At 32.9% G+C, this 60,948-nt stretch overlaps 1 protein-coding gene across 1 annotated transcript; it reads left to right on the top strand.

The window, feature by feature from the left end:
* Window positions 1–28,033: 28,033 nt before the first annotated feature.
* Window positions 28,034–60,717, top strand: LOC125072326 (cyclin-dependent kinase inhibitor 1-like). The gene is made up of 3 exons (XM_047682930.1): window positions 28,034–28,119; window positions 29,478–29,922; window positions 58,017–60,717. Exons 2-3 carry the CDS (start codon window positions 29,535–29,537, stop codon window positions 58,160–58,162), a joined length of 534 nt encoding a protein of 177 aa, XP_047538886.1. The 5' UTR covers window positions 28,034–28,119; window positions 29,478–29,534; the 3' UTR covers window positions 58,163–60,717.
* Window positions 60,718–60,948: the final 231 nt, after the last annotated feature.

Raw genomic sequence — 60,948 nt, forward strand, 5'->3', positions numbered from 1 at the left:
TTTACTGCAAATGCATTGTGTTCGGAAACCATGTTTTCTTGTTATAAGAGGTATAGGAGGACAAGAAATAGAAACCACTCAATATGTCACTTTACCGATTGAATTTGATGAAATTACTTTAGAGGTAGAATTATTCGTAGTTTCATCAGAATTTATGAACTGTCCTATAATTATTGACACTGATGTACTTAACAGTGCAGGAGCTACATACGTTCGTACGTGATCGTCAATATTTAAAACATGTTTCCAATGAGGTGACTGATGTGTTTACGGTTGAGTCTCATAGAAATATACCCTTAAAAACCAAAGTTATTGATGATAATTTACAACATTTACACGAAGTTATTCGTAAGTTTTCAGGATATTTTATAACGGTAACTTCAACAGAAAAAAGGTATTATGTCAATCAGTAAATATTCGAACGTATCGCCTTTCTTAGGTAGAGGTAAGTGTCAGCGACTTCCTCAACATAAAGATTGCAAGAGAATCCATTTAGCCACGAAAAACGACGGCACGCATCGTATGTGCATTGATTTTCGCGAGCAACTTTTACCTCCTCTTATTGTTAAACAGTGGATAATTTTTAACAAACTCCGTCACCCCGTCGAATCTGGTAAAGTCCTTTTCTATGATATTTTGAGTAACATGATTAAAGACAGGTTTACTACTAAATGTAAGTGTTGAAAAATTTAACTGATGTCCGATTTTCCATAACTTTATGAAAGCGTTCTTTCAATCAACAAGAAGTGTGTACAATAAGTTATGTCAGGAACAGCCGAGCATACAGAGGGATCTGTGGATCCATGGTACCTTGACGAGGCGAGTCAACTGCTGAAGCCTATGCTGCATAATGTGAGAGTAAGTAAAAGACATGCTTCACGTCGTGCCTCTGTCTTATGTACCTGAGATATGCTTCACGTCGTGCCTCTATCTCGTACATTTGGGATAGCCTCACGTCGTGCTTCCTCCCTTATGTTTGGTTTTTGAGATATGCTTCACGTCGTGCCTCTATCTCGTACATTTGGGATAGCCTCACGTCGTGCTTCCTCCCTTATGTTTGGTTTTTGAGATATGCTTCACGTCGTGCCTCTGTCTCGTACATTTGGGATAGCCTCACGTCGTGCTTCCTCCCTTATGTTTGGTTTTTGGGATATGCTTCACGTCGTGCCTCTATCTCGTACATTTGGGATAGCCTCACGTCGTGCTTCCTCCCTTATGTTTGGTTTTTGAGATATGCTTCACGTCGTGCCTCTATCTCGTACATTTGGGATAGCCTCACGTCGTGCTTCCTCCCATATGTTTGGTTTTTGAGATATGCTTCACGTCGTGCCTCTATCTCGTACATTTGGGATAGCCTCACGTCGTGCTTCCTCCCATATGTTTGGTTTTTGAGATATGCTTCACGTCGTGCCTCTATCTCGTACATTTGGGATAGCCTCACGTCGTGCTTCCTCCCTTATGTTTAGTTTGTGAGATATGCTTCACGTCGTGCCTCTATCTCGTACATTTGGGATAGCCTCACGTCGTGCTTCCTCCCTTATGTCACAAACTATGAGATATGCTTCACGTTGCGCCTCTATCTCACTTGTTAATAGCTTCATAGCGTAATTTATCTTCTAAGATGTTTTATGTTTTTTTTTGGTAGGTGCAGACTCATTAAATGATGAGGCCATTCGAGACCAAGTTGCTGGAACTGAAGATGTTCAACCTAATACCTCGTCAGAAGCGGGGCCTAGCAGAGAAGTACAGACACATTCAACAAAAGAGAACGAGGACGTTCTCATGTCAGGAGAGGCCGTGTTGAACGCAGACTGAGTGACGTGGCTTGGGAAGTGACGTCACCGGACAGACGACGTGGCATAAGAAAAATATATGACGCGGGCGGCGAGGCGGCCATATTTAGTTGACATAAGAGATAGAATAGAATAGTCGGTTGCTTAAGATATGAGTTCTTTAATGTTTTTGTTATTTTGCTGTATATAATTGTTACTTGTGTATAATTTTTCAATATTTGATGAATGATAGATTATAATATATATATATATATGTCGGAGAAGCAGGATGCCGAACAGTTGGGTTCGGGGATTGATCCGACATTTGTATTTAATATCGTCTAATAACTGTATTCATTGATTCAATAATCGTACACCACAACAATATCAAAGGATTACAATAATTTATCTCGATTAAGAGCAAATGGGTTTGCAAGCAACCATCGCATTCGAGAAGCTTGTCAAAACATAACGACTCGCGTTGCCATGGCACTAACAACTCCATTCGGGGTGACCCGCTCTTAAAAGTAAATCAGCCATTCAACATTTTTGCCAACAACTCTATTCATTAATTATCCATATCAACAACCAAAGTAACCACGCTCCGATATATATATATATTGTAATAATTAATATATTATTGTTATGGATTGTGAATAAGATCACATTATAGTCATCTGATTATTATATATATTCGTAAAGAAAAGAGTGCCAAGTCTTGCAACACGCCTATTATTAAATAATAAACACTGAAGTAATATAATTTTAATTGTACTGTAAGCTTTTATAAGCCATCTTGAATAAAGAATATTGTGATTTTTTTTCACAATAATTTGCTTGTCAAGCTTTTTGCTTAAGATCCATTTTGAAATCAAATTAAATTCCCTATAAGGCTATACCATGTTTCGCCACTCAATTTAAAACCCTATGACGAGCCAAATCAGTTTATTATATTTGATGATAAAGTTGGTAAAAGCAAACCGGTATGATAAAGAATAATATTTAACGACTATTAGCGATAAATGACCCAATTTCAGTCTATTTAAAACGTACTAAGCTCCTAATTTTGACATTATAATCACTTCTTCACGCATCAAGGAGGATTTATTCAACTCAAATTTCAAATCGATTTGGTCAACTTTGCCGAATTCGAACTGAAATCTCTAGATACATTTCACCTATTTAATGCACTACTAACTATAAAGTATATTTGTTTATTATTACTTATTGCGTCTCCGATTATTAGATGTATGTAATGAACCATTTTTTTTATTAATAATCGGCGTAACAGAAATTAACAACGTAAACTTTTTTCCAGATGACTTATCTAAAAGCACAATTCTTTATGGGCATTTTGCCACTTCGATATTTATACGAAACTAGTTGCTGCCCGCAACTTCACGTTCGTACGTCAGATATTAGGCTTAAACGTAGCCTATACTCGTCCTTGGAGCATGCTTCCTTCATAAAAATATCTTTAAATTCGGTTAAATGGTTTAGCCGTGATAGATCAACAGTATGTCTGTTTTCTGTACAAAAGAGTTATTTTCGCATTTATAAATATTGTCAGTTCCTATTATTTAAATTTAATTACCCTTCTGATAGTTAAACTCGATATGACAGAAACAGATTTAGTCGTAATTAATTTCTATAGCTTACATAATATCAGGTGTTTCTGTGTTGCTAATCAAACAACCTGTACTCAAGGTGTTTGCTTATCATAATGTCGTTGACCTTTCCCTATAAACCTTGATACTCGTACCCCATTAAATTACGCTTATTTAATTTCTTTATTAGAAACAAATCCTTTTTTTCATTTAACTTTTGTGTAGTATTTGATCTTAGATTTATTTCGTCACTACATTATTCAATGTTTATTATATACATTATCAAAGTTGGATTAAATATTACTCATATCTACTACGTCACAAAAATAACTAGATGCCTAAATAATTTAGATGTGGTTTAATACTTTGCCTGTACTTAATTTTGAGCCGAGATGGCCCAGTGACTAGAACGCGTGCATCTTAACCGATGATTTCGGGTTCAAACCCAGGCAGGCACCACTGAAATTTCATGTGCTTAATTTGTGTTATAATTCATCTCGTGCTCGGCGGTGAAGGAAAACATCGTGAAGAAACCTGCATGTGTCTAATTTCAACGAAATTCTGCCACATGTGTATTCCGCCAACCCGCATTGGAGCAGCGTGGTGGCATATGCTCCAAACCTTCTCCTCAAAGGGAGAGGAGGCCTTTATCCCAGCAGTGGGAAATTTACGGGCTGCTAATGCTAAAAAAAAACTTAATTTTAGCAATCTTCCATCTTTTTATTTCATCCTAGTATTAGCTGGATGTTTCTTAACACATTATTCAACAAATCGTGAATAGCAAAAATTTTATGGAAATATAAAGAGCAGCTAATTTTATTTTAAAGCTATTCGTTTTTCATTTGTGATTAAAAGAATAACTTATACTAAATAATAGCCAAAAAAGTCAATTCATAATATCTTGTAAGTTTTTCGTTTACAATTTACGAAACAATAGGATAATCCGAAATAATTTCTTATCCGTAACCGTATTTGAAACCGAAAAAATCTGATTCATATATCCCTGATATCCTGATTACCCAGATTCGAAACAATATATCCATAACATCCCTCGTAAATATATCAGAAAATGAACCGTAAACTCTGACATATATGCAATTGAAAACAGAATCATTTCCAGGATTAAAACGATGGTAATAATTACAATAGAAATGAGGAAATTGTCTATAATTAATAATAGCCATGGATCACACCTTACGATTCCTATTGACATGTTTGGTTTAAAAATATGTACACCTGTACACAAGGTGTATTAAGTATCGGTGACCTCATTTCATCAGATAAACAAGTTTTGGAAATTTTACGTGATTTGTACTTAATGATGTATAAATAAAGAAATAACAATAACATTTATAGACATTAAAAAAATCCATTCAAAGTTATTTTGTACCCAAATAGTACTACTTTTCAAATCCATTAGACGTAGTCTTTAGTTTAATGAGAGTACGAAGATGATCGCATTCTTGGTTCAAAAGTGAATATAGCAACAAAATAAAAAAAACTGTTTTACAAAATGTCGTAACAGCGTGAAATGTTGACAACATTTCAAGAATAATACCGTCGCCCCGTCGTTTCAGTCTTAATTGAATCACTATTACGATTATCTGGGCGGAAAGTGAACCACATCTTCTATCGCCAGTGGAGTGGATTTTATGTTAATGGTCTTATTATTTACGCTATTTAATATTACTTTTGATAAAAAATAAATAATAGCATTGTGTTTGCTACAACTTGTGTTGCCCTTGGCCAAACAAATATGACAAACACGGCTTGATTCTACACCCAGGATTGATTGACAACACAGACACGAAACATACGTATTTAATTATGATAGCACCGTTTTAGTTTATCATGCCCTAGCTCCAAATAATGAGTGCATAATGGAAAATTATGGTACTAATCATAATATTACCATCCGATATCAATATCACAAGAGAAACCTAAGGAATTCAAAGATTTGTTGCAATAGTACGACTTGTTTCATTGTCACTAGTGGTCACTTGTGACGGAAAAATGCATTCTTAATCACCCCACGCTCACGTCCTGCTGTTTTTTATTTCTACCTGTAATTTATTATTGAACAACTTTATGTAAACAATTCATAAGCAAAAAACAAATGTAAATACTATTGCTTTTGGATTGTTCTTTAATTTACAATACTTAATAAAATTATTATATTTGAACAGATATGTCAATTGGATTAAAACGGATCGTAATTGAAGACTGGTTCCATCTTGTTAGCTGTAACACAAAAAATGTGTTAGGATATACTAATACTTGCAGGTTTCCTCACAAAGATTTCCCTTTTCCTTTTATTTTACGAGCTGATATTGTATTTTTAATCCTCTGCAAGAGATTATAATAAAAATGCGACATGAGTATTATTTGACGGCGATAGCTCATGAGTTTAGTGTATTTATCTGACTTTCATTAACCTTCGCCTTCGTATCGATTGCTTCTATCAAACACCGATTCATGTGATAACAAATGAAAATTTCCAAAGATTACTAATAATAACAAACCCTATGATAAATTATACTATATATGTCGTTCTAATTCATGGCACAGTATATTCTATACCAGTAATGGATTCAAATCCGACAAGAGGCTACATTTTTTATACATAGCATATGTAAACGAGTAACACCGCCACACATTGGCCTCTCCATCACCAACGCCCATTGTGGATGTAAGAAATGTAACCATACCTTACATCACCAATGCGTCGCCAACCTTGGGAACTGAGATCCCTTGTGCCTGTAGTTGCAATTCTAAATGAAATATTGTATAACACTATTAGCACTAGTAGATCTGATCGTTAATTTGCCGCTTAGCGATTTAAAGTCTCAAGTTTGATCTTCTTGGTCACTCTTTACATAAAACTGTATATGAACATAAAAACATAATATGTATTGAAAATACAGTAAATTAGGTCATCGGAGCATTTCCATATTTAAAATAGATAAGAACTTGATTATATTTAACATGTTCTTATGATAACTAAACATATTAAAGAAAATAAAACAAAAGATTAATGATGACGTAAAACGCGATATTATTGAGTTCATTACCCTTTAAATAAGGTGAATAATTCAAGGGCGATTTGATAGATAATATTCGTGAATATTTAGGTAAAAACAACTGCCAATAAAATAAAGCATCGTACTGCAGATGTATATTTTTTTAAATAGTATGTTGTTTAATGATTTAATCTGTTGTGTAAGAGGTCAAAATGCGGCGCGTTTCGAAGAAGGTTTTCGTATATACATATATGTAATATTACCTTATAAGCTGTGCTTTACAGTTTCATTCGCTTTTTGACCGTACCAATAAGAATTTCGTGTTTTAGAATATTTCTATTAGGCGATAAAATACATTAGAGATTCATACGCCCAGAGAATAGTATTTAGGATTAAAACATATTTAAAGTAGATCACGATAATCAAAGGTTTTTAATACTTATTTCATAGATACACTGACACTATACATATTACACATATACGTTACTGTATTATATTGAGAATGACACACACACATAATGATATTATGTACATGGAAGACAAGTTATAAATAAGTTCAAAGTCAAAAGAAAAAATTTAACTATGAAGATGGAAGACTATTTTTCAAATATAATTTAAAAATTAGTAATGTATCGTTTTACACCACAATAAATATAGTATACATAGCATTAAAGACCAAATAAAAAAAATGGCTGCATTATAAAAACATACATACATTTGAAATAACCGATCAAAAACGGTTACCAATATTATAGCCGTTGAGAAATCTAAATCACAAACAAATAAACAGCTTCATAAAAATCATCAAAAGTCTATTGACCACTAGAATCTAATGATGCAGCTGCATAAAAACAAAAGACATTTACCAAATATAGGCCCATTCACATCCAACCATAGACAAGCTTTTTTTTTCTAATGCAATCAAGCGGTTTAATGAGTACATATTGTTTTTGACAGTGCGTTGACCCAGCACCACGTGTACTCACACGTGCAAAGCTTCCTTTGTCCAGATCTTTGTGCTTTTTAATATCCTTTCTAAGTTCTAAATTTCGTGAGGAGGGCAAGGATGATGATAGAATAAGGCAATGTGTGGAGTCGTTATTAATTTATTTTTTGTTATATTGTCTCGTTTCGTAAAATTATTTATTGTTAATATACATGTTTCATTTTATATTTTATAATTAGTTTAAATTATGGAGTGGTAAAGCATAAAAGAAATAACACGTTTAACTTTAGTTTATATAAAGGATTTTATTTTATATAAAGCATTTTCCATAATGGTCAATAACATTCCTATAAAAGGACCATTTTATTTGCAGTAATCAATTTATAAATACATACATATTAATGTTATTCTCTCAAAAACCTTAGTTAATATACACTTTTATATGTTTCCGTAAAATTCCGTATAACTTATAAATATTTTAGTTGTTAACAATTTTGCTCCCACTGCACGCAGTTCCCTATTCTAACCCCAAACCGTGTGACCCTCTTGTAAGACTGCACTTGTTACTGAACAATACCTAACCCTCTGATTTAACCCTATTCAACTTTGTCACGTTCTTCTTTACATAACAAACTATATAAAGATTTATATAATGTGTCTGATCTTCATTGTTAACTTTGGTAGCCCGGAGCCAAACTGGAAGAATGCATGTCAATTGTGTTTTTTTTTTTATAATTTTGAAGAAGGTTTTATGTCACAGTTATGTTTAACTTTAACATATTATTAAATTCTAAGATCTAAATTTATTTATTTTTTATTACATTTTAGGGATATCCAATTTATTATTTGCTAATGATAAACTTGATTACTTTATCACCTCACACAAAAATACAGCGCATTTATGAAATAATTTAAGCTTTTTTTTAGGAATCATGGAAAATTAACGCCACAAAAAAACAAGAGTTAATAAATATAAGCGAGACAATAACTCAAAGATTTCCAATTGAATATAATTGCAAGTATGTGCAATTCATCTCTATTTGAAACTCTGAACGCTATCTGCTAGAAACGGTGAAATTTTTTTTCACGATTCCTAGTTCCATAACGAAATTTCCGCGAATAACATACGATCCGAAATCCAGACTATACGAATAACTAAAAAGAAACGCAATCAAACCCTCGCCGTAATGATTTGCAACGTGTAAGTTTATATATTCAAACATTTCACTAATTTCACTAACGTGTTTCAATGCTCATTGGTTCTCCTTATGTTAATTTTATCTATACGAGATATTATTTCAATCTGTAGATCACTAATAAAGTATAATGTTTTTTTATGTTATCGGTAGGCGGACGAGCTCATGGGCCACTTGATGGTAAGTGGTCACCACCGCACATAGACAATGGCGCTGTAAGAAATATTAACCATTCCTTACATCTCCAATGCGCCACCTTGGGAACTAAGATGTTTTATCCCTTGTGCCTGTAGTTACACTGGCTCACTCACCCTTCAAACCGGAACAAAACAATGCTGAGTACTGCTGTTTGGTGGTAGAATATATGATGAGTGGGTGGTACCTACCCTAACGGGCATGCACAAAGCCCTACCACCAAGTAAGTAATGTGTTAGTTTGTAATGCAAGTCATTTGTGTAACTATTATTTATTGACGTGTGGACAAACGATGCAACCGACCATGTTTCAAACAACAATGAGTCGTTAGCGTTACTGCGAGTATCAAAAGTCCGGTGACCGGGAACGACACGGTTATTCGAATGACATCTACTATACCTCATTGTGACACTAATTACATTAAAAGTGTAATTTTCTTATATAATTTCAATGGCGGTCAACAGGATAGAGGTATATCAGGAGCAATTTTAGTACAATTAAATTTAAACATTCTTAATTTGATTTTCAAGTTCGTTCGTCGTTGTTATATTGGTGACGAAAAAATTGTTGCCAGACTGAAAATGATATATTGTTTTTTTTTTTTTTTATATTTGCGTTTGTAACGGCACAGACAATACGACATGATCTTTAGACTTTCCGATGTCATGCAAAACAAATCCGCCTTACTGTTTAATTTAGTAGATTGATTAGGATAATAGAAAAAAAAATCTTTTACATGTCTTTTGACAGGGCAGGATAACAAGAAATAATTGAATCAAGCCAAATTAATTAATTAAGCAATTTTTTGTCCAAATAACGTAAAAGCTTATTAACTGTTCGAAAATAAGATAACAGAAGTCTTGTAAAGTAAGAAGCAAACAAACTAAATGGCACTATATTACGGTATCTTTGCCTCATAGGTATAGTGATAAGTTATAGAAAACTGAGCATTATAATCATAAATAGACCAATGACGTGCTTAGCAAAGAACATTCGACATTCAAATTGTCGAAGCGATTTCGAATCATCAATCGTGTAGCAAAGCGTTTGTTGACGTCACTTCACAAACGTCAATTTATTCGTTACGGGATTAATCGATACACGATATATTTTCCATACATTTTGGTATTTGTACAACCAAATATGCATAACCCTTCTGGTTGCGCAGTCTGGGAAAAAAGTCTGGTTATCAATTACCAAATTAAACAGCCGATTGAACAAATTCATTGAATCTCAACCTCACTGTTTTTATGTAAACCTAATTATTACGCATTAAGCCCTTAAATAATTAAACTTCGTACCCTCTACAAGGGAATTTCGACCCTATTTTTATTCAGAAACATTCTTATTTTGTTTGGCGTAACATCAAACATTGTTTACGTAGAGTTTAATGCAATTACACGTTTAAAGATTTTTATTTATTTTGTTCAAGCAGTGGATAATGGGAAGGTAAGTAAAATTATATCGATTTCAAGATCAGTACACTTTTACATCGGCTTTAAAACACATTGACAAATGATTATCAATGACGTTATAATTTTATTCTTAAACATTACATACATATATATACGTATATAATTTAATATAACTAGTAACAGCCAGGAAATGTCCTACTACTCTCCTCTCCTTTACAGTCCTCCTCTCCTTTTTGAGGAGAAGCTTTGGAGCTTATTCCACCACGCTGTTCCAATGCGTGTTGGCGATTACACATTTGAATTGAATTGAATTGAAGAATTTCATTAAAATTAGACACATGCTGGTCTCCACGCGATGTTTTTCCTTCATCGCCAAGCAAGAGATGTTATATATATAATGAAGCATATGAAAATGAAGTGGTGTGGTTACTTAATTTTGATGTTTAGCGGTTTATCTATACACCTAACAGGGTTCAGAATACTGGAACTATTACGTCGTTTGTCTGTTTGGCGTTCCAAAGGGATTCGAGGTGTATGTATGACGCTTATGTGAGTAATTTATTTTTGTACTGTAAAAGTTGAAATACCCCTTACATTTCATTTCTGATTAGCCGATAGCTGAATATTTTTTCTACTCCTTTATTTCCAAATTTTATTAATAACAGTAGCGTTTGAACCCAGGCCTTTGGAATCCGCGGACTTATATAAAGCCTAAACCAGCGAGATAATCAACTTATATCATATTTATGTACACACACAAAATACTCACTGAAAAATGATTCCGAGGATTAATTTTTGAATAAAGAATATTATAATTTTGGATTATTACATGGGGCTGATGTTACCGATTTAACCGCAAAATTTATAAACGTGCATCCTGATTTCCTTCAAAATACAATTTTCGGTAATTCAATCCCGCTGTGGTTTGAAGTCCTTTTCTCATCAACACTAACATTTAGTGCGGTCAAGAGTGTATTTCGTGTCCGTACTTTTTTATTCTCAAAACCACCCCAATACAACTCGATATAATTTCCTCAGAAGTTTTTACATCAGCTTTTTTGGAGCAATACATTACCTCGTAAGGAACGTGGTCGTATTCACAATTATCACCGCATTTTGATTTTGTTAAAAAGCGATAAAAAATTACGTTACCAACATCGAAAGGTTAAAAAATACTCTATAATACATTCGACTTACTTGATTTTTTAATCAACTATCGCTCATATTTCTTTTAACAAAAAACAAAATAATAAATTTGAGTTACAATTTAAATTGAATTGTTAATCAATTTCCAAATCTCAACGATATTTGAAAAAAAAACGTAAGGACTTTTTTAATTTAAAAAAAAATTAAGTACAGAGTACGAACATTTTAGTAAACAGACGTTTCCTTTAAATACAAACACCTGACATACCATTATTATTCGCTCGTATCAAACCAAATAATTACATAATAACATTTAAGTTATTTGGGAAACTTAAGTAAATGCCATAGTTTTACTGCAACACATATTACACAATCTTAACCCCATCACAATATACTCAAATTAAAAATGTCAATTGTACCGTAATACAAGCACATTCAATACGTTTTCGTGTTCCCTTTCATCTAACGACAGGGAAAGTTGGATGATATTACGTTTTGTGGACGCTGATTACATTTTTTATACATTTTCTACGGTCACAAGATGTTTAAAAAGTAAAAGTCATAAGGACAGGAAGGTCCTAACCTTACATAAAAAAAGCATTACATACGATTTGTAATTGAAAACGAACTTTTTCGAAATTTAAAATACTATTAATTTTAATGGAATACATTATTATATTTTAAATTCTTAGCAGTTTATTGTCTTGAGTCCAATTAAGAATAGACATACATACATATATACATATACATACATTTATACGTAACATTTAAACTAGTATTAAAAAACCTGAAGAACTTTTTTTTTTCGTTTATTCTCAGAATCTACCAGACTCTGCCAGCTCTAGTTTAAACGAAGAATATTTATTATTAATTACCTGCAGCTTCGATATGATATATCGATAGGCACGTATGACGTCACAATAACGTAAAACAATGGGTACTTATAATAATTGTCTGTTGACACCTTTAGAGAATATATGTATTTCTTTATGTGATATTTAAAATAACATGAAAATGTAAGGTTCTGTACTGTCCGCAGATTATATAATTATAATAAAAACTTTTTTTATATCATAATTAAACTTACTTTTTTAATTATCAATGACCTACTCATAATTAATACCACTGAAGTCCTGAACTAAACGTACAGATCACTTTTGGTCAAAATTGAAACTATAAAATAATTTATCAATACAATTTTGTTCTAGGCTATAAAATATACATTAGCTAATAATATTTAACACAAATTCTAAGTTTCACATACCTGGACGAGTTAGCAGTTATCGGGAGCAGGAACGAGGGGTCCTTTAATGGTCGGCATCCTCCGCAATCACTGCTAGGGTTTGTGACGCGTGAACTCATTTATGAGCTGCGACACACGAAGCGATTTAGAGGTATAATTTTTAGAGAATACTATAATAAAATCAAGAGTACCTACTACCATTTGTTATCTTATGCCATAAAATTGATTTAATAGATAAAATAAATACTTAAATTAAATTATATGAAGACTCATTCAGTTTCTACAACGTAGAAAAAAAACAATTAAAGAGACTACGAAAGAACTATCAGAGGCTAAGTATACTATTTTGACCTGCTTCTGTTTGACGAGTGCAGTGATCATTTTCATACAAAGCCTTACGTGAAGCAATCCAACTACGAATCATGACCAATTATGTATTTACTACCATATACTATGTAGATACTTTGATTATTTTTAAATTAAGTTTTTGGAAACTAAATTAATAGCATTTTAGTATATTGAAATTACTTTAAAATTACGTCAGTTAAATACACAAATACCACGTAGTTGTAACAACTCGTATCAGGAGTGACTCTGGATTTAATTTGTGCAGTCGTAATTTGGAATACAATTAAACTATTAAATTTGATGGCAACAAACCATTCGTGGGTTTTTAAATACTTTAACTAAATGATGTGTTTTAATAAATCAATAATATTTCTAAAATTTAACTGAAAAAAATTATAATAATCATCCAATAGCATTAAGTAAATCAATTAATGAATGATAGTTTATGACGTGCCCGGTTAATTATAACAATTTTTTTATTAAAATTACAAAAAAATATATTCAATATCGATCCTGAACTAAATTTTTCTTCCGTGTGCATCCCATGGTTGCGCGCGCGCACGTATAAGATTGGCACCTGTCAACCTCCGACACGCTGCACGAACACGATGGCATTATTGCCTCGTTACATATACCACAGCAAGGACAATTCCACTAACTCAAAGCACACATTGAAGATTAATTACCATTCTACAGTGCAGTTGGGATTGAACGAATGGGAATTTGCTATTTATATGTTAATAATCAAACGATATAATGGTAAAATCAAATCAAATTTTGGCCTGTCAAAAGACATACTCGTAATTAATAACGCCTTTGTTAATTAACCATAACCCTATCCTTGTATCGAAAATATTACATTTAGAACGCCCAAAATTTTACCTCAATTTGGATTTCAGTTATAATGGTTCATTAAAATTATTATTTAAGTCATTAAACATTAAATAATACATACAAAAGAGGTTTTGAAGAGAAGGTTAAGGACATATTCCACTACTCCGCACAGTGTAATAATCAACTGATTCCCCCCTGTAACATGGGTTAAGCCGCTGGTAGAAGCTAGTCTATATTAAATTACTCTGTCAAGTCAAAAGTTACCCTGTCTTTCTGTCTGTTGCTCTCGTTCGTCCGAATTTAATGAAAGCAATCTTGAACTGCAAGAATGGACATAGACTACTTTTTTATATATGTACCTGACGACCAACCCGTAAAACGCGAGCGAAACCACTGGCGTCAACTAGTTAATACAATAACACAAAGTTTATAAGTGGACTCGTTAAGATTTTTTATAATTTACGATTCGAGAGATTACATGACGAATTGTATTTTTTTTTCTGACGTTATAAAACGTAAATGTTTGAACTACAATTACATGAACTGGATTTAAAATGTGATCGTTATTCAGTACTCGTATAGCACAATACTTTTATTTCGTCACGCCCGATTTACTGCTTTGTAAAAAATACAATTCGACTTATCGACGTTCAAGTGCTGTTTTGACTTAAATTATGTATTCAAACCTGCAACTAGTTTATATATCTACATACGTTATTTGTTTTTAAATTATAAATTCTTTTTTTTTTATTTGTATTGTCATTTTTAAATTCTGTAATATTTTTGAATTGGATCTATATCAAATCTTTGATATTTTTAGAATGTTATCAATAATGTGTTTACTTTAAATATTATTATTGAAAATTAATTTAAATGTGAAGTTAAAGTTTTCACCTGAAATAATCTTGTATATAATATCTGTGTACCATCCGTGTGTGTGTATGTGTTAGAGAGAGAGAGGGAGTGTGTGTGCTATTTATTTATTACATTTTATACAATTATTAACTCTATAATAATATATAAATTCGTACAAAAGACCGATCTCATTCTAAAAAAATATTTAACAGAACACAACACACAGCAATTTAAAATAAAAAAACTCGCAAACTCATAGAACAAGTTCATCGAAATTAATAAAATAATATTCTGCCATTGTTACTATACTTAGTTCAGTTACAAAAAATATTTAAAATATCTTATTTGAACATTTTAGAACGTAAATGACGAATAAAATTACCTGGAAAGAGTAGGTAATTTAATCAATCAGAAACATATGAATCTATACTAATATTATAAACGCGAAAGTAACTCTTTTCACACTAAACCGATTTAGATTAAATTTGGCAAAGCGATAGTTTGAATCCTAGGGACGGACCTAGGCTAATTTTTTTAATTCACCCTTTGAGGGAGTAAAATGGAGGGTGAAGGTTTGTGGGCTATAAATATCTAAAGTTGGATAAATTTCGCGCGGGTAATACCGCAGGTCAATTTATAACCACAGATATATTTTCATAACCATTGTGCCCCAGCAGATCAGAAAACTATATATTGTTCAAACTATATATTGTAACAATCATTAATTTCATCTTAATAATAATTCGTTCAAAAAATAAATATAGAGATAGATTAGGAATTATTGCTAAGATAATCAATTTACTTATATTTGTAATTTAATATTCTTTATATTCTTGGCGTAATCAGTACTCCAAGATAAGTTTTATATTTCCAATATAAAATATGTCATTCTATTTATAAAAAGTATAAAATTACCTTTGTCGCTTGCAATTGCTATTAACTCAACTAAAAATAGTCAAGAGTTTTTATCTAAGGGTACTAGTGAATACTCTGAGAGCAAATCCATTATGAGTCGCGCTTAATGTTCAAAAAATAAAAAAATATTTTTAAGATTAAATATTACTCTCGCTTCTTTGAAATCGCCATTAGTCCCGCTCCGAGACTTTAATGTAATTGTCTATGAATGATAAATAAAAACTCATTGGGTAAGGTCAGTTATGAAGGAACCGTGTGTATTAAGAATTAAATATATCCGTCCTTGTCACACGTGATGTAGACATTTTTTGTCTTTCTTCTGCCCTTTGTAATGAAAGCGAAATTGTTACAGGAATAAAAAGTTCGTGTAGTTAATTTCATGGCGGTAGACGAAACAGCTTATTTTATTTATGTGAATATCCTATAACTGTGGCTTAGTTTAATTGATTTTTACTTATACAACGTACATAAAAAAAAATCGAACTGAAGCATAGAACCTCGAACTTTTATGAAGTTACCACGCTACATCCACTTCATCTTTCGACATGTATAATATATACGCCACGGGTCATGTCGTGAAATATATTACGTCGTATAAGTTTTGTATGCCAAATTTAGCTTTATTTAAATTTCACGAAGTATTAATCGTTCTTAAAATAAATAACATATTAATTTTAAACGTTTATAGGTATACTATAGCTCTTTTATCTTGTAATTCGAAAACGTAATTTTGAAAACTAACCCGAGGCGTATTATATATATCACGGTACGAAAAATAGAAAAAATTTACATGCACGAAGTCGGAACGGACAATTATTAGTAAAGTTTATTTTTATTGTGATGCAACAACATTCACTGACATATATTTAGAATAAAATCGTAATAAAGTAAATAATTATTGTAAATAAATAATGACTAAGGTTACATCAAAGCCAATCAATTTTCCTGTTAATATATTACAATTACTCATCGAATGGTAACAATGTTATATCTAACCGGAAATGAACACTTTATAAACTGACACAAAAATATGTATTCAAACGCTTAGTAACAATAAATTCGTTGACACACTTTATTTAAACTTACTGTCTCAAAAATTGAGTTGATTTTTTCTAAGTGATAATTTCTCATGGGAGGGTATGGTGTTTCGTTACGTAACGCGTTACGGCGTCAGTGTGGCTTCAAATTTAAATTTTAATATGAAATAGTTCAATTAGATTAGTTTCAATTATCACTTCTGTTGGGCGTCTCGAGACGCACGCGTTTTTTTTAATATAAATGTTTCTAAATTGCGACATTGAAACAAATATTTAATCTGTTCTTTTACCTGTACCTGTCTTTAGTATTATTATTTAAACTCTTGCCTATGAAACGTAATGTCATGTCAATTCAATGTCAATTCAAACCTATTTTGTGATTTTAATTACACTCACCATCCAAACTGAATACATTAGCACCGAATTTGTTTTTGGTGATAGTATAACCAGTAAGTGTCAACCAGTGAGTAAGTGGTAAGTACACGCCTATGGTACCAATTGTACATATCAAACTAAAATTTACTGATTACCTGAAGGAAAGCAAAGACGTTAACGAGGATCTTATGCTCTTAAGATATAATCAGGGAATTAGTTGTTCTCGGCGGGACAATCACTAGTCAGGTTTAAATATACCTACACCTGAGAATTACGTTAATTATAATATATATACAAGTACATTTAAATCAATTAATCCTTTTGAAGATAACCATGAACGTATAATCGGACGCAATCGGGGTCCTTTGTTTAATACCATGTAATAAGAGCTAGCGTCGATAATACGAAATCAGAACACACGCGTTTTGATAAGCGTTATAAAATAATTAACGCTTACGATACAATTTCAACTATTCTAAACTATTAAAATAGCTTTGAACTTTACGCCGGCAACCCTCATTTAACAAAGGATGCGCCTAATGACCGCACTTGCGCGTGTCTAAACTTTCGTCCTGCGAGATTTTGGGGTTAAATCGATCACCCCGTAAACATTTTTTCGGGTCCTCGAGATACAGTCGGAGTGAAAACAGTGTTGTAGAAACTCCTTACAAATATTATAAAGGTGAAAGTGTGTATGTATGGATATTTGTTACTCATCACTCAAAAACTACTGAATGTATTTCAATGAAACTTTACAATAATACAGCTTATATATCACGATAACACAGAGACTATAATTTAAAAAGATATTGTGTGAATAATACCTAATATTTTATTAAGAATTTGGTAAATCAGTTATAAGCATAAGATCAAGGGTATTCACTTTCCACAAATTACTACCGTTTAAAATAAAAATATGGATAAAAATCCTAGTCTATTTTTAAATACTGCATCAAAACGGTTGCTTTAGACTCGTTCGAACTGACCTGATAACTAGACTTCAGAACTCGATTAGATCAGATAACCAGTTCCGAGCATACACCGATAATCCCATGCAACTTTGTTTTTCTAACAATAACGCACTTAGTATCATGGCCTACTTAGTATACTGTTGGATTCTAGTTTTAATCTAGTCCATGTAAGTAAAAACTGGGGTGCCCAAATCGTCATAAGCTCGTTAAGAAGACGTACTTGGTGCTTCGTAATATGTGTGTATTTAACCTACCCAGATGAAGTAGGTGCATATTCTACCGCCAAACAGCAGTATTCAATATTGTTGTGTACCTTCAAAATGAGAAGTAAAAATATGTATCGAAATGACCTAGTGGTTGAAGCGCATACATGTTAACCGATGATTGCGCGTTCAAACCCAGACAAGTTCCACTGAATTTTCATGTACTTAATTTGTGTTTATAATTCATCTCGTATTTAGCGGCAAAGGAAAACATACTGAGGCAACCTGCATCTAATTTTAATGAAATTCTGTCATTTGTGTATCTACCAACTCGCATTGGAGCAGTGTGAAGGAATAAGCTCCAATCCTTAACGTCAAAAGAAAGAGGAGGCATTATCTCAGCAGTGGCGCATTTACTTTATTTTTTACCTTCAAAGTTAGTAGAGCAACAACTTAACACGTGACATTTTTAAGAGCGGTTATAAGATTATTGGGTTAACCGCGTCAACTCATAGCTCCTCAGCAAAAACATTCCCACAGAGAAATAGCGTCGAACAGGCTACAAAAGTCTACGACATTATTTTTACTGAAGGTTAATAAAATAAAATGCACGACACTGACCCCGAATAAATGACATAAGGATAATCGAATGATGACAAAGTACCTTCACGTCGTTTATATTATATATATGTTGAATCATCCTTGTTAAATGAGTCACAATAACATATTATAATATGATACGAGAGGGACTTCAATTACTTGATTAGACTTTTTTCACAACTAGTCAAGAACTGAGTCACTAACAAGATTAATAATTATGTTATACTTCCTACACCTACTCGTAAATAATAATATATATTCCTCATATAACGTACGTGTATTACACTATGTTTCCTGGTTCAATAAAATAGATATATATGGCATTTGCATAATGGGAAGTCAGATCCTTTGTATACATTGATTGATGACCGCAGGAATTGTTTGCATTGATTGTATAATATTTGTTTACAGACACTTGTATATCATATAAATACATAAATCTATTTGATTATTCTTTAATGTAATGATATATTTTATCAAATATACCTTGCTTGAAGTCATATTTATTTTAGCGCGTGAAGAAAAAATGATAAGAGGCTTGAATGAAAACTTCATGGTGAAGTTGCTTGAAGTGTCAAGTTATTCGAAATAGACAACTTCACACCTTATCTTACATTTACATACATTAACAGCCTGTAAACTTCCCACTGCTGGGCTAAGGCCTCCTCTCCGCTGCTCCAATGCGTGTTGGTGGAATACACATGTGGCAGAATTTCGTTGAAATTAGCCACATGCAGGCTTCCTCACCGCCGAGCATGAGATGAACTATAAGCACATGAAAACTCAGTGGTGCTTGTCTGGGTTTGAACCCGCAATCATCGGTTAAGATGCACGCTTTCTAACCACTGGGCCATCTTTAGTGGTTTATTATAGTAGTGGTGAAAAAAAATACATTTATCATAATATATTTTTTTTTTATAATAAATTGAAAACCACTTGTAATTGTGCCGAAGAAGCAAAACAGTTATTTTTTTAATCTATTTGAATAATCACGAACAATTAGACTACCTGTTGATCAATCGTCAAAAGAAGTGTAGAACTGTTTTGAAATTTGACCGATACATAAATATTACCAAGCGAAGCTTAAGTGACGTTCTCATAACTTAAAAAGTATTATAAATAACCTACAAATCCACACATTGTGAAAGGTAATCGATTTATTAATAAATTAACTTTCTACATTTTATAAGTAGGTTCGCATAAATTATTCATACGTATCTGCGTTCCATATCCGGTGTAACATACACTCATTACACATTTCCGTGTAATTCAGGGCAAGACAGATGAATGAGACCAACGAACTTGCAATAATGACGTATATAACATATTTTAATACCAATAGATATGTTTAATATTAAAATTAAATAACCACAGATAAAATAAGGAACCTGCCAAATTTCAAGTTATAGTATATTTACTCGTACGTATAAGTAATAATAGTTTAGTATATATGTTAAAAAGTAAATTAAGAGCCTGGAAATGCCCACTGTTGGGCTTAGGTTTCCTCACGATGTTTTCTTTCACCACCGAGCACAAGATGAAATATAAACACTAATTAAGCATATGAAAATTCAGTGGTACTTGGGTTCGAACCCGCGATCATCGGTTATTATCGTTAAATTAAACTAGCTGAGTCTAGTGCTGCTGTCTATATATTCACGTTTTTAACTCCAATGTGAAAATTGTAATTACTAACGGATATTATTATTATATCAAATAACTAAAATCTTAACTCGATAGATTAATTCAATTTACGTCCTAATAACAGAATTGAACTATTAATATCTGTCAATCCATTTACACTCAAGAATTCCGTTACGCCTCCTTTTTTATTCAAATATACAAATATGCTAACGAATTATTTTAATGTTCATATAAATAAATGATTTTAAAGGAAGTTTTAGTCGGAAAATGTTACAAAGATGGGCAAAGATCTATCCTTGCTATTCCATCACGATGCTTCGCTGTATATTGTGTATGGACTTGGAAGAGATGGTTATTGTACCGTGTTTATCTTAACCACGAGATCGATTATCCACGTTAAGAACATGAAACTCAGTACTTGGCTGAATTTGAACCCGCTATCACTGCTCGGGATTAATCACTCCTGTTAATGTTGTCTTAGATTTTCGCGATTATTACACATTGAAATAAAACTAGTTTTTAACGGATTTAATCGCGTATATTAATTATTTTAACATCCCGATCATCAGTCTGCCCGTGACCACGAACACTGCAAAGTGCTCGAAACGTCGGGATGTTAAAATAATTAATATACGCGATTAAATCCGTTAAAAACTAGTTTTATTTCACTCCTGTTAAGTTTCGATCAATTTGATCAAACCGATTTTGACTCATTACATGATGATGAAGACACTGAAAAAGATAAATATATTGTTTTGAAATGTTACTAAAAAAATATTCTATGTAGAATCTCACCCATACAAATAAATTTAGCGCTTTAAATCGATAACAGCAAAACGGAATCAAATTATTATCTCTTCGGATGCAACTAAGCATGTAATTGTATGTAAATTAACATTGAAAATACAATTCGACAACGAATTATACGGATCATCGGTTACACGAAAATTCAACATTTACTCACGAAGACTAAGAAAAATGCAGCTGCCGATTTAATTTTTCGATTTTTCTATTGTAATAGTTAATTTCCATTTATAATAAAGTAAGTTATGATTCTTTAAAATTAAAATTTATACCAAGGGCGGTTTTTTTGGAAAGCTCAACTCAAAGTAATAATTTATTTTTTGATTATTTTCTAGGTATGCAGAATCGGAATGGACCAACTGATGGTGACTGATCACCGCCCATAGGCCTGAACCCTGTAAGAAATATTACTCATCCCCTACATAGACAATATGCCACCAAGCTTGGTAACTAAGAATGTATGTATTTTGTCCCTGTTTTACACTGACTTATTAATGCTTCAGACCAGAACAAAACTATAGTAAATCTGATGTGTGGGTACCACCTACCCAAACGAGCATACACAAGTAAAAAATTGTTCAACAAAATCATCTAACAAACATTAAAATACGTAATAAAACATGCCAAAGTCTTTCATTAATCAAAATGTATAACATTTTCAACTTTTGTTCACCTTTTTCACAATAAAAACATAGATCTAGTCTTTTATTATTTGAGTTAAAAAAGAGAGGCTATCAACTCATATCATTTTTTGTTAATGTTAGTTATACTCGATATCATCACCAATTGAGAACTCGTTTCATTTTATTGAATAGTCTACTTAGTTTTGTAATTGAAATGTCAAAAACTACGATTTCGGTACACGACAAAATATAACATGCAAGCCGCCCGATGACTTCGTACGAGTGAAATTCATACAATTACAGATGTAAAATTCATATAAATAGATAACATTAAATTTTGTAAATAAAAAATTGCTATACTGCACTTTACAATATTGGTTAGGATAATGAAGATATTACAAAAAATAATAATAAAAGCGTGTATGTATAAAGGAATTAATAAATATTTTCATGCTTATTATTTGAAATTTGTAATATTATTTGCCTAAAATGTACAAATATATACATAAATAAATAAATTAAAAAAATATATATATATATATGAATGTTACCCACCCACCCATCAGAAAACACTGCAGCGTTGGTATATAAATTTACTTATATAAAAGCCTTAACACCGATTACCATGTTTCTAACTTAAAAAATGACGAAATTCCACACAATCATTCACCTATTTTAACAATTGATAAATTTTGAAAATGTCTCACCAATTTGTCTGCCTGTCTGTGCATTGTAGTCAATCAGCAATTTTAAAATTTTATTAATTAGATTCTTATGATATTTGAATCGTAATAAATTATAAAAAAAATATTAACGTTTGATATATTGCAAGTTTAATCGTTTCCTTGAAAAATAAATAAATAAATTTTTTATATACGTGTTTATATTTCTGAAACAAAACACATTTTTTGCCTTCTTTAAGTAATTTCAGATTAACATCAAACTTCAAATAGGTGATATCGACCATATTTTTATTAAAGCTTAAAAAAATTGTGAGCGACTGTACAAAAGTTCGACCCACGATTACACGGTGATTTGGCATGGCGAACTCACAGTGGTTCCTTTAATATTTGATTGCTTGCTCACAGACACGCTTTGCTTTTAATTTGACACACATCAACCAATCTACGTGTGTTTTAATTGAGGTCTTAAAAAAAACGAAACTGATTCTTTGTGATTCTCTTTTGCTTATGAGAATCGTCCGAAAGACTGACTCATTGTGTATTTATTATAAAACTACAATTATATTAAGATTTACTTTAATAAATTGATTTTATGTGTTTTTATAAATAATATTTAGTATGGCACTGTGATTGCTTCGATGTTTTAGTTTCAGGCTTAAAATCAATATAAAATGTTTTGTGGTTTTTTGTTTAGAGAAATTCTCAACAGCAATTCGTTGATTTGCCTTGAAAAGCAAACGCCATTAGGCCTGCGTCTTAACTCTTTCAAATCGCGTCAGACTTTTTCCCATCGGGTTATGAGGGTGAGGGAATAGGGACTGCACTTAAGACTACACTTGTGTATAAAGTATGTCTCTCCTTTGGATATTGTCGCTGTAGAAGAAAAATATCAATATAAAATAAATTCCCCACTTCAAAATATAAACCTCAAATTTGACTTTTAATAAGATCACAAAACATCATCAACAAAACAAAAATTTTTTTTTTTCTAACACTTTCATGGCGACATCGAATTAAATGACCTATTCTTCGGTCATGTTAATTTCGAAAAAACATAAATAAACTCTCGAGTGATTTCAGTAGTTAAAACAAAATCAAATGCATTGCAGTTTTTGCTGACCTTGGCTCGGAGCTATTTGCCAACGTGAAAAAAATAATAGTTATTCGATCTTTGAACAGATCGTTACGCGATTATAGCTCGTAAATAGATATGTTACGGGTGGTAATTACGTGGTATTAAATAGCCAATCGATATTTGATTTGGTGTTGTAAGAGCGGTGATTACTACTAAAGATTTTTGTGCCATCAATTGAAATCAATTATGCGTGGACTATACATGTTATAATACAAGTTGTTTTCTTCTTTAATTCTAGGATACCTATACTTTGATTTTTGACTAACGACCCGCCCGACTTTACACGGGTACAATTTTATATATCATATATATATTAATAAAGAAAATTATATTATATTAATATAACCAATATCAATTATGTACTTTTCTAAAAGTGGAAATAATTTTAATATAAGAAACTAATACATACAAAAATTTTATCTCTTTATAATATCAGTATAGATATAAAACAATCCTATATGTGCATGACTTTATTTGTAATTTTTTATAGGATCGTCATGGTAGTAAGTAGGTATAAGTTATGACGTCCCATTATGGCGTAGAGCAAGTATCCCGGCTATTTAGTCACTGGCGATAACCCACCACCCTGCCGTATATAATTTGCATTGCAAACAATATACATAAAAACTTTGTTCTAGAACCGACATCGTTCGACCTTGATTGCCCTCTAAACGCTGAAGACATTACACTTTGGGATAATGTACAAATGAAAAAGCCTGTAATGCTTATAAACACGATTAAATCAGATGAAAGTTTAGAAGTTCGAGTTTGTACATTCAGTCTTCTCGTTAATATTCATATGTATCTAGGTCATCTGAAGTAACAAAATAGAATTTAATGAACTATTCATTCATTATATTGTGCTCCAAAAATTAACACAAATATATTTTTAGTATCTGCATAAATTACAATAGATTAAATATATATGTAACCATTACGCTAAGTTAAAGTAAATATCGAGATAACTTCGGTTCCAAAAATAGCTTTGTGGTATCGGAAATGCACGTTCGTTACCAGGTGTCGGTTAGGAGTTTTTGTGTAACGCAAAAATGTGTTCTAGATCAATCATCCTCGGGATAAGCGTGAAATAGGAGGTTTGTATTATTTTTTCTCCGGTCGAGAAATAAATGGCTTAATCTTGGATGATATAATAATAACAATTCCTTCACTCAAGTTTCGAAATCTCATTGGTTAATAAAAATATAAGAAAATAAAAACAATATTCGTTATTCGAAAAGCCTTACAAAAGTGAATTGTCATGTTTAAGAATTAAATTGAATATAAAGCCGACGTGGATCGCTAGTGTTAAGATATATTTAATATCTAAGACAACATACAGCTTCACTAAATATACATATATATGTAGATTATATTTAATACATGTATACTGAACATAAAGTCTCAATCAGTTTCAAAGCAAAAACGGAGTTGAACCGTAAAAAAATGTTTAAAAATCTGGCAAGCTCGTTTGAATGCACCTGCAAAGAAAGCATTTTTTTAGTTATTCTAACATCTGCGTCGAACGGAAACATTTTTTTGTATACCGCAAACTTTACGCTGGTTTCCGTTATATGTAGGTCAAAATGTCACTAACGTACAAACAGCATCAATTTAAACCACAGTATGGTTATATATTTAATACAGCAATATACAATGCTATCTAGATAAACACATATGCTAATATGGTAACATTAACTCAACATTAGAAAATTTTATATGAAAATTGTGTATATACGTAAAAAAGTACTATTATTACATTTTAATAAAAAAATTATATATATGTGTAATAACTACAGTGTACAATTTAGTACGGAGGATCTGTATAATCGCTGATCGTAGTTATATGCAACCTAACTGATACCAAGTTTCAAGCGAGCTTTTGGAAGACTAAAAATAACGTTACTGTCCTGAAAATAATGACATGAGTCCGATTTAGAAGACTTCTGGAAACTTAATTTATATAGTACAAAACTTTGACCAATTAAAATCAGACTTTAATTTAAAGTATATAAGTATAAGTATATATACCTCCAAGCTGCTTCGCTTAGCTTGGACTTCGTCCTGGATAAATAAGAATTTTATTCACTTCCCGACCGTAGCGCCCCCTACGGGGTCCAATATATACCACCCAGGGATCCACCCAAATACACACAAATAAATTCACCGGTGCAACAGCTTTGGATGAGTTCAGTAAAATACACTCGTAGAGATGACTTTTAAATTTTTAATATAAGGATTCTGTAATGAGTTCATTTAAAAAGGACAATGCTATATTTACTAAAAATAAAGTCAAGACGACCAGTGTAGTCTTAGCTTTACTTTACTCTAGTTTAACTGGTCAGTGAAATTAACCACAAACTGTATAAATAATTACAATAAACTGCATAAAATGGGAGCCGACATGCAGTGGTTAAAATGCGTGCATCTTAACGAATGATTTCGGGTTCAAACTCAGGCAGGCTGACCGCTGAATTTTCATGTGCTTAATTTGTATTTATAATTCATCTCGTGCTCGGCGGTGAAGGAAAACATCGTGAGGAAAGAGAGAAGGCCTTAGCCCAGCAGTGGGAAATTTACAGGCTGCTAATGTAATGTAAAAAATGTATGAATAATAACTGAACTAGCTTTCTGTTTAAAAATGTTTATAACAACTAAAGAACGGAGATATTAAAATACGACTACATGAAAGTAAGAAATATATTTTTAAAATAATTATATATAAGTCATCTAAATAAGCGGTTAAAGAAATTTAAGAATATTTCACGATAATGCAATATAATTATATTACTTGGTGGTAGGGCTTCGTGCAAGCCCAACCAGGTAAGTACCACCGACTCATGAGATATTATACCGCCAGACAACAGTACTCAGTATTCTTGAGTCCCGGTTTGAAGGGTGAGTGAGTCAGTGGAACTACAGGCACAGGGGACATAACATCTTAGTTCCCGAAGTTGGTGGCGATGTAAGGAATGGTCAACAGCGCCATTGTCTATTGGGCGGTGGTGACTACTTACCATCCCATTAGGTGGCCCATATGCTCGTCCGCCTACCTATGCCATAAAAATATATACGTGGATATATAGATTAAATAATATATTAAATAATAGTTGAGTAGCACATATAATACGATGAGTGGCAGACGCTATAGCTCGTAGCTTTGAAAATGAAAGGTAAGATTTATATCGAAGCTTTCTTTTTTTATAATTCTACGCGAAGATCAGTGGTGAATACAGATATTTTCCGAGTAATTGCTGTTCATTTTTTGCCGCCCTTACCTCTACAGTTTACATTTTCTAGTTTGATTTTACATTGGTCTGTCGATTTTTTATTTAAATATGGTACAATTAGACACACTCGGAAAATTTCTTTTTCTAAGGAAATTGTAAAATTTATCACGAAAATATTTTTTTTTCGGAAATCTTAAAATATATGAAGTGTGAAATTACGGTTTCCTTAAAATACAAATAAACAGGTAAAATGAGAAAAATTCAGAAAGTCTAGTGGAGTCAAAAATACCATGGATTTTTAGCCATCACGTCCATGTAGTCAAAATATTTTGTCAAGGAATTCTCAACAGCGGTACTTACTTTGGTAAATGACAAAACGCCCTAACTCTTTTTGTCTATTCCAAAAATTTAATAGTGATTGAATAAAATAAAATTATACGGCCTTCTACGTCACAGTAACAAGTCTACTCGAAGATGTCCATACCAGTAAAAAAAACTAAATTCAGACATACCTTCCTCCCTCCCTTCCCGAAAATATCCTACCTCTTTTTAAATAAATTATAAAACATTCATGCAATGCAAAATTAAATTATATTCACGCCATCTATTACAAAACTTGTCGAAATAAAATACCTAAATATATTTTATAAGCAGTAACTTAAATTTGTATTTTACTAAATTACTACGTATTAAATATTGTATAATTTTTTTTATGTTTGAAATGAAATGATTATATAAATAAATACCATCAGTGTTTAGGTAAGACTAAAAATAAATAAAACTCAAGGCGAAATATTTGAAAAATCAAGCTTAAAGACAACATCCAACGATCTTGTCTATTGTTTTTAAATTTAATTATTTTGTGGAAAAAACACTTGATATAAACTTTTTGCGTTAAATTACATATTTGTAAATAAATATGCAAGATACATTTATAAAATCAGTTGAAATATAACGAGTTTAAATTATAGTCTATATATAAGCGGTACTTATCCACCTACACAAACGATCTTGAAAGTGTTACCGAAATAAAAAGTAAACAAAGCAAAAGCAAAACGCGCCAAACACAATTTTCCGTAACAAAACTCGTGCGCACCGGAAAGTCGCATTTATTTCCCGCCATCCGGCGCCTCGACCAACCGAAATTTGCCGCCTAAAATCGTCCAGCCAATGAGAGCAATGGCCGCCATTTTTAACCAATCAGCGGCGAGCCCGCGCTCTCGCCATCGCGTCATTGTCATACCTCGAAAAATAGTACGCCAGTGCAGTGAACCCCGACGGTAAATTGACGATTTTCCGTGTTTTATCGATATAAAACTAAGAAGGTAAGTCTATATTTATGTTTATATACAAAAATAAGTATAGTTTTATCCATTAACAACTTACTTTTGCAATGAAATCCGTCCATTTAATTTTAATTTCGCAATTTTATTCTGTATCACCATAATATCAGAAATGACGCTTAGCAAAAATATATCGTAATTTATAATAATATTTATAAATTACGTATTTTTCATACAAATTATCCAATTATTTGTATATCTGTAATGCTTATGACAATCATCGTTTTTAATCGTACCCTAAAATTCTAGTCTTCGTTAAGCAAAATGGCGGCGATGTTGTGTGCTATTAATATATTTCCCGTCTTTTTTCACGCAACGCAACTGAGTGCGAGTGCGATAGGGACGGCTATATTTCTGATAAGAAGTTTTAAAGTATGCTGCACACGTAACTAGACACGTCTTCGTTCTTCGTAAACAAGCTCCATTGTTGTGTTGCCATGATTATGATTTTATATTCCAATAATAAAGGGAACATTTTATATGTCTTGGTAGTCTTATATGAATAATAAATCTTTTTTCTAATTAGATGGTAACGTAAATATCTATAGAATAAGTAGTAGTGTTTTGTGTGCAATAAGATTTTATTTATAATTGTAAATATGTCTAATTATTTTTTAATTAATATGTTAATTATATTAAAATTATAAATAATTATTCTGCAGTTTTAATTTCTTAAGTTTTATTAAAGAAATATACAGCCGGTACTTAATGTTTTTATTTTGTTAATGATAATTTTCTATTGGGAAAGTAAATTACTCGTCTGCTAACAGCAGCTTCAATAACCAAGCAAGTTATCTTTTATTAACAATTAGACTATTTCTAAGTATTTTTCCCCCTGACATTATTTAAGTAGTCGACGGTATTTTGTATTTATATGAATTTTATAAAAACGAACATATCTAAAACAATACTAACCACTTCAAACAAAATAATCTTAATGGAGAATAAATATATTTTTGTTATTATATTTGATAGCTCTAATTAAATTTCCCGCAAACAAAATCAATTAAAAATAATAAAATAGGTCGTAAAAATGCGATTGTAGCGCCACACTGTATCGAGTGGTGGAACTACACGCGTGGGGCGACGCGTTCGACCTGGCGGCGCATGAGGCGAACGCTCGCTCACGCGCAGCTCAAGCGCACTCAGCCACTCAGTCGATGATTGTCCGTCGTCCGCGTGGACGTAGAGCGTCACTATCGCGTGCGTCGCGTCATATCGTTGTTTAGTTGTTTACAATCGAAACTAATCATTAAAAATCTTATTGGTGTGTTATAATATAAACGTTATTATATTGTACTAAGTGAACATTTCATAAACTATTTCGTACTCTTCTATAGGGTAGCGTCGCGGATGCTATCAAAGTGCGTCGTTCGTGGACTGTTTAGAGATTGAAGATGTCCGCGTTGAGTGTGAGGGCACCCGGCCTACAGGCCACCACAATGCTGGACACTAGATCATTACGAGTTCGTGGTGTGACCACACTCGAAGGTGTGCGAAGAAACTTGTTCGGTTGCACGGATAGAGAAGAGAACAGACGGTTCGTTGAGAGAGAGCTGGCGAGGCAGCTGGAACTGGACAGCCAAAGATGGGGTTTCGATTTCGCAAATGAAAAGCCTCTGCCTGGTACGCAGAGGTTCGCTTGGCAGCTCGTACCAGCGTCGACTATACCCGTCGCATTGAGAAGGTCCCCCATCACGATAACAACACCAAAACCGACAACGCCAGCCCAGGAGTCAAAAGTATCGAGTCCAGAGAACAGTAAAACGCAAAAGAGAATAACAGGTCAGTATTATTTATAACCTCCATTTATTTCATTTACGATTCAATGTTGAAAATATTGCACAACTATCTTCACCCTGCATAGACTACGATAACCTGACAAGCTAATTAGTACTGTAAACATAGTTATCAATAGTTCACGCAAACTATAATATTACTAGCTATTTAACAACAATAATTAACTTTATACATGCGATAAGATAGATCGTCGTAAATTTGTACATTAAATAAAATTTCTATATAACCTCGTATATACAAATGAAATGTGTGACTCATGCGATTGTATAGGATAAAATATCAGTTCATAAATAAAAATTAGTGATGCCAATGACGTGTTATCCATAACAGAACGCAAGGTTACATTGATTGACAAATCCTTTGACCGATGTCTTGGCGTTAGGGAGAAAATCTCTGAACCAAAAAAAAAAAAAATTATTCTTAGTAAAAAATCTGTTTTCATATTTAAACTCAATATAATTTTGTTAAATTTTAATTTTTCGTTATATTGAATTCAGATAATGCTTTCACTACTTATGTAAATAGTATTACGTTATAAATTAGTGTTGCACAATTACTTACCACAGCCATTGAGTTTCATTAGACTAAACGGCGGCGTCTCGAAAACACAATCGGTAATTGGTAATATTTGACTACGTATTTGTAAAACATGCAAAATTTAACATACAGATAAAATAAAATAAGTAAATCATAATAATTCTTTGTTACACTTCTAATCATTTAAGGAACAATTTTAAATTATATATTGCACAAACAACTAATTAATCAATATCGCTCGAAGACCAAACATAATTTTTTAATAACAAAACATTACAGTCGTAAAATATGAAACCATACTCTTAACATAATATTTTAGTTATTATCGTAAGATTAATAATTAAGTTCTATTCTTATAACTTTTTTTATTTTAATACGCTTCCTTGTTATTCTGCCAACCCTAAAAGGAACGCCTCGTACTCTATAGACGTTGGACTTGCAATTTTTTGTCCACTATGGTGTCAAAAAGTTCATAAGACGGGGCATTATTAAATAATTTAGTAACGCGTAATTAAAAATTAGGCCTCAATACAATCTTAAGAAGTTAATTTTTAATGAAGGATTTTACGTTATAAACTAAGGGGCGAAGTTTTTTGCAAATGTTAAGGTACTTATTAAATTGTTTTTATTTTCCTTTTAGTGTTGATTAGTTAAAACATTTTTGAAGCATTGTACAGTTGTATACACCGCTGACCTAGATCATGTTATTTGTTTTGACATATTACGCAGTGAGTACGAGCCTCCCACATTTGTTCCATTTTAGACTACACATGTGTAGCAAACTAGAAACGAGATATTAATAAAGTTACTATGTAAACAATCGCGTACTTAATGCCTATATAATTACGAAAATAAAATCTATCCACTTCAATAAAAAGTATACTAATCAACAATCAAATATCGACACATTTAACATAAGCATCGTAGAACTTTATCTATTAATTTTTACTTCAATATAAGTTATAAACAATATTTTTGAGGCGTTTACCAATAGATAATCAAAAAAACATCCAAATCAATGAAAAGTGATTAATTCAAATAGCTACTGAATTACGTTGTATCTTCCGTCCTTGTCACACCCACATTGATACGAAGCAGACGTGAGACGCGTCATTTTGCCACCTACTACGCATGCGCAATCCTCATTGCAAAATGGCGGCTACTATTGAATTACGGTGTCGAAAAAATGTAACATTGTCCGTTGTTCTGGTAGTTAATAATGTACATTAAATTTGCATGCTACTATTTCAAATATTATTTTTTTAATTAATTTTATGCATGAAATTGTATCTTGCCAGGATTATTTTTAAGTATGGTCATTTCAACTGAATTTGTACAGCTGGAATCGAACGTCTATAAAATCATAGCATGTTATTACCCGCAGATGTAAATTCTAATCGTTTAAAGAGTTCTTAACTAGAGAAGGGTCACAAATTGCATTGTCTAAAACTGACCAACCGTATAGACGAAGTAGGGGGTCTAAGAAATAACCGGGTCACCCAATTTTCTAAGATCCCTTCTATTACTCGTAATTACACCTTTTCTAGTGTCGTTGAACTGCAATGTTTTCTTCGACGTGTACTTAAGTGGACGTAACTGCGGGGTCCCAGAAATTCTATGCACTTTTAAATATTAAATGTTACAATTGTATAATGAGACCACTCAAATTCATAGACGTGGCTATCAAATTGCATTTCGTACTGTTTTCGTACTTAGTAACATTTTCATTTAAATAAAATATCTATTTATAAAAATTATATGTACAGTACGAAATATTTATCTTTGCAGATGTACAATTGCATTTCGTTGTAGCTTCAATCAATTTTATTAGCGAAAGTAAATGCGTTGCACTCGTAAATCTTATTATTGCATTGTGATTCGTAATGCACAAAGCGACCCGTGCGCGTGCGCACCCTTTTGTATTGCACCCTCGCGGACACTGACTCTAACGGTTATATTGATTTTTTAACTGTCACTACCCCGGCAACTCATTACAATTTCCTGCGACAGTAATGAAAGTATTTAATTATTATTATTATACTTTCCTATAAGTCATTTTAAAAATTTAATTCTATTTATTATATCGAATCATAATTAATCAACACAACACACCCAAATAATTAAAAATGAAAACAGTTTTTATAAGACCAAAAATCATCTCGAATAACCGATAACTGGGTTAGTAGAATAGATATTTGGGTATTCAGTCGGCATTTATTGAAACCGAAACAAACTCGCGAAATCGGAACTATGTGGGTGATTAGAAAAACGTTGTCAACACACGTGTTCGAATTTCAAAATTTTTCGTCAGATAGGGGAACGGTAACGGCCGAAGCGGCATCTGCCAACCCCCGCGCGTTACCATATTTATAGCACCCTCCATACATTCTGCATCGGGTGACCGAAGGGAAGCATCATCTGTTTACAGATCGATTTCAATGCGGGATAGCACGCAATTCTGTTTCAAACACATCATTATTTAATTGCGTGCATTCCTCAACATTTTTCACCCATTCCCCGTACAAACATACATGATATAACGTAGGATGTAAATAATCAACCATAAAAAAATAACTGGAGCAATTATCCCAAACCGTCGTTTGCTTGCACTTGTTACTGCAGAAACGCATTTGCCCACGTGCAAATGACATTTTTAATGGAAAACGTTGCGTAGTTCTCACGGAGTGGCTCACGTGTGTAGAAACCCTAAGCAAACAGAATGTAAGATATGGTTCAGTGCACCCAACGACTGCTAACGTACTCGGATAAAAAATAACCTTTCACAGGGATCAGATCCGGATACAAGAATTCTATCGATGTCGATAAACAATATAAGCTAAGATGGCCCAGTAAATAGCAATCTTAACCGAATGTTGAAGCTTCAAATCACGATAAGCCCCGACATTTCTCCTGCTGAACTGTAATTAAAAATAGATCCAATTGAGATATAATTTTTAGATTTAAATGAGAATGCAGTTTTGCGTGTGCTGTTCGCGTTACTTGACGCACTTTCTAACATTTGAATGAGATGAAAGTGGCTTCCCACGCACACGACACGTCTATTGTAACCATTAGTAGCTTTGTGACAGATTTGGATTTTTTTTTATTAACTTTATAAACAAAATATGCATTTTCGTTATAATATTATTTTGCCGTCATTTCTTACGATGTCAAATTACGAGGTAGATAAAAATACTACAAACCGAGTACATACATGTGTATTAATACTAGTATCAGAGTCTTATAATATATATATAACGCGTTTTTATTATGTCCGTCTAAGTCCATCTTGTATAAGTTGGTGAATAACAACTTGTTTATATCGTTAAACATCAACTAACATGAATAAACGATATTAAGTATTTAATGGAAAAAATAAGGAAAGATTCTATTAAGGACTTAAGAATCGGAGAAAAGAACAAAAAAAAGCCTTTACTTCCACCTCCAAAATTACAAAAACGAAATATACACAGATCTGATAAAGTAAAAATACGCTAATGAACAAAAATAAATACTGATATTTTGATAAGACTTATCCTTTAACGAAGATCAAAACTGGTTCCATTACTTTTTCCTCCAAATCTTTGTACTTTTGGTTACTAAACAGCGAGTATGCTACTTTTGTCACGGACGGCAGCTCATCACATTTTTCTATGAATCTCTACTCCGACCGTTAAATGTGGATCGTTATATTCCTGTTTGGAAGACTAGTGAAAGTGCTCCAAGACTTTTGCTTTCGACGAAACATTGTATTATCACGGGATAACTTTCGATCAGATTATGTAGCAAAAACTTGCATTTATATTGTGCGTATAATACTTACTGTTCTCTTTCATTTATTCGCATAATAACTAATAATCACATTATAAATATAACTGCATATAACAATACATACAATCCATATAACTGTTATAATACGTTAAATTTATGTTGGACTAAAAACAAATAGCATCAATTTAAAACTGTTCCCATTTCATTCGATGATAAACGAAATGCTCAATAATTAACAGGTATATGGCGAGTTGCTTGTTTCCCATGGCCGTTTGCTTTTATTTAAACAGCGTTTTAGAACGATATCTATAATTTACCAATAACGGTTCAATGGATTGTGTTCCCGTAGATAATTGGCTATCAGTAATATATCACCCTTGTTAAATGTTTCCCATGACGGTCAATGAGAACGCACGTGTGATGAACTACTTAACGGGCATTGTTTTGGTTCGCAGGTTTTTATTTACAGTTCATCTGCCAATTGATGCAATCAATAAAATATATCTTTCCCTAATTATTCATTAACTAAAGTTCAATGGAGTACTAATAAATATATATATATATACTTATAAGATCATTTGTCCTAACTATCAATGCACAGGATTGAGTCTAAAAATTTGTAAATAATTTTATTTTATAGCGCATCCGCTAAGAATGGATTTTTGGAAATTTTAACTTAAAAGGGGGAAATGGGGCGGGTAACTTAGTACAAATTTTACCCATACGAAGTAGGGACGGGTTGCTAGTTAATTTTGTGTGAAAAATTATTTTAAAATATTTAAAAACTAAAATTCATACCCAAGTATTTTCGTGGATTAAAAATTTCGACGAATTCCATCAATCACATTTCATTATTTTCAATTTACAGCTCGCTCCGTTGTTGTTTTAAATGGAACGCGTCAATATTAATTTAGAAACGCACGGGATTTATATTTCGGCTTGACAGCTGTCCGAGGAGAATAAAAACACACGAAGAAAAAACCGCATTGTCAATATATCACACGATCACGCCGATAAAAATATATTGACGTGCTAAGGTTATTGTTTAAATGGTTTTTGTATTTTAAATTTGAATAAAAACGGTAACGTTCCGGATAGTGCGCCCGCGCAGATAATGGCGGGGGGGGGGCGTCGAGTTAAGTGCAGTTTTAGACTAAAATGTAACGGTCGTTCGACTTTCGGACTTTTTGTTGGTCTTACAAAAAAGTACTACCGATTGTTTTAGTGCCGCTTCAGACTTAACGTTGACTTGTCAATTTGTATTTACAAATTTACACCCACATTATTTCCTCTGGATGCATTATTGGTCCAGTGACAACTGTGGCTCGGAAGTCGCACTAACGACTTTTTCGTGGGAACCCATACCATAATTGCACCCGCAAGGAGTACTTTGCTAGGAATGTAAGGTGCATTTTGGTCCTTTAATGACAGTCCTACTTCCTTGATGATATCTTCACATGAAATTACCGAAGCGTTTCATATAATAGGACCTCATTGGCATACCGTATTTATTACACCACCGACCGCAGTCGAAAGATGTAATTTTATACGGTTTGATATCGTTCGAAACAAGAAATTGAGACGTGGAAACCACAAATCTATTTCTGCATGTACAGTTTGTAATATCGCGATATAATTTACATGTGCTTTCTCGCCAATCGCTTGGATTTCAACGTTAAACATCACTAATGCACATTCTTACAAAAGCGAGCCGAGTAAAATATTTCCATCATTATGCAAATGGTCTTTGAGTGTTGTCACTTAAGGAAGGGCGTGAAAACCGTGATGTATACCTTCATTATACGTTCAATACAAATGTCCAGGGTTATATTTATAAATCAAACGACTCCAACACATTACTTATTCTGATATCTCCACATCAATTGAAAAAGGACAATCATCCACTCGAGACGCGGTCGGATTAGCCTTTTCGATTCATACATTCTAATGTATATTTTATTGTTATTCCTAAAATCTATTGTATTTAATGCAATGGAATGAAGTGATGGATGGACTTCGACGCTGCATTAAATTAACTGTAATCGAGTAAGAATTGTAACAGTTAGTTGACATGACCCTGGGAAATCCTACCATAAATAAAATTCGGCGTCACTTTCTTAAGTAGTAAAAGTAATTCCAAGGCAAATAAGTAAACAGATGTCCACATCATCGACAAGCCCTTAAAGGTCAAATTGTTTGCATTAGATTATTTGTACAAGAAACTCAACAGTACGTGATCTCAAATAACTACGGCTTAAGTGCGTAGGACGTAAAATATTGTCGAATTTTCTAGAGTGTGTTCACCTGACAACTTTCTCTTACAGCTCGCGTCTCTTGTATAAAATACTAGAATGAAATATATATTTAAATTTGGTACTTGAAATTTAATGTTAAGAAAACTGACCAACCCGATCATTTATAATATCATATTCACCCCTATACATACATACATAACACGTGTGAACTCTACCTCTTGGACAATTCTCTATTATCAATGTAACGCATTCTTCGTGACAATTCAACTGTCACAAACGTCAAAGACATCTTGAAATGTTCCCCCGAGATGACGGATGGAATCCGATGAATGGATATTTATGGTAATATCTGATAGATATGTTAATATGTTATAATTATCGAAGCGAGTGCGTCTACATCTGAATAAATAGCAATCATCTCTTCAATTTTCACACATTTGTTTACCTTTTTCCATTGTTATGGTTTCGTCGAATACTTTGAATGTGATGTTTATGAAGGCGGTCGTTAAACAAAAATATTAACAGTTTTTTATTCTATACATTTCAAACAAAGAATCCAGTGCCCTCTCAGTCGGAACGTTTCGTACGTTAATAAAGTTCACAAATATAAACGCATCATAAACATTTTCTACATAAGTGCAATAGTAAATATAAAATGCACACGGAACTTTAATAAAGGTTAAACTAACAAACCCTTTGACTCGTACCTACTCTTCCATTCCGTGATAAAAGTCTTCAAAGCATTCCTAGAGGTCACATCGAAATGAAACTATGAGTGTCCTTAAAAAAACCCTTCACAAAAGCCCTAAGAAGCCACGATAATAAAAACAGAGCATTGTTAAGAAAAAATTAATATTTCATTTCGTTATTTGAGATTAATATTAGTGATATAGGGTTACCATTTGAATAACTAATATTATATTATTGTGAATAGAAATGTATAATGAAGCTAATTGTGTGTGAACGGACATTTGTAAATATGAATATTGATTAAGATCTTATCGTGCTGTTCAAATCGTCTCAGGAGGGTTTAATATTGGCCATAACATACTCACGAACCATATGAGAATATTATTATACTTTATACAGTTACGGAAAATTGCTTAATTTAGTTTTATGAATTTTGAGTCGTTTGTATTTGTATCAGTGCATCTTAAAACGGCCGCGAATTAAAAAGTTAACTCGTTAAATATATTATTCTAACCGAATGAGTTTTAATAATAAATTAAAACTAAAGTTTAACTTTTATATTATGAGTAATTGTTTCATAGAATAATTTAAAACTTTCTAAATGCGGACATTGCTTTGTAACATTCCTTGTTCATAACTAGTTTAAAAAAAAAGTAAGACGCTCGAGTATGCCAAACCAGATTATGTACATGTAACTAAGAGCCGTTAACCAAGAGGCCCTACGGGTTGCCATAAACCTTATAACGGTATAAAAATGACTACACTGTCCTATCTACCACTATCGGAATTATATACGGATGTTGTGAAGGGATTTGAATTTTGAATCAATGGAGGTATTTTTTTTTCTAACTGTTTATGAACAATATGTTTTAAGCTCACACTTATGATGCACGAATACACTGTTTATCATGGACGTAAAACCTTTTATGAATCGAAAAATTTGGACGAAAACGTAATTTAAAAATAAAAATAGTCTTAAATTTAACTCTTTTCATAATCATAACAAAGATTTACAGTAATCTTTGTAACAATAAAATCGTTAATGTTAGATTCGCAGTGTCGCCGACCACTGTCTTTGCGGCGCCTGCGCATGAGGTCGACGAACTGACGACGCTCGTGTTATTGAACGTACGCAACTAAAGCACATATACCAGTGACAAAAGAAAAAAAGTCAAAATTAAAAAAAAAAAACAAATATTTCGTATATATGCCACTTAAGCTTATCAATATCCACCGAAAAGTCAAAAACACTTTGATTATTGTAAAATATATGGCCACTATTATTGTTAAGTTATAAAACCTATTGCATACAAGTAACCTAAATGATAAAATAAGTAATAATAAAATTTTGCATTGTACATTTCGTAATCAATGTAATACCAGCAATATCGATCGTACGCATAAGTACTAAGTTTATTACAACATTGCATACAATACTTGTGACACCTTTCGCAACACTATCAACATTCACAACAAACGATACGTCAGTGTAGCTACGGCCTAATATGACGGTAGCTCAATTAACGGTACTATGACAACGCCTTTCGCGAGGCCTTATTCCAAATTTAAATAATGCGCGTACGCACCTCGACAACGTAAACATTTTTTTTTGTTTGTAAATAAATAAGGTTTTGTTACCTAACATTTAAAAAAGTACAATACATTCGATTAATTAAAATGAACATATTGTATAAACTATAAGAACAATACGACATTCCATATTATATAAACAGCCTGAATACACATCTGTTGTTTATAAGATACTGTTTTAAAAACATACATACGGTTCACCGGTAAAATAGTAACAACTTACGTCAGTTATTATAATTTCAGACTAGATCCCAGCTGTCTATTCCCATCCTAGATATAAAAATTAAGGCAAATTTCAGTCACAATGTTGTCTAAATGCGCACGCGCACACCGGAAACAGAATAGCAATTTGGAACGCTAGTTTTATCCTCAAAACATAGCTGTAAAGGTGATTGAACTCTAAGTGTTTAGGTACCTAAATCTAATCATATAAGTGCAACAAATTGCATTAACATGTATCAATTTGACCCTTATCGGCTACTCAGCACAGATAAAATATGAAAAAGCCATTGTCATATTAAACCTCCTTATCAGCAACATAAGTGCACCTATCTAAATATAACCACGGGTGTGTTTATTTATTATTTTTTAATCGATATATTGAAAAAAGTTTATGATATTATTGCAATAACTAAATTTGGTTACGACTAAGTTTACAAACAAACAATTTCATCTCTATCGCGTTGAGTAGAAAAGAGCGAGACGAAAACAGTATATGCGCTGAGGACGGCGATCGTAAGGTTATTCAACTTTAAGCAATTTACGGTGAAAATTGCAATAAAATTTTCATGTTTAACTTACATTTATTTCAAGATAGTATTCGACTCTATTACATAAATTATTATTTAAATAAAATTTAAAGAAAATAGAAACGTTTTATAAATAAAACTGTTGATAAAAAGTATTTAACACAATTGCAATTGTAAAATAAAATATTTATGCTAATACATTATAAAGCCAAGTTAGTGTCATTACTTATCACTTTACCTATAAATGTTGCTCACAGGGTGATTAATTAAACCATGCTGTCTTCTTCATTCGAATGACATATCTCTAATGACAGACAGAGATAAATCTGTGTTTAACCGAACGCACCTTAAACAACGTTTAAAATAAAAACTTGAATAGATATAAGTGACAATTGTAAGTCTATTGGTACAATGTTTTTTCTTTACCCAAAGGTTGCAATTGCATTACATGCAATTACTCCAAGTAATGCAGGTTTCATTAGAAACTTTGTAATAACATTTTCTTTAAATATCCCGTGACTTTGTTCGGATGTTGCATTGATTTGGTGTATTCTGATTACAAACAAATAAAAATTTTAAAATGGCGTCAACACTGATAAAAACGCTGTTCAATATAATGTACGTATAATTCTCTTTTTGTAGAATACAATTTATAATGCAATAATTTACATTCAAGTTGTAATAAAAACGCCATACAGCCTTGTAGTTGACTAAAAATAATATCACATTGATTGCCATTTAAAAAAACATGTCATTAAGTATTCAAAGGATGATAAATGTGAAAAAAATTATAAAACGGCAACACCTATCTTGCATCGTATATATTTAATCTTACAAACGCGTTTTTCTTTTAATTCTGTTTCAATCCTCTCAAACTAAAAATAAATCAATTCTAAATTTATGGTCATGTCTTTGTCAGCTAAAATTAATGTTGTAATTTAAAAAAAAAAACACAAAAGACAACCAAAATCGACTTGGAGCAATTTAAACAGCCAATATATATATATATATATATATTATAAAAAAATATTATTTTATATTTTTTATATAAATAGAACGAGGTTGATAATTGCGTATCTGGTCAGACTACTTTTAAATTTTTATACATAAAGTATTCTAGCCTTCGATTCGATTGTAATCGAATGATTAAATAATACAGATACACAAATGTCAAGTTTTGTTGTATGTAGGTATGTTGATCCGATGTCCATAACCGGTTGTATTAGAAATCTACTCAATCTTCATTGCAGCAGTCTTGGGCATACGACTCTGTGATTATTTTAATAAGCAGTTTATTTGTCCTGGTAGGATAATGGTACCACGTAACCTGAATTATTTCATATAAAAAAGGTATTCTTTAATCGGTTTTATATGGTGATAATTTGCAATTGAAAAACCGAATGACCATTATCGATCATTAATCACATAAGTGCAATGTTATTTATAAATATACATATGTATATATTTATAATAGGAAAGCATCCTCCTCGCTAAATTTTATATTAACTTATCCATTTCTTTAACTCATTTTTGAGATTAACGATGTGTATATACAGCTACAAACGAAATATATAATTTTAAAGCATTATTATAATATTCGTAGACGAAATTCCGATACCCTTCTTACGAACATACCAAATTGTAGGATAATTTGAATAAAATTGTCTAACCAAAATGTATACGTTGTGATCTATAATTTGTTACACTATTCGTAATCGTTCCATCTGTATAAATACAGTAATTTAAACCCGTTCGTAAATATAGGAAATTAAATTTAGGAATTTCATTTAAATTTTAACTAAAACGTTTTGTGCTTAATTGTGGTAAATCTATATTAGCCTTACATCATATTCTGGTGTTGCTAGTGAAATAAAGTATACCACAATATTTGACGAAGGTATTAGTGTGTCGTATACGTGTGTGAAAGCGACACAGTAATAAGTCTCTTTAACAAACTTTTGGGTCAAGTGCGTCCACTTGAGTATAAATGCATTTTAAACTACATCGCTTTAAGTGGCAAATTCCACAACCTATATTTATATTGAGTTTTTTCACCGATTTTAAAACTGCTGTTATTTTCAACATGCTTAGCATGGTGGTTTTGTTATCGTAGTTACCCACATTAGACCGTGGTATTGACCTAGACCTACTAACCTTTAGGGTTGCTTAACTGGAATGCATTTTAAAATTTTCTACTTTTAAGTTTCTTTTAAATTATCAACATTAAAATTACTAACGAACTAAATCTTTTATGTATATTTTTTGTATTCAATTTATATCTTAGATCTTTATCTTAAGTTTAAGGGTTATCGATTGACTGCAAGGTCGCTAGTTCTATAAGACCTTTTTTAGTTTTTGTTCTACTAACCTATAACCTACGATAAGGGCTTTCCAGAAATTAGGTAATATTTTAAATATATGCGTCGTAAAAAATATACAAGTGAAGTGTTTAAGTACAAAAAATATTACTTCATTATAGTATATTCAGTAATACTTTTTATTTAAATTTCTTTAGTGGATGCGAGCCCCGTAAAAAAGAATTACTCGTTCCATTAGTTTTATATAAAATTAAAAATACTTTCCCCGTCAAAGTCCATAGAATAAAACAAAAAACTAAAGACATAAAAATGAAACCTACAATTTTCAGTTACGTGCGACCATGATGTGACAAATAAAACTACATGCGATAAAAACTAACGAAAATGTAAATAAAGAACGACTTAAATGAAATCCTATACATACATATACATATTTCTTCGTCATCCAATTAATAAATAATTATTTGATGAATACATACGATATTGTAAGTACACTAGAATCAAGATACCTCAGTCGATAAAACGTACTTACCTGACATCTGTCCAGCCTAAGTCCAGATATACATATATATAGCTATATTAATATGTAGTTGGTACTATTACTTTGGTTGGTATATACTATATACTAGTTGCCTGTAAATATCCCATCGCTGGGCTAAAGCTCTCTAGTCGAGAAGAAGGTTTGGGGATTATTCCACCACTCATGGAACTTTTGTGTGTGTGACTTTGTTGCGAATGTTCTACAATATCTATATATATAACCATTTTTATTTATAAAATCTTAAAAGTGCTTTAAGTACAACACAACATCTAAAAATTAGGTCAAATATTTATATATTAATATAGTATGGTTATCAAAAACAAAAGTGGTCCATTTCTTTGAACTTGAATTAGAGATGAAAGATCAACGCAACATGTTCCTAGAAACCTACAAAGAACTATTAATGCTAAAGGATCAGGTTTTGTTACTCCTGTTAGAAAGGGATGGAAAGTAATCCGTCCCTTTCATTTACTATTCGAGGCCGCTCGTAAAAGATTTCGGTGCAAGAAAAAGTTGTTTTGGTTTTTTTTTCTCTTCAAGACTAAGCTTATCTTTTTTGATATTCTCTACTACGCCATAAATAAAATACTACGGGACGTTGATATTTTTTATAGTAATTTGAACCCAATCCAACGGTCACTCGCTTAGGATAAAGGCATATCGCGTGCGCGCTTTGTCGTAATATTGCGTTATATTTTTTTCTCTTATCTAACCTAACTGGGTCACAGATAATCTATATTTCGCAAGAATGGTTCGAAATCTGTTTATTGATTTCTATTTTAAATATAATTTAACGCAGATGAACCGTCAGTAATATCGCGAATACCATTATTTAAGATTAGAAAATTATCTTTTAATTGGTCAGAAATTGGTTCTATCTGGGGGAAGCTGCCTGGCCACTAGATGCAATCTTGTCGGAGATGCGCGGCCAATGACCTTGTGAGTAGGACAGCACTATAACGATCGCAACGGGTAGCATGCGCGTACGCACCGAAAAGGAATGAAAATCATTGTATTATTGTTTGTTATCCTTGTGTACGATTGTGTAAGTCTATGTGTGTGCGTGAGTCTAATCCTGACGCGTATGTTATTGTTTAGCTTAGTATATGTTACCCTTTAAATGATACTATAAGAATATTAAAAGGTTAAGTTTTTAGAATATTTTTTTGTATGTAGGTTTGTTAGTTTCAATATTAATACCGAACCCTGAGCTTCAAATCTTTCATACAAAATAAATCTTTTATGTTCAAGATTTAAAGGAACCAAGTGATCGACTATTATGCGAGGATTAAGGCAATTCTGTTTCTTATTCGAGTTCCCAACGAGTTGACACGTCTTCATTGAATCGAAATGGAAATAGGTCGAATAGTTATTAAATTGTTTAAACATAATAGAGGTTAAATTTAAATTGATTAAATGTTAGGATTTCAAATAGTCACGATCGATTCAATATAATGAAACCATTTTAAATATGTATTAGGCTTGAAACACACCGCGACGTAAAAATATTTTTGGATACAGTTTAAAAAAAAAATTAAAACCAAACCCCTCTTCTCCCTCCAAATGAAATGCAATTCCCATGCAATATAGCACGCATTCCTGCTTCGATAATTTCTAATGATTATGCATCTACGGTACCTGCGCACTGCATCCACGAGCTCGCACAACGGACAATGTGCATTCAGCCATTCAAATTTAAATTTCGTGAAAAAAAATAATCATAAAATGCACTGTTTATGGCTCAAAATACACAAATAAGACTCGCTCCCATGCTCTCCATGGTCATTGAGGGTCAAACTGTGGCCATTGTGATCCTAAGTTGTCTATGGAGTAGGTTACGAAGGGACAAAGGTGGTGACATGTCTTAGAAAAATGCCCTCTGTTGCTTTATGGTAATGAGATTTAATTGAGTTTATAATGGATAGGATGATGAATTTGCTGGTCTTGTAGGGCGCGATAATTACAGTGATACAGCGCTTTCTCTCGCTGTGGTTTTGACATCAATTATTTTCTTATTAAAAATATAACGGTTCTATGTACTTTTCATTCGGGGAAAACGTAACGTATTTGACGTGTAATCAAGATAATATATATATATTGATGCTAGCGGTATGTTTGAGGTTTTTTTAAAGGTCGGTACGCGTGAAAGGGATTTAAACAAAACTCACGTGGTAGAGCCGTTACGTGTCCGACAGACACAAAAGACATTGTCTCTTGAAATCAGTTAAAATGAACTAATGAATGGTAATGAAAGAAAAAGTAAATTTCTGTGTTTAAAAATTCTAACTAAACGTTCTTACTTTCTTTTGATGACGTCGTTGAAAAATACCTTAGCGGTTTCTATTGGTGAGTTTACGTATGTTACTTTTCATTCAATTTAATAAAAGAACTTAAAGTGTTATAATAAACAAATCATCATATTTATTTCGAATCAATTCCAAATGTATGTATAAAAAAAAGTGTTATAAAAACCCGCGCAAAATGTTTTTATATAGGTACGTCATCTATTGTCACTCGCAGCAGCCATTAAGTCTAACAAAGGTAATTGACTTTTATTGCTCAAATTGTACCTAACAGGTCTGACAAAGCATTTCGCAAGACCCACATGACATTCAGTAGGGAACCGGGCCAAAGGGTCAAAGATCTCTTCTTTGTTACTGTTACCCTAGTACCTTGCACTCTCAATTGTTACTACACTATTGTCGTTTGAGAAAGTCTAAAGATATTACGATAATATTATAATGGCAACTTGTAGGTTATTAAAAAAATGACGTTCGAATTTTAAATTATTTCAAAATGAAATTGTACAAGCAATTTTACAAGATAATTCGATCAAAACAAGTGATAATCATAAATTATCTACATATATATTTTGTAGTCAAACTGATAAAATTGTCTTTTAGTATTTGTCGCATAAATTATGACATATGTAGGTATATTAGCTGTACTGATTGTGTATTTACAGCGAGGCGACTGCGCGTCTGGCTCATTTCGAAATATATAATACATATGTAATAAATCAGAAGTCTAGTGCATAGATGTTTTTTTTCTAAATATCACGAACAGTTTTTTTTATTATCTCTATATAAGCAAAGAAACGTTTAGATAACTTATTATAATGTTTTATTTATTATGTTTATCAACCGATTTGTTTCAGTGCTACTAGCAAATAAGAATCAATAAAAAAAAAGTTGAAACTTGCAAATTAATAAGTTTTTCTTTGCAATAATGAACTCTATACATAATGCAATATTAGGCTGTTTACAGAAGAGTGCATGCCTCGATAAATATTGTTCGCGCATGCGCAGTGTGCAACGTTTACATTTGTTTACGTTATCTGTCATCTGCGAGATGTGGGCGGGAATTCATTGTTACGGGTTTGCACAGAAACAACAAACATTGGAAATGTATGAGAACTGTTAGCATATGAAATTAATTAAATCCTAAACTCGTGAGTTGTTCGACACTGAGGTCAAATTTTGAGATCATCACGAATACTTTTCAGAATTAACTTTAATATACACATTTTAAAAATACTCTATATATTTTGTAGAGTAGATATTTAGAAAAATATTTTCTACTCTTATTTCCAAAACATTTATTGTTTGACAATAAGTCTCGTCAAACGCTTCCCAAAAAATCGGTTGACTAACAGAAAAATAGTTACTAAACTATTTTATCATTACTTATCACCTGTTTATCTATAATAATACCTATATATGTTTATCTTACTCTGTTAATCGTTAACTATGCGGCTTAAATCTAATAAAAATATCAACGATTATAACACAAAATGTCATAGAAAGCGAAATCAGTTCCCATACTATACCGTCTATTATTTTGCCTATTTTAATCAAAGCACTTGCAACCCTCTCGTAATAAAAGATTTTCGGCGCCATAATTTGTGGGAACTCACGCTCAGTGATTTCAAACGCTAACAAATTAATGCTCTTTGTTTATTTTTACATATATTTGTTTTTGACAGAGTTCCATGTGTGGGGAGGTATTAGAATGATTTGCTTGTTGTTACAATTTAAAAACATTAAACAATTAATGATAAACAAAACCCAAACATCCGTTTCGTTATAAATATATAATTTATGTACCAATCATGTTCTTAGCAATAATTAATACTTTTTTAACTTGAAAAAATGCGTTACAAAGACAATTTTATCTACATTGATTCTTTCAGATACTATAGTAGAACAATTCAGGTTTGTATTAAAATTGATGTAGGAACAGTCAATGGATAAATTATTAAAAAAATGGCTGTACATTTAGACCATCATAAGCCTAAATCACCATGTAAAACGTATATCAAACATTAAATTCCATATAAAAATAAGGTTACAATTAGTCAATTACCGTTAGCACAATTTCAAGGCTAACGTTATATTTCATTTCATAACTGTACTGTCCAAAAAATAAGTGTAGAAAATGAATTTATTTTAACTATTATACGGTTGTTACACTGACCGTTATCAGCAACCTTGGACGACATAGGTCGTAAACGACTAAACGTAAACAAGACACGATCGTAATACTTAAAACGAGGATTTTTTTTATCAGAACAACTGTTTTTTTTTTTTGATAAAAATAAGTTAGAGTATTGAAGCTTATCAGTCTTATTGAATATTAACTTACTACGTACGTTTCGCAAAAGTGGTAATTTAAAAGCAGCATCGCAATTTGTAGTGATGTTCTGATGAAGAATGAGTAGTCATCTACGGCAAATATTATAGTTCACATGAGAAGTCCATCCCATCGCGCTCATCGCTCTGGACCAACGGCTTTACGTTTTGCATAATGATGACAACCCAGTGGTTAGACCACGAAGATTTAAATCGAAAGGTTTCAAATCTAAAATTTTGTATTTTTATACTTAGAAACATTGAAGCTAAGAAAGAAAGAAATTATTAAGAGCTAAGATTAGATTTCCAAAACTCTTGTTTATCCAACGTCAATGTTGCTAAGAGACCGTTATAAATAACAATAAAATATATAGCACACATTTACATACTAATTACTCAAGGAGCGCTATCGAAACAAGGAATTTATTTGACTTACAGAAACAATAAAATGTATATATCCCCGTATAGACGTCGTAAACCCTTTAATTGCTACACTCCAAAACACTTTTATAATACAGGAATAATTTAAGGCGTCTCACGTCCTATTCCTTTAAGTACTATTGTTTTATGCAAATTCGATACAAAATAATTATTAATGTAATCATGCAATTACACTAAATTATTGAGACGGAATGAATTTATTCTGCATTATACGTTACACAGCGGGATGTTAAAATTAATTGTGTGAATAGCAATTTAAACCTAAAACATAAGACTATAAGAATGGTTTTGTGTTAACAGTTTAAATGTTGTGGTACGTTTTGTTTTGATATTTATAAACGGTAAGCTTTTAATAATATTAATACATGCGAAAAATTTTACTACAATCTTGTGGGAAAGGCTACTATTAAAAAAAAACAACGAATGTGTTGTTTTTGTTCTTACGATATTTTAATATCACCTTAAAATTTTAATTCTAATTTTAAATTTAATTAAAAAAAAAATAAAGTCGTGGGGGCTGGTTAAAACGAAACGAAAGTCAATAAACGAGTATTAGTTAATATTAAATCGGATAAGATCCAGTTTATCCGAGCAGTGTAAATCCGAATCACACGATATTTGCATATATGTGCATACGCAAACAGGTCCGTTCAGTTTTCAGCGACCCGTATTCCCACGGGTCACATCACGAATTTGATAAACATCTAAATTGTCTAATATCACACACACACACGTGCATTCATTAAAATATTGTTTTAAACATTTTCCAACGCGATTGTTTTTAACTTTCTTATTTTGTATTCGATTTGATGCTAACCAACTGCATTGTTAAAGTCTTGTCGAAACTATTACACACAGTTGGTACCGTTAGATTGATTATACTGCAATACACGTGCAGGACGAGTGTGAGCTGTAAAGGTCTAGCTGTAGGTAAAAACAGCTATCTCCTGGTAATGCGTTCATTACTTCAAAGTACTCTATTATAGATCTAACATTAAATTTATAAGATAATTGTGTCTGCATTATACGATCCTATTAAACCCACGTCAAAATGAAATTAGTTCTGTTTATAGTGTTGTTATTTATTAGCACCCAATAATGGTAGAAAGACATATAAATAATGTCAATATTTATTAGACAAACGATATATTCGATCACATGTAAATGTATCCTATCCGGTGTCCAAATCATCGTGGCATACAAATTGCATAGCTCCTATTACGCAAGTTGCTTTTCGATTATTCATAACTCGTAACTAACAAACTCGTAACAACTTCAGTACACCATTTCCTTTCCCAAGACCGTCGCTGACCCATATTCATAATTCCTTTTCTTAAATAATAATCATTTTATTTGATCCATCAATGCTTGACCAATCGTTTTACTATGCGACCCCGCCCGGTCTGCGCGTACGCATAGTAATTTTATGACTGGTGTCAACCTCGACCCTTCAATGTTTTGCTTTCACACGTTTTAAAATGTGGAATTTGTCCAAACGAGTGGTCAGCTCATAAATGTTAGTTAGTAAAAATTTTAAGAACCTTACGCGCCGCGCATAATAATGTCGTAAAAATATTATTTATGAAAAATTATACAGTTAACGAAAAGTTTTGTACAGTTACGATTTCATTGTCCCGTTCGTGTTTTATTGGTTCCGATTTAATTTCTCATCGTCATAAAGCGAGGGTATACGTTGAAAGGTGTTGATTATTGGCACAATACGATTTTAAAACATAATCAAAAATCGTGACGAAGACAGGTTTTTGAGGAAATAGATCACACCTACCGGGTGGTCGCGGCGCTCCATGCCAACGTCGATTGTATCTGCTCAGATTAAACTTTTTTTATAGACGTTCCAATGAACTGTGTCCTGACTACTAAATATTATAAAATGCATTTAGTAACAAAAAAGGATACAAATTTTTATTACTTTTTAATGGACTCCAAAGCTTAGTGAAGCAATCACTGTCCTCGGATAGCGGAAAAAAATTACACGTTAAAAATTCAACCTCTTTTTGAGACGGGATAAAAAAAATCCTAAATGAGATCAAAGCGGCGAAACACGTTCATAATAGGAAAAAATCACCGCCACTCATTTGAAAGATTGCAAGCTTTCGCCTTCGCCACTTAAGATAAGCGTAATCTTTAGCACTTATGCATTTTAAGGGATATCTCGAGAGACCATTAAGTTAAACGCTTTTAATTCCACGTCCGTAAACCTAGCATGATGGAACTGAGCTAGTAACTCGAGTACCGGCGCGATGCAACTTAATACGCGGAGAGAGTTGCTAATTCGCACCAGATGTGCCCGCAGATGCCGTGCCCCGGACTTCTAAACCACTACACCGATTATAATTGCTTAAATAGCTGCATCTACCAAATGTCGACATTTGGATTCGAAATGAGCAATATTCCCCAAATATCAGCTGCTTTAAAATTGGATCGAAAGTAAAAAATCCTCTTCACGTGAAGAAGTCCAGAATTAATTAACCACTTTACATTACAACGAAATATTCATAATAGAAAATAGCAAAAGGAATGTAATTTAGTTAATTTGCTTAACAAAGAACACCATTACAGTTAGCAAACGTCTAAATAGACCATTTAAAAACGAGATTACAAGCAATCTCTCCCCAAATATGCACGATTTAACTTGAAACGCGAATTCGTTATACACGTAGACTTATCTTGAGAATAGTCGTATGAACCTGTTGTACGAACTTATTAGCATAGCATCGGCTATTGTGCATTATATTCCACATTCATGGGTAAACATACACCAGTCTTTGTGTCTATTGTTCGTGTAATACTTAGCAGCTTCGCCCCTCTCTGATCCCATCTTTTCTATCCATTGTGTCGCACAATGTGTGATGAACAACAGAAGCTGTTCCCAAATTTGGTCCAGAGGTCGAACTTAGTCACCTTAGGTCATCTCCACAATGCGTTACATCTTGTTGAGCATAGATAAACCAATGTTTATATCTAAAGTGGTCCAGACACCAACCCGTTTGTCTCCATTGACAACAATACCCAGATCTCGGAATAATGCGTTATACAATACAGACATTGTTCTTTAGTTACTTAGCTACCGTTTTACCCGTTACCTGTCTTTGGAATTATCGATCTCATTGTATTCCCGATTTATAGAGCTATTTCGGCTCCTGTTTCTAAGTATTTAAAATTTTAACGACCATGGGAATAAAGATTGCGTGTCCGTTTTAATCTCCAACCGTTTCTATTTGAGCTGTAATTTCGTTTGTCCAAATTGGTCGGTCTTTACTAACGTTACCTAGAATTACGTCAAAAACACAATTGGATGTTACGAATATAATCATTCTGTTAAAACTTTTTGGATGTTTGATGAGTAGTTTGTAAGTAAAAATAATGTAATAGTAAAACATTTCATTTAGATTTTGATTCTTAAATTAAAATGGCATACATAAATTTTATTTTATGACAAGTTAAATGCTTCAATTTTTTCCACAATTTTTAAATCTTATCCGAAACAAAGGGTCTTCTATATCATTCATAAATAAGTTTAACAGAAGCGTTTGTACACAAATCATAAAAAGCCACCCGTACACTTTACCTAGCAATAAAAACCTGCACCCCCTCATGGGAATGCGTTTGTAAACTCAGAACGAATATCGAATATAGATTATAAAGATACTGTGTACGCCGGTAGCTACCTCAAAATGAGAGCCATCCATGATAGTTCAAGTGGCTGATAATGGCGGCGCTTTGATCGCCTCTGGCTGATGCGCCCGCGCATACACGGCTGCTGTGTCCGTACCTCCCCACCTTGCTTTGAACTTGCCGCCCACCGGGTGTTCTTTATTAGCCATTCATTAAGGCTCCTCATTCGTTTACTGTGCACGTTTACTCTCCGAATGATTGTTTTCAATGGAAACGTTGTTCAATGTTCTGAATACGTTTTCATTAGCGCAATAATACCTTTTACTGTTTCAACTAACAAACATTTATACATTATATTATGGGCATATCATCTCATTAATTCTAAAACGCCATTCGACTATAATTAAGATCTTATAAAAAACAATTTATTAAAATGGTTACGGTCGTCTTGGGTCATAAAAATGTATTACTATTGGGGACGTTATAATACGAATCCCCGGACCTTACGTTATAAATTAAATCAATACGATTAGAAGTAACCATTTTAAATGCTATTATACACGAAAGTGGCTTATAAAACTTTTTCATTCGATCTAAAGCGATTCGATGTAATAAACGAGATGTCCAAGTCGAACACCTGCTCCTAGAACCTAACTAGTCAGGTCGTTGAACCTCCCGTAACACCCACAGGTAACATTAGAGAAATCTGGTAAATAATTATAATTTGTTTTCTTTTTTTTTTAATTTTTTCTCGGAAAGCTGAGCAATATTTCATCACGTTCTTGTGATTTATATTTGTTTTTTTTTAAACGTCGGTATAATTCTGGTTATCTGTATTTAATTAAAGATTTAACAATCTATTGATGTATCGGTTTCGGCTCCTGATAAATTTTACTTTTCAGTTACAAATAAAGTACTGCAAATTTTATTTTCAAACTTATTAAATGTCACACTACTGGTTTAAAGCTCTCTAAAGGTTTTGAAGATATAACGATGTTCCAAAGTGGGCTATGTGGCTGATTTTCATGCATATTTTTTTCAATGCTAAAACAAGAGAAGATATTAATAAAAAAAAATTATCACATTTTAAGCATATAAAAAAAAAATTCTGCCACGTGTATTCCGCCAACCCGCATTGGAGCAGCGTTGTGGAATATGCTCCAAACCTTCTCCTCAAAGGGAGAGGAGGCCTTTATCCCAGCAGTGGGACATTTACGGGCTGCTAATGCTAAAAAAGCATATAAAAATCTGGTGCTGTTCTGAATTTGAACTAGCTACCTTCGGTTAAGATTCATATGTTTTAGCTACTGGGCCACTCAGTTTCAAACTATTCTAAATATAACATTTGTCTAATTATACAAAAAAAAAGTTTGTAAGGCTTGCTAGTTTGATAAATAAACAGCGCCATTACACGGTGCGTCATTAGATATTCGCCATTCACTGTGTTTACCACTTGGACACGCAACAATGGCTTCCTTCTCACTTACTTTCACAGTTACGACGACGTTTATCTCTAGTTTCTATGCGCTTTCTGAATAAACTACGATCATTGATACTGTATTACTTTTATATTTTGCGCGGCGATTGTTTATTATCGATTTAATCGAATACATGTATGATGCTGATATTCTAGTTTCAAAGACGTCTGTTACGTAAGTCGATCAACATTCCACAATCTTTCTATTCATGAAATTCCTACTCTGGTCTAAAATTAAACGTAGGTACGATATACGTCACATAAACCCGTGTATGTCTTTCGGTCAAGCTATAAATCAATTTCAAAGGTTTTGTCAAGTGCAAGCAAAATCACTAACCAAGCAAACATGTTTCACTTCGGTGTTGATATTATTGACAACAACGTGTAAACTGAACACTAACTTAGCAGACCATTTTAGTCCTTATTTGTTACAAATTATTTTGATCTTCGAACCTATTTTCGTTTGAAGTGAGAGGTAACTTACTAATTTTATACCGTCCGTCTAATGCAACAAAAAATGCACTCGGACAAAAACGCTAATTCGATGTATCAACTCGAATTCAATGCTGCGAAACATCCAATTTACGACATCCTGTTTAAGAGATCAAATCTGAATAATTGCAGCGAACAAGACAGGCTTCTAGACTTGTCTGAATTACCTGTTTGATACCAGATAGCTTGTACGTTGTAATTTTGATCTATTTAATAGCATGCATTTTAAGTATATTTTACAACAGCTAGTAAAAAAAATTTAAATCGTATTTTTATAGAATAATGACATATTTATTGCTTGCGATAAAATTAACACGATACAATTAATTCTATATTGAAAGTGTTTAAACGGCACACGAAAACGAAAGTAAGGAGAAGGTAACTATTGTTTGCACAACATCACCGCTACGTTGAGTAAATGGGCTAATAAACAAACCTGGACGCGTCCCGTGACTCACTTGGCCGAGCTCTATAATGATTACAATGGTATTTCCTGCGAGAGCTTTGTTTATGCACGATATAATTTATTTTGACGGAAATTTAAGTTTAATTAAACTATTATTTCGCCCATCAGCTTTTATTTAAATCGAATTCTCGACATTTTGTAACTACTATGTATGCGAAAGATCATAAATCGAAATGTCTTTTACGTCGAGTAAATCTTTCGAGAAAGCCGAGGAAGTATATTTGTCACGCTCGCTATCTTTATTCCAAGCGATAAAACAAAAGGCCCTCTCGTCAAGACGAGACAAATAAAAAAGATGACAGTGACCACAATTTAAATAAACTATATCAGATAATATTGGACAAATGTTAAGAGGGATACAATGCCCGCTACCTGCCTGTCGCTTGTTTGTTTAGGCTTCCACGTCTCAAAACCAGTAGCTGCGTACCAGATATAATATATATACAACGACGATATACGGATATTCGAGCTGCACACGATTGCTTTTTGTAACTCTTTTTATCTTGAACGTCCAGTTGTGCTAGACTACTTGTTTAGGGCTGTCCACTGATTAAAAACACGTTCATCCGCCACAAATACGAACAGCATATTTGAATCAATTTATTTTTACATTGAGCATGACTGATTAAAACATTCAGTTATAGTCATGAAGGAAGAAAAAGTCGTTGGTGTGTTGGTCGCGTAACGCAATGTATCCGCAATAAGCAGGCGTTTTGACATCGAATCGCCTTTCACTTGACCTAGATATTTGGGAACTGGTTCGTAATCACAATGCAAGCGAGTGGCATTCCCGTTTCGCTATCTAGCCGTCATTGCCATAACAATTATGTTTCCTGCCAAAACTAGATGTATGATACTTCTCGTATGTAACTTTATCAAAGCTAATAACTCGTTATGCAAGGTATTCTGTAAACTACATTATTCATGTGAATGTTATATTTATAAATTATGTTGAAACTTGTTATTAAATCTTGGAATTAATTAGGTCTGAAATATTAGCAATGATAGTAACCCTGTGCCATAATGTAGAAAAAAACGTCAGTATGCGCTAGGGCAACGAGGCGACTAACCTGTTTGGTTGCGGTGCGCAGTCGCCGCCTACGCCTGACAAATCCGCGCCCGTTTTTTTCGATAAGTCCCCCTCCCCCCACCCCCTTACGATCACTATACACACCTACCGACGAGATTACGTGTAGCAAGTGTAGCGAGCACGGGACGCGCACGATCAAGTTTAGACTTGTTTGGGAGCTATACGTCATTAAACCAGTATCGAGCTCCACAGATTGTTAGAAATGTTTGTAAAATTGCCCGCGTTTAAAAAATATATTTCGAAATACACGAGTCTTGAGGACGACGAGAGCGCGTGGGCGCAGTCTATCGTCGTCTTATTCACGTGTATTCATTATTACGGCCGTTTACACCACATACGTCATCCCCTATTTGTTGAAACAACTTTTCACACGCGATGGACCTGACTAATGATACGTCTAGAGTATGCCTTTAAAGTATTAAACGTACCAAAAAGACAACTACACAGCAACATTTTTTTTGAATCGTGACCAGAAGCTCATTCGTCATTCCCACGAGCCTGCAGCAACATCGCTTGGCCCAGCATTTAGCAGCTAAACATTTTTCCCTCCTCATGAAATTTTGCAGTGATTTCGAGGGCACAATATAATGCAGTAACTTTTGTTATTTTATTTAGTTGAAAATGTAAAGCACTCGTGCAGGTGGAATTCAAAAGATTGATTGGTTGTTGAAATTAGCGCTTCCGTGTGTTACACGTTTTAGTCACTAAACGCAGATTGCGTGTTACTTCTTACATATTTTGCATACGTGCGACAAAAATGGAGGGAAAGCGACAAATACGAAACTATTTCGTTGAAGTCCGGAGATACGATAGTGATAGAAACGTGACCAGTGAGATAATATGATGCTTCTCAGGATGAGCGCTGCACGTTTCGTGTCTATATCATAAAGATATTTAAATTTTCATATGCATTTTTTATCATTTGCCATAAAAGATTCAACTCGGGTAAGAACGACTACGACGGATGTCTCTCCAGCAGACGCGGCCTTCGATGCGCGTGCGCAGCATTCGTGCATTGTTTAAAACTACAGTCACAGTACTTCAGTTGTTGCCAAGCGAAGATATTTCTCTTATTATTTCATTATATTTTAAATTACCTATCTTTAGTTAACAAAATTGAATTTTTTTCTTTATTTTTACTTTGTACACGAGTTGTGCGAAAAGTTTACAATAAAACAGCGATTATATTATCTACTCTTAAAGTGAAATATTCGTTTTATGTAGTAAAATATTATAAAGTACATAACTAACAAGCGTCGCCGCGTCGTGCGCTGCCCGTCGTGCCATGTAGATATTTAGGTCGCCCAAAATAACCGAGGTATTCCTGTAACTCAATAAAGAGTTAGCTGTCGTATTAAAGTCACTTGTAAACTAAACACTGCTACTAACAAATATTTTAAGTGACATATGTGTAAACAGGTTGTACTCAATTCAACAAAAGTAAAAGGAAAAACACCCAATGTTACTTAACAAAATTTAACAATTAAAACTCGTCCATTACTAAAACACATGGTCATAATATTTAAAATTAGATCACGTTAGCTGTTGTATTAGTCTGCAAATGATAAAATTTGATAATGTTCAAAGCAGTGATAACTATGTGTGAGTTTTGAATAGAAGCGACGCGACACGACCACGCTCGGCGCACGCGCACGATCTCCAAGGCCATTTTGTTTACGCATACACCCGCATGTTTACGCGAACCCAATGTAAGCATTTATAGACCGACGAAACACATACGAAACTACAGTAGATTTAATCTCATATCGTGAGCGCGCTCTGCAAATCGGTCGCATTATATTAGTGAGAAAATGGCGCGAAATGCTTCATTGAACGTTTGGCGGGAAACTATTGCGTAACATTTGTGAAAGTATTTTTCTCGTTGTTTGCATCAGGCAAGCGAATTTAATGAGTTTGTTTGCTCTTATATGAATGCAAAATTATAAAAGAATTAAATATATATATATATCTGAAGCGTATTTAGAATTAGAGGTTACTTTTTCTCTAACACGTTTTCAATTATATAATCACATAATTTAAATGTTTAATGTGCTTCAAACATCCGTAAAGTTACTAGGTTGACTTCAGTGAATATATTAATAACATATTCATTGAAAATCGAACACGCGGTTTGTGTAATTTTGGCGGGAAATCTTTATTCAACATTACAGACCTCGTGGTCACCAGTCGGCCTTGATGGCCATGACGTCATCGATATAGTTCCCGATTGCACAAACTGACGCCCCATAGTTTTTTAGCAGTGATTTCAACGAAAATATTTTCTTCAGCCGTTATATAAACTGGTTCCAACGTGTTATGTATGTACAAGTTTAATATCACAGTTTCCTTATCGAGATTGTTTTAGTCAAGGACATTAGTTTTGACCATAAAAGATTTCGATCAAAATATAAAACATTCGATAAAATTAGCCTTGATTACTGACGTACGACGATTATTACTTTATAACGTTTTATATGATTATGAATATTACAACTTTACATGTACGACATAGTATTTCTTATCACATTAACAAGCGTAGTACGTTGGGCAACCACGTGGTCAGAGGAGACGAAGGCAATCAATGTTTTTGACCTTCAGCAAGCAGATCGGATGTTGCCATGCCGTTTTTGTACACAACATCGATCGAATTACGCTTAGTTATTTTAGATAGATGTATGTATGTTTTTAGTACAATAGGTAATCAAATATTACTGTTAAATACTAGGAAACATAAGCACGGATGACCAAGACCAAGGTTCAATGTCTCGCATATTTCCAACGTACGCATTATCTAATCTCGACGCTCATGAACTTTGAAATTTACACGACGTTCTGTAAAATAGACGTTACATGTAACCTACAACAGTCGCAGCCATTACAATACAGATTAATCAGCAGTAAAGTGATCGTAAAATTTTTATATTTATTAATGTTATGCTTCTCAAAATCACAAATGCTCCGAGATATATTTTAAAAAGAATTCGGTGCATTAAGTGCGCTAGTGGGACTCTTTTACGGTTCTATCCCTACGGATGGAGTCGTAAAAATGTCAACTGCAAGGGTCTTATGAACAGCCATCCGGGTCTTAACGAAACTCCAGTTTTTGAGGTCGTAAAATTTGGCCCAAATCACTCGGCTGCTGCCCCGCCTTCGGGAGATTTTACGAGCACTTCGAATGCATAAGTTGCTTAAAAAAAACTAATAATGCATGCGTTCTACTTTTACGTTTTTTAAATGTATATTTTTTTCTAAGCCCCTACCCTGCACACACCCGCTGCATATATTTTAATTTAACAAAAATAATAATATTAAATGAAACCTTTACATGTGACCGAAGTCACTCATTCCAGGCATATTCGACAAACGTGATTTACAAATATATTTTTTATTTCCAGATTTCCTGAAACCCCGCAAGCGGCTACCGACCAGCGGGAAGAAATCGCCGGCGCACAAGCACAAGCACGAATGCGGCCACGGCGCGCACATCCGCCCCCCCAAGGTGGCGAGGCTCGCGCAGGCGCACTTCAAGCGCACCAGCTAGGCCGCGGGCGCCAGCCCCGCCACGATCGGACGCCAGGAGCCACAGGAAGAAACATGTCGAATGGCAGCTCACATGAAACGAACGCTGGAAATGTTAACAAGGAGTAATATTAGATTGTCATAAATAGAACAAACATCGGCCGAGGGGAGCCGAGGTCGCGGGACGGGGTGTCGCGTCAAAGGACTTCAGTTGGATAATGGATTTACCTCAGATCATGTTTGAATATTTTTTCCACGTATCATGGCGTCGTTCGATCCGCGCGGGTCCTGTGAGGCAATTGTGCAAATTTATTTTATATCTCTTAATTTATTTTGATTGTCGATGATGCAATCGCATTGAAGAACAATATAATAACGTTAAGTAATTTGTAAGATAGTTTCAGACATTTATAATAGCATATGATTTAATAATATATACTACGACCCGATAATGTCACTCGAAGCATCACAAGCTCTTTCAGATTTTGCTCAAAAACAATTTCATCAGGCAAAAACATTTGATATTTCACAACTTGCAGTAATGTTTATATTTAGTCCCGGGCAATATATTTATATTATGTGACAATTAATTATAAGTTTATTATGATCTCTTTGACAAATAAATTAAGTTATAGTAGTCGTAGAGATAGGTTTAGTATTCGGTTTAAGGTACCAAGATATATAAATATTCGGAGCTAATTTATACACGCATTAATTCAAACGTTTACAACGAAGGTCACAATCGTTAGCGCCTCGGGAAACCAACCACGGCCCCGTGGAAATTAAATTTTCACTGACGCGGTTGAGTTCTCGATGTATTTCGTTGAATGAAAATTAAACTGTCCTTGCAACCTCCGCGGCCGACGCGGTGGCTGCAAGGACACCAAAGTTCATTAAACATTAAGAAGCAAGCTAGATTTAATGAAATACAAATACTCAAAGGATTGTCTCGTTACCTCACCGTAACATAATTATTGCCAATTTAATATTAAAGTAGATACGAATATGTTTATAATGAAACGTTGAGTATTTGTGTTTTGAATAAGAGTTCAATCTATAACTTTTAAAGTGTAAGCGTATTCGTTTTGTTGTTTTATTTTAATGGAATATATCTTTATGATTAATTAATTAATTATTGTTTCGATTGGACCTCTAAATTTTTTTTCAATATTACGATAGAGACCGCGATCCCTTTATTAAAGTACAAATTCACGTCTGTTTAGGTCGAAGGGTCGCGGTGGAATATTTAAAAGACACTCATTTTCATTCATTTTTACGATTAAATTCGTTAGGTTTTATGTTTTAGTATCGGCATCCGAATGCCGGTGCGTTCTGCCAAAGTGAAAACTCTGGGTGGGTCTGACTAGACTAAATGAAATTATAAATGAATTAACGGTTGGACGATGTTAAGAGAATATTAAAGTGCCGCTCCAGGTCGCGTTTATAATCATTACGTGCTGTTCGGTTGAATATGACTTGTTTATAAAGTTTGACGTTGTTCTTGATTTTATGAATTGTGTTTACGTGTGATCTCTGAAACAGACGCGACATACATACATATACATACACGCTATTCATAAGTACCAACTGATTTATACACAAAAATAATTACATATTAAAATTCGATATTGTTTAAGACACCTACTGTTATTGAAATGTGTTAGAAATAGTTGCCCGGAAACCAGCAGTTTTTGGACGAATATTTGTAACCTTGAAGGCTTTTGTTCAAGAGATTACACCGCAAGTGTTTGATATAATTTTATTGTTTAAAAATTCTATTCGAATGTCGTACGTCCGTCGCACGGCGGGTACGATGTTGTTCTTTGTAGGTAAAGAGATTGTATTCGTTTGAAGGGTTTGGACACGGACACAGAAAGCACTTCGATCTTATAATTTTAATTTAATATATTCTCTTTAACACCTGTGATGTATTAAATATGATCTCAGAACATAATTTTACTGTATGCAATTTGTCATATTATATATATATATATATATATAAATATATATAAATATATTTTGTTTAAAATAGTGTTAGTTACTGAAAATGACGTTAGGAAACTTGAGTAACTACAAAAACTGTATCCCTGGCTGATCAAAGAGAATGAGAAATAATTTAATACATCAAATATAATTTTTATTTTTTTTGTTAATATATAAAGTTTTTTTAATGTATGATTTGTGTAAATTTTGACTGAATATTTAGTCTGTTCGAGTCCGCTGGCTGTTCGGTAGACTCGCGGCACTGTACATATTGCGCACACATGTGTATTTATTAAGCGGAAAATAACAGTCAGCGAGCCCTTGGGATACGAGAAATATATATTGCGAATTATTAAAGAATAAAGCTCCAGAGGCAAAACTGCTTGAGAGTCCGAGCCGAATAGTTTTATGTCCATATGTATCACGTTTATTTCAATATGTATGTCTCGCGGCGGAAACCCCGCCGCCCGATTCTGTAAATATTCGGCCACTGTTGTCTAATTAATGTTTTATAGTGTATCGAGTTCCATATCATTATATTGTGTAATGTATAAAACTTAAAATTAGTTTTAAAAAAACTTACTTCATACGGTATTTGTTGTTTTTTTTTTCTATCCTCAATGACCTTACTTTAAAAACATTACTAAAAATAACTGTTTCTCCAAACAATTTTGCTCAGTGATATATATTGTATTATAGACCTTAGTTTTAAAAAAAAAATTCATAAAAAAGGTATTCAATTTAAATTTGGAGTGTATTTAAGCATTTTTTTACACATTTATACAGTGAATTATTTTCCAAACAATTTTGCTTCATAATATAACA

This window comes from Vanessa atalanta, chromosome 21, assembly GCF_905147765.1.
Source record: "Vanessa atalanta chromosome 21, ilVanAtal1.2, whole genome shotgun sequence".
NCBI classification, from domain to species: Eukaryota; Metazoa; Arthropoda; class Insecta; order Lepidoptera; family Nymphalidae; genus Vanessa; species Vanessa atalanta.

Excerpts from the sequence above, each read along its gene's own strand:
- LOC125072326 (XM_047682930.1), top strand. The coding sequence starts at position 29,535 with ATGTCCGCGTTGAGTGTGAGGGCACCCGGCCTACAGGCCACCACAATG. Across the intron at positions 29,923-58,016 it reads AACGCAAAAGAGAATAACAG|ATTTCCTGAAACCCCGCAAG; the intron begins GTCAGTATTATT and ends TTTTATTTCCAG.